Here is a 72,089-nt window from a genome sequence, read left to right on the forward strand (position 1 = left end):
TCGACCTTCAATCCCTTGGGATTTCACGTCTCAAAACAAAAAGATAGATAGGCAGAGTGCATAGATCAATCATAACCCAAAACAGCGCTAGCCAATCGATCCACACATGGCATGCAGATTCAAATCCAAAACTATTTCCAATATTCTATATTATAATATTTATTGGGTTGGTCATTTAAGAGAATGATGATTTCAGCAATCAGTCCAAGAAAAATATACAAATTAACAATGAAAGAAATAAAGGAAAACACAAAAGAAGTAGTATTATGTCCTATTATCATATATTTCATCTCTTTTATCTAATTATTATTTAATTAATCATTTTAATTTTTTTAAACTTCTTAAACAAAATATAAAAAATAATACAATCTTTTAAAATTTTTAAAAAAAATACCAAAAAATTATTTTCAATAAATTTTATAACTTTATAATATTTTTATTCAATATTTTCTCTCCTCTTACAAATTTAAAAAAACATTTTAATTCATTATTATTGTTTGATTAGTGAAGTGATATGGAATCACTTTAAACTAAGTCACTGCTATTTATTATTAATTATAAAATATTTATTATTTTTTATTATTATTCATTATTTCATTGCTATTATTTACTGATTATACGAAATCATCTCAACGTAACTATTAAAACCATCCACCGGTGTGGTGGATGGAATCTTCAAGATACTCTCTCCCTCTCTCTCTCTCTCAGCTTCCGTCTATCCGGTGTCTTTCTCGCTCCTTCACAAACAACTTTGAGTTGTGCCTTTCCAAAGATTCGCATCATTACGGATGCTTTTGATTATTAAATTTACATCAATTCATTTCAATTCATTATTATAATTTTTTTAAATTTTAATATAAAATATAATAAATAATTTAATTTTTTCAATTTTTAAAATAATAATAATATTAAAAAATAATATTCTAATAATATTTTATCATCACAACTCAACTCAACTTAATTTAATTCATTTCAACATTCACACATCCGTACTGTCTTTGATCAGAGTCATCTTACGGATTCCAAACTATTTTTTTTTTTTTTTGTCATTTTGAAAAGACCGAGGACGATAAAGTTGTCTGTCCAAAGTCCACAAAAATAATTAAAATATAGGAAGACAAAAAAGAGCGATGGAATATTTTAAAGCATACTTCATTTTAAGTATCTATGCTGTCTGACTCTCTCTCAACTTTTATAGAAAACAAGGACACAAGAATGAAAGTACGTGGGTTCTTCCCTCATAATTTGGCCCTTACTAGGGTTGTACGTCAAGTGTCCATGGCTATATTTTCTTAGTTTAAAATACAGACTCACCTTTGTGGGATGATAGTTCATTAAGGTGCCGTTTATAAAACACAAACCATCTGATCAGTTTGTTTGGTCCAGACAGTCACCCTTCTCTCTCATTGACCATCTCATGTTGCCCTAGCTAACTCCATTATCGTAGGTCTTAAATCGTTGGCCAAGTTCATTCTCAATCCCGCTTTTTCTCTTAAATTCTAGAATTGTTAAGAGAGAAGTGAGACATATTTTGAATAATTATGTATATTTCTTTTTGTATTCTGCTTTACAAAATATATAACTGCATAATGAAAAGAAGTATGGAAATTTACATATAAGGAAATGATGCTAGTGTAACATATGCCTAAAAAGTAAGAAATCCCTGATTTTATGCAATCCATAATTATGGGAAGAGATAATTCTGTCAATATTTTCCCTCAAGTTGGTGCATGGAGATCTGTAATACCCAACTTACTTGAGAAATGATGGAAAAGATCTTGGCCTAAAGCTTTGGTGAAGATATTTGCAATTTGCTCATGTGAAGAAGTATGAATTGCTTTGAGGAGAACAGAGCGAATTTTTTCGTGAATGATGTGGCAATTGATCTCAATGTGTTTAGTATGTTCATGGAACACTGGATTGTGCAGTATGTGAAGTGCAGATTGATTGTCATAGTAGATATGGAAAGGCTCGGGATGAGGGATGCCAAGATCAGTGAGAAGTTGCTTTAGCCAGGTGAGCTGACAGGTGGTGACAGTCATGGCGCAGTATCCATGTTCAGTGGAAGAACGAGCAACGACAGTTTTTTTTTTTTTTTTTGTACACCAGGAGATGGGACTGGTACTGGGCTGCATGAAGTAACCTGTGGTGGAACGACGGTCGGTGGGGCAGTTGGCCCAATCAGAATCAGTATAAGCTGTAACCTAGATGGTGCTGGAAGAGGAGAAAAAAATGTCTTGGCCGGGACTCCCTTTGATGTAACGGAGAACATGCGCAGCAGCAGTCATATGAGGAACACGAGGGGCATGCATAAATTGACTAAGAATGTTGACGACATAAACAATGTCAGGTCGAGTGATGGTCAAGTAAATGAGGCGACCAACTAGACGACGATAAATGCTAGGATCAGGAAGTAGAGATCCATCTTCATTGGAAAGCTTCAAATGTTGTTCCATCGAAAAAGAGGCAGTTCGAGCACCAAGTTGATCACTGTAAGAAAGTATATCAAGAGCATATTTTCGTTAATTCAGGAAAATACCTGTAGAAGAACGTGCAATTTCGAGGCCAAGAAAGAACTTTAGAGAGCTAAGATCCTCGGTTTGTTTTTAAGTGAGTGAAGCGAAGATTCTTGAAAAACTCAATTTGGGAAGAGCATTGCCAAAAACTAAGATGTTGTCAACATATACAAGAACAATAGTGATGCTTGTAAGATTGACAAGAGTGAATAAGGAGTGACAAACACGAGTCTTTCTAAGTCGTGGGAGGCTTGAATAAAGAGTGACAAACACTGTGCTTCTTGATGCAAACTATTGCTGCGGGAGGCTTGCTTGAGACCATATAGGGACTTTCTGAGTCGACAAACACGGGTCTTCCCCTAAGTGCAATAGCTGGGAGATGGGGTCAAGTAAACTTCTTCATCAAGATTGTCGTGCAAGAAGGCATTGTTGACTTCGCGCTGATGAATGATCTAATTTTTTGTAGCAGCAAGGCCCAATAAGCAGTGGACAGTGATCATTTTGGCTACTAGAGCAAAAGTCTCATGGTAGTCAAGACCTTCAACTTGAGTGTAACCCTTGGCAACCAGTTGAGCTTTGTACCTCTCAATGGATCCATTAGCTTGGAGTTTGGTTTTAAAAATCAATTTACAGCCATACCAAGTGGGAGATGTTCAAGAGTCTAAGTGGAGTTAGCTTCTAAAGCTTGGAACTCAACAGACATTGCCTCGCACCAATGAAATGTTTGAAAGTATCAGAATAGCATGAGGGTTCAATACAAGATGTGAGAGCATTTAAATAAGTAATATGTGAAGGAGAAAAGCGAGAATAGGAAAGAAAGCCAAATAAAAGATGAACAGTACCTAAAGCCATTGAGCAGGTGAAGACGACGTGGGCTCTGTATGAAAGGTGGGGCATATGTAGTCATCGAGATAGGTAGGCCATGTAGTGTGGCGGCAAAGACGAGAGATGGGTGGAGGTGAAGATGAGGAGGGTGGAGTTTGAGGAGGATTTAGAGGTGGTTGAGAAGTAGGTAAAATGAGTTCAGGGACGAGAATAGGAATTATTGGAGATGAAGAGGGAAATGAACGGGTGCTTGGAATATCTTGAAAAGGGAATTATTGTTCATGAAAAGTGACATCACGAAAATGAAAAATGGACTGTGTATCAAGAATGTAGAGTTTGTATGCTTTGTGGGTGCTAGAGTAGTCGAGAAAGACACATTTAGTAGCACAAAGAGAAAATTTATCATGATGAGCACAAAGAATTTGTACATAACAGAGGCACCCAAACACACAAAGATAATCGTAGTTGGGTATTTTGTTGAAGAGAACTTCAAAAGGTGATCTGTTTTGAAGAGTACAACTGGGAGTACAATTGATGAGGTATGCAGCAGTGAGAATACAATCACCCCAAAAAGGAAGAGGTAAGTGCGCTTGAAAATGTAGACTGCGAGCAACATTAAGAAGGTGTCAGTGTTTACACTCCGCAACGCTATTTTGTTCAGGAGTTTCAACACATATACGTTCGTGAATAATGTCGTGGTCAAGAAGATAAGTTTGAAATTGATGAGAGAGAAATTCTTGACCATTATCAGTTCTAATGATTTTAACATTGGTGTTAAATTGATTTTTGACAAGAGCAAAAAAAATGCGTTAAATGAGTGTAAACTTCAGATTTAAAATGCATTACATATATCCAAGTAGTGCGGGAAAAATCATCCACTATTATAAGAAAATAATGTATTCCAAATAAGGAGGAAGTATGATATCCACCTCAACTATCACAAAAAATTCGATTAAAGGCAAAAACACATTTATTAGCAAAATTTGGAAAGGGTAATCTTATGTGCTTAGAACGAGCACAAATATCACAATCAGAAAGAATATAAGGGGAATCGAAAACATTAGAAATAATAAAACTGGAGGGGTGACCTAGACGTTAATGCCATAGAGTCTTATTAGCAGTGGATGGAGCAGCAAAAACCATAGGGGGGTTAGGATGGTACACGTAAAGCCCATTGTATAGTTCACCCGCTCCAATCTTCTTCATCGATTGTGGGTCTTGAAATAAGCAATTATTAGAAGAGAAAGTAACAATGCAAGAATTGTGAAGGAAAATTTGGGAAACAGATAATAAATTAAAGGTTAAAAGAGGAACAAAATAGACTTGAGTTAGGGTTAGAAATGAAGATAAAACACAAGTGCCGAGACCCTCGGCACGAATGTCCTGACCCGTGAGAAGCTGAATGGAGTGGGGGTTTGCTAGAGGTTGGAGATCGGTGAAAGCATCCTTGTGATGGTAGATATGGAGGCTCGTGCCACTGTCTACCATGCAATGGAGGCGTCGATTGAAGGGAAAATCAAGTTGAGGGGAGAAGAGATTACCAATGAAGTTGACAGAAGGGGACTCAATCGGAGATGGAGAAGGCGTGAGCAAGCCAAGAAGCTTCTGGTAGAGCTTTGGTGACAAGCCAGGTACCAGACTTACCGCCAATGAAGCAACGACAGTCTGGTTGATGCTAGACAAGGGCTAACCAAGAATGGAGGGTTGGGTCTTAGGTCTCAGGTTGCGACAAGGGGGATATCCCACGAGGGTCCAACAGCGATTGCGGGTGTGTCCATCTTTGCCGCAAGCCGTGCACTTGAAGGGGGGTTTTGGGAGCCCACAAGATCAGAATGCCATGGCCATGGTTTTCGATGAAGATGGTCGAATACTGAGTAGCATTTGTTGCTCTTCTTGAAATAAAATAGAGAAGACTTTGCTTATGGGTGGGAGTAGATCCATGGCCAAGATTTGAGTGCAGATGGAGGCGAAGGAATCGTTGAGGCTGAGTAGGAATTGGAACACCTGTTCATCATCGGCTTGCTATTGTAAAGCTTTGAGGTCAGTGCTCTGTTGGAGATGACTGAGTTCATCCCAAATTTGTTTGATTTGGTTGTAGTAATCATGGACTAAATTTGTGATTTGGTGTAGGGAAGAAATAGTCTGTTTGAGTTGGTAAATTCTGGCATTATTGCCATGGCAAAACAGAGAGGATAGATCGACCCAAACATCATGTGGGTTGGTATGGTATTCAAGAGAATTGGCAAGAGAGGGGCTGATAGAATTAAGGATCCAGGTAAGAACCATATCCTTTGTTTGGTTCCATTGGGTGTATTCGGGTGTGTTAGGTTCAGGAAATTTGAGGGTACCATCAACAAAACTAAGTTTGCTTTTGGTATTGAGGGCTCCGGTCATGGCTTTTTGCCATGCTGGATAGTTGTCGCCGGTTAGAAGTCTATTGACTAGGGTTAAGCTTGGTGAATCTGAGGGATGAAGAAGATAAGGGGAAGAGGGGTTGGGTTGGATGATTCAGCCATGGCGTTGCAAGACCTTGTTCTAGCCTGATACCATGTTAAGAGATAAGGGAGATGTATTTTGAATAATTCTGTATATTTCTTTTTGTATTCTGCTTTACAAAATATATAAGTGTATAATGAAACTAAGTATGGAAATTTACATATAAGGAAAGGATGCTAGTGTAACAGATACCTAAAAATTAAGAAATCCTTGATTTTGTGCAATCTATAATTATGGGAAGAGATAATTATGTCAATAAGAATCAAAGAAATCAAAATTTGAATCTTGGTTGTTCAGATCTTCATAAGATCAACTATGGGAAACACCGAGAAGCTCTTGAATCAGATCATGGAACTTAAATTCGCTGCCAATTCTCTCCAACTCCAAGCCAGAAAATGCGAGGTGGAGAAATTCGAGAAGCTTAAAATAAAAAAGGCCATGGAGAAAGGCAACGTCGACAGCATTAGAATCTACGTTGAGAACACCATCCGAAAGCGCACCGAGAAGATGAACTATCTTCGCCTCGCCTCGTCTCAACGCCGTCGTTGCTCGCCTTGATACCCAGGCCAAGATGACCACCATTAACAAGTCTATGGAAAACATCGTCAAATCTCGAGTCTTCTCTTGCCACTAGAAATTACATGTAGAAGATGTTTGAGACTGATAGAAAATAAAATATAATATAAAAGTAGATGGAGCAGAGAGAAAGATCGAAAGAGACTTTGAGGGCTATATCTTTGCATTTTCAATTGTTGCTGAATACAATGTATACATTCATATTTATAGAAAAATTACATTGAGATAAGATAAGATAAACATTATGAAAATTAAATTAAGAAAATATCAAATTTAAGTGATTTGATAATTATAAAAATCAAATTGATTTGATATTATCTTGCAACAGAGACCATGGGATTCTCGAATTAAATAATTACAAAAAAATATAGTTTATAAGCTGATAAATATAATTGTCATGTATTATGTAATAATGTAGGGAATTTTGTAATCTATAATTGATAATTGCAATGGTGTATTTTATAATGGAAATTATATTTTTGGGAATTATTGAATAATATAACTTCAGGAAAAAGAAATTAGTTTTGTGATTTTAATATGTTTATGGGTGTTTATTTTAAAAATTGATATTGGTTAATGAAAAATATATTCATAACTAGTACTCAATCATTACAAACACTTTTCAATAATTGGTGGGATCCACCTCTTTATCAAATTCCTATAAAAAAGTTTAAAATCATTTCATCTCACTTCTACGACCAAATACACAGTTTTACAAATCAACTCATCTCATCTTAATTTAAAAATTTTATTACTATTCACATATTATCTCATCTTATCCAATTTGACTATTCAAATGAGACCTAAAAATTTCTTATGTTTTTAAAATGAAAGAGTTAATAAATGAAATAATCAAATCATTTCATATTTTGTACTAAATGAATATTATCAATTTTAAGTAAAATAGAGCCACTTCTGGCCACTTCTAGGAGTCTATAGAGATACTAATAATACATTATTAGTATAAATTTAGGAGTCTAGTTCTGGATCTAGAGAAGACCCATCATCGTCCAACCTTATTCTTATTGCCTCTAATGATTCTATGCTTGGTAATTTTATGGATTTTATAACTGCAATAGTAGTCCAATTACAAATTATTAATTTCCAATGAGACAAAGGATTCAGAAATTATCAACAGTGTTTAAACTACTATTTATCTAAAAAATTTTAACGGATCGGAATAGATAAATTTCAAGATAGTAATAATTTAAGAAAAAAACTACAATAGATAACAATGATCAAGGAAAAAGCCTTGGTGATTGCTTAACCCGAAAAAGCAATCACTTATATATATAAAAGTCTTCGTCGTGTGTAGCTATCAATAAAATAATAATAAAAAGAGTAATTCTCCTATGAATAATCACTTTTATCTATTTTACTGATATAATTTGTCAAAATAATTATTTTATATTAAAAAATAATATAGTTAATCACATTAGTAGAATACATAAAGAGTATACAAAAATAACTGCACATAGAGTTTTTGTTAAAAAACAAATCTGATGAAAATTGTAATGATATATGATTAACCCCATTAATTGAATATATATAAATATATATATATATATATATATATATTATATATATCAGGAATAATATGGATTTGCACATGAACTTCTAGGTTTTATCATTGAAATTGAGAGGCAGATAATATAAGATTAATATATAAAATTTTAAATATCTTTAAATATTTTGCGACGAAAAATACATTTTACAAAGTACATTATTTTCACATATTGATTAGGTCGTAATTGTAACGCCTCAATGGAAGACCCAAATCACATGATCTATACTAAAAAAGGACTAGTCAATGATGCAATTAGAATCCTATTGAAACCTTATAAAAAATAAGAACTTTTCATTCCCAAACAATGAGGGATCTCATACACCACCTACCATTATCCATATCATATAGGGTTTGTGATATATAGAATCTCACATTACTTGGGAAGGAAAAGTTCTTGCTCTTTATAAGGTTCCAATAAGACTCCAATTGTATCATTTACTAGTCTTTTACGAGTATAGGTCATGTAGTTTGAACCTTCCATTAGGGCGTTACAGTAATAATGATAAAAGTATTATGTATTGTATTATGTAGGTGAACCTGAAATTATTGGGCCCGTCTCTGCTTTGACAAGTGGTCATGATCAATTGAATTAATGTATGAATGAGGGGAAAACTTAGAACATGCTAACGAATCAGTCTAAAACCTGAACTTACAGTAGTATTTACAAAATAAAAAATTCTTTCATATTTTTTGAAAGAAAATGTCATATCAATCCTGTGAAAAAATTGACACAATTTGACACCATGAAAAACATGAACACTTTCTATATCTTTTCTTTTCTTTCTTCTTCTTTTTTTTTTTTTTTTTTTTTTTTTTTTTTATGTGTGTGGTGTGCAAAACGTTTGCAATATCTAAAGGGTGAGCAATGGCGTGTGAATTGATCCATGGATTGGAAACGTCTCTAAAATTTCTACAACCCCCACTTTCTATCACAACAACGATGTGTGCATTGTGCTTTCCACATTAGCATAGAAGAGGACACAATATTTAATTATATTGGTGGTTAATCTCATTTCCCATCTTAATAATTAAAGAAGATTTCTTTCAATTTCAAGTTCTTTTCACCAAGTGCCTTTTTCCAAAACTAGTGGAGACAAAAGTGATCTAGAACTTTATAGCAGCTTGTTGCGAGTAGTACTATTAATCTGGGTTGGAGTTTTTCAAGGCATATCCTGAACCCAGAAAACTATATTTAGATTCCGAATTCCAATCTGGATACCTGGATTTTTTTTTTCTTTGTGATCAGCATGCTTCAAACTTCACTTTGAACTTCAAAGTAAAACCCAACTAAAAGACAATTCATGAGACAAAAACTTGGCCAAGAAATCGGACAAGTGAGATCAGGGACAGGAACAAAATTGATCATACATTGTCTTTTGAATTTCCAATCCGTATGCTACAATCTCAACATGGAGTGTTCCTATCTATCTGCTCATGTGATGTATACAATGAGAGTTCTCTCACAAGACGCATTCCAAATTAGTGAAACTTATGTAGACATACATATCACTTTCCTAATTGATAGTTTGCCATGTATTTTCCGTTTTGTATTTACAAACTGTACACCACAATCCAGGTTAGTAAAAAAAACTTATGCTGATGATGAAGGAGATGCAAGCTTATAAAATAAAAAAAAATAAAAAAAAAAAACAGGTTCATCCCAGAATTCGGAATCTTGGTGGAGCGGAACCCGGATGAACAGTCCTAGTCACGTAATCCCCAAACCCAACACCCCGAAGTACAAAAGAAAGTCCAAGCTATATGTGCATCCACATGATCAAGCTTTGCAATTCATGTACTCTTCCCTAGCTAAAGCCAAGTTTTGATTCTCCTGCCAGATATTTAGCTACCGTATATATACCTAATTGGCATCATCCATGAAATCTAATCACAAGTTATTTTAGCATGAATTTAAAGATCCATGCACTAGCTAGTAATATGTGCAAAATATTTTCTTTTCCCCTTAGCAAATAGTAGTTGTGTGTGTGTATAAAATGTATCATATCAATATGTGCGACTAAAATAACAAAATTTTAGACCAAGGAAAACATCAGTCATGTATCTAATCTCCCACTTGCCATTAGAGGGAGGATGCTGGAATGGCAGCGCTGAAAAATATTTCGAAAGACAGGGTAACTGTGGGTAGTAGTACTGCTGCAGGTGCCTTACCGAGCCTTTGTTGTATGGATCATGCTAGCACGAGAAAACATGTCGAGTGTTGGGTTTTGCTCCTTTGTGTGAATCTCACATCGGTGAGAGAAAAATAAGGAGGAGGCCCCATGGCCTATAAAAATGAGGTTTAGCCTCTTAGTTAATTATACCAAGTCATAAGCTTAATTAGTAACTTGTGACTCTAAGAAAAGTCATTTATAGCCTTTTCTTGTAAAAAGGAAAGATGTGAGAGTTAAAATTTTACTAGTGGAGAAGCTTTGTGAGTGTCATTTGGGGTGAGGAGAAAAATTGTGTGATTGTAATAATTTTCACATAGTGTGTTTTCTTTTCTGGGTCTGGTGGTTTTTCTCATATTTTTAGGAGTTTCCACGTAAATTCTTGTGTTGTTATTATTGTTCTGTTTTTCTTTATATTTCACCAAAAAGTGGATCCTGGAGGTGATTTTGGGAGGTCCAAATTCCTAACAAGTGGTATCAGAGACACTAGGTTCTTTTTGGTGGGTGGAGCTTTGGTGTGGTAGTGTGGATATGTACAGTCTAAGGAAGTTCTGTCCAGGAGATTGGTATTTAAGTGGTTCAGTGTGACCCTCCAATCTTTCCTGAGAACCTTGAAGTTCTGTCTCGGAAAGAATAATTTTTCCTAGGAACTTACTTAGTGAGTACTATTCATTTCTACGGTAAAAATTCATCGAAGTAATGTCAGGAAGTAAGGCTTCAAATTCTATCAAATATTAGGTGAAGAAATTTGATGGGAGAATCAATTTTGGCTTGTGGCAAGTTCAAGTCAAGGATGTTTTTATTCAATCAGGATTACACAAGGAGTTGAAAGGCAGACCAACCCCTGAAATCAGCAATGATACTAGCGTGACTGATGAAACAAAGAGCAGATCTGTAATGAGCGATGAAGATTGGGAGGATCTCGATTTGAGAGCAGCAAGTGCGATACGTCTCTGCTTGGCCAAGAATGTTCTTGCAAATGTACATGGAATATCTACGACAAATGAACTCTGGGAAAAGCTCGAAGAGTTGTATCAGACAAATGGCGTCTCAAATCAGGTGTACCTGAAGGAACAGTTTCATACACTGGGATGAGTGAAGGTACGACTATTTCAGATTATTTAAATATTCTCAATGGCATTGTCTGTGAATTAGAATCTATTGGAGTTAAAATTGATGATGAGGATCAAGCCTTGAGGCTCATCTGGTCTCTTCCACCTTCCTATGAGCATATAAAGCCTATTTTGATACATGGGAAGGAGAAAATAATTTTTTCAGAGGTTACCAGTAAACTCTTTTCTGAAAAGAGAAGATTTGGTGGTGGAAGAAATGGTCCACCTGATAACTTTGCATTGGTAGCAACTAGTAATGGGAAGAAGAAGAACTCCATGAAGATGAAAGTAGTCTGCTGGGGGTGTGGACAATCTGGGCACGTAAAGAAAAATTGTCCAAGAGTAGGAGCAGGTTCAGCAAGTGGCTCCAAGTCAGTAAATAGAGATACTGGTAATGAAACTAACGTTGTGTCTTTCTCCATTGAAGACGATGTCTTTTAACAGGACATGTACATCCTCATGACATGCCGTTAATTCTCAAAGTTGCCATGATAGAGGATGTGTTAATGTTAGCTGGTCCACAAGTTTGTACACAGGCATTGGTTTGGCATTAATGCAGGGTGTATGGTGAAAATTTATGTCGATGGCTGATGAACTTCCAGGAAAGTCAAACGTAGAAGTTACACTATAATTTTTCAGCAAGGTTATTTTCGACATGGGCCGAAATTAAAATGCTTGGAATTGGTTTATTCTGAGTAGGTATACTTTTATGGTGGAGCATTATAGCGGAAGCTATGAAGATCTTCATTGCGGTGGAACGTGGCTGTGTGATCAGCCAAAGTCCCAAGGTGGAGATTGTTGGGTTTTGCTCCTTTGTGTGAATCCCACATCCGTGGGAGAAAAATAAGGAGAATGCCCCATGGCCTATAAAAAGGAGGTTTAGCCTCTTAGTTAATTACATCAAGTCATAAGCTTAATTAGTAACTTGTGACTCTAAGAAAAGTCCACTATTAGCCTTTTCTTGTAAAAATGAAAGAGGTGAGAGTTAAAGTTTTACTAGTGGGGAAGCTTTGTAGGTGTCATTTGGGGTAAGGAGAAAAATTGTGTGATTGTAATAATTTTTCACACAGTGTATTTTCTTTTCTAGGTCTGGTGGTTTTTCTCCTATTTTTGAGAGTTTTCACGTAAATTCTTGTGTTGTTATTATTTCTCTGTTTTTCTTTATATTTCACCAAAAAGTAGATCCTGTAGGTGAATTTGGGAGGTCCAAATTCCTATATTGTTGGGTTTTGCTCCTTTGTGTGAATCCCACATTGGTAGGAGAAAAATAAGGAGGAGGCCCCATGGCCTATAAAAAGGAGATTTAGTCTCTTAGTTAATTACACCAAGATATAAGCTTAATTAGTAACTTGTGACTCTAAGAAAACTCCTCTATTAGCCTTTTCTTGTAAAAAGGAAAGAGGTGAGAGTTAAATTTTTACTAGTAGAAAAGTTTTGTGAGTGTCATTTGGGGTGAGGAGAAAAATTGTGATTGTAATAATTTTTCACATAGTATATTTTCTTTTCTGGATCTGGTAGTTTTTCTCCTGTTTTTGAGAGTTTCCACGTAAATTCTTGTGTTATTATTATTTCTCTGTTTTTCTTCATATTTCACCAAAAAGTGGATCCTGAGGGTGAATTTGGGAGGTCCAAATTCCTAACACCGAGAAAGCTATTTGGTCTCTTTTTTCATGCATTTTTTTATACTCTTAAATATTTTTTAAAAAAATACAACACCATTAATAAATACTTACTTAATCATTAAGTAAAAAAAAAAATTGACCAAATCCATTCTCGGGATCCCAAGCATTTTCCTTATATTCTCTTGAACTGTTTCAACAAACTGTAGCTACAATGGGCCATGGCCCAAGATTGGGCAGACAAAACCTCAAATATTTGAGACTCTGTCTTGTTAATGGATCCAAATATTTGATGGTCCAACAGTACAAACCTTCAAAAGAAACTTATCAAACAGAAAGGCCAGAAATGTCTTGGTGTCCTAGACAGTTTCATAATCGATGCCCTTGTTAAAAGAGTTTGTAAGTTTGTACCCAACTTGGGCTTGTTTTTTTATCAGCAAAGAGACTTGGGCTTGGTTTCTGTAGCAAGTTGTAGCTTTGCTTCAAAGACTCTTTCATTTGAATATACGTACATGCATGTTTACTTTGTCGGAATTGTCTGATTGTAAGTTACCAATTTGCTTAAAACTATAGTGTTATATAGAAGAGACACACTCAAATCTTTGATGACATTCAACATCAAATATTGCATGTTCTAATACAATTCCTCCTTTATGATAATGTTCCCATGACCCAAATTCACGACCTCTGTTCCGATTCCCGATACCCAACAACATATAATCATGTAAGCATATGGATTTACCATGCCAGTATTGTGCCCATTTTCATTTATGAAGAATTTGGATCTTTGTAAGCTCTTATCCTGGTAGACAAGTAGCCACGATGCAATTCTGCACGTAGCCTTTCCTTAAATCCTAGAGCAATCCAAGTCTCTGAAAAAAACAAGAATAAGGTAGGGCTAGACCAATATCTATGCTTGCCAAAAGAGACCATGAGATTCGGCATGCCTTTACTTAAACTTGGACACACCCTAAATTACAGCAATATCATGATCTTCCTTCCTCCCCCACAAAAAGGGACATTTAAGGCTCAAGAATCATCTGCAGCATCTATATTAACTGCAACTCTTATCTTCCTACAAGATCCATGCACCCACACTGATCAGAAGATATCAGGTTGCAATTTTGTGGAGAGGCCAATCTACCCCACGTCTGGACCACAATATTTCCCCACAACCTTAATAAGTCACAATATCGTCCATATTTGAATTGAATGTTTGTCATCTGCATTTGATCTATGGAGGTTTCCTCCTAAAGCTAGTTATCATATGAATCTCAGAAAGGAAAAAAAAAAAACTGTTAGAATCAATGTTTGAGCACTAAAGAATTAGAATTATACATTGCATGAATCATGAACAAATAATACAAAGTAGTCGGTGTACTGGGCATTTTCCTTAGAGACATCCCTATAGTTTTAGGGCATATGAGTAAGAAAAAAGAGATAAAAACAATGATTGGACCACTTGTACGGCATTTCCCCAAAGGAAAAAAAAAAAAAAAACTGTTAGAATCAATGTTTGAGCACTAAAGAATTAGAATTATACATTGCATGAATCATGAACAAATAATACAAAGTAGTCGGTGTACTGGGCATTTTCCTTAGAGACATCCCTATAGTTTTAGGGCATATGAGTAAGAAAAGAGAGATAAAAACAATGATTGGACCACTTGTACGGCATTTCCCCACATGGTTTGGCTTATAATAGGGCTTGTTTTAACAGATAATTGTTCCCTCCATTGTCCATACATGAGGAGTTATGCAGATGAGGTTAGATGAGATGCTGGTCTTGTCTTTAGCTGCAAAGCTTTGTGTAGTAAGTTTGGCATAACCTGAGATGTTGACACCTAATATCAGGCAGAAGGAGCCCAGCCCATTGGATGTTATTTCTGTGGTGCATCTTTCATTACTCGTTCAGCAACAAAAACCTGCAAATACAATATCAATAAGAATAGATTATATATTGAAGGGGGTCCTTGACAATTACACCATTCACTAAGGGAATGTGCATCTGCAGAAAAATTGACCCATCCCTCTGTTGTGTTCCAGTCTGATCAGTATGATCTCCTCAGAGTGGCCCTACTCCATCAAACTTTGAGCCCATTATCTATTCTATTCTTTGAGGTACTAAAAACTTGAATCCAGATCTAAAGTGACATAAAGTAATCCCATAATATTTATAGATGTCAATGTAAACTAAGACAACAAATATCCAATAAATTCTTTAAGGTTAGGCCATGGTCTCTATACCTCTCTTTGACTTCAAACACTAAGCTTTGGACATAAACTTAAGATCTTGATTGGTTACATAGATGAGATAAGATGAAAGTTTTGAATAAAATAAATTAATTGAATTTTTTTATTGTATTTTGTAATTTGAAAGTCTAGAAAAACTGTAACCATGAGATGAGATAATTTGTGAAAACAAACAGGCCTAAACATATTGATCTAACTTGTGTATATACTCTAAAGCACTCAAAGCTAGTTCCCCCATCTACAAATTAGTCAGCTCTTTTGGTATAACAACATGGAAAAGTTGTTCGAGAGTCCCTGATTCCCAAGCTTCCTAGGGCTATTAATTTATGGAGAAAATATTGGCATCAGCCACTATTTGAGATCATCCAAAACACACCATAGTAAAATGCCAAAAACACTCTCACAACAAAACCCACTTCCCTCTCATTTCACACATTTCATTTTTGAAATTGCTCTCTCTCCTCCCTCGTCGCTCGTCCTCCCCCCACCCCCACTGCCCGAATTCGAAAAAGTACCGGGCGGGCTTTGAGAGAGAGCTGATGGATGAGAGGAGAAGAGCGGGAGAGAGGTGGAGGGTTTGGCTCGCTCGGAGAAGCTTGGGGAGGATTCACGGTGGTCAGGGAGGTACTCGATGGGGCTAGAACCGACGCACAGTGGCGATAAGGTCGTCGGTAGCCCCGAGCTCGTGTGAAACCCATCATTTATGGGTAGCTTGCGTGTGTGCGGCGGAGAGGGAAAGGGAGGCTCATAGTGGCTGGGTCTGCGAGAGGTGGTCGCCAGTGTGAGGTGGTGGAGGTGAGGTGGCTGCGTATGGCGGCACAAGGGGAGACAAATGGGTGAAACCCATTTCGGTTGGATTACTGCAGGGGAGAGAAAGGGTTGCGTGTGGGGGAGATTGGTGGCGGCTAGCTTGGTCGCTGGCGTGAGGGAGAGTCATCCGTGGCGGCGGTGTGGCTGGGCGGCACATTGAGGCGCCGAGTTGAGCTAAAGGAGAATCGAGTGGAGGCTTCCGTCAGGCTGAGAGAGCTAATGAGAGAGAGAAGGGTAGATGAATCTGAGAGATGTGTTTTGCATAAAAATAAATAAATAAATAAATAAAAAGTAAACACATCACGTGTGCTATGGATCAACCGTGAATAGTGGCTGGTCCGTAGCACTACTCTAATTTATGATCCAACCATGTCTTTTATCTTAGGGTTTAGTTAGGGTACTAGGCCGGTTTATTAATTAAATTAAGATAATAATTTTGCATGTAAGATTTGAATAATTAGGTGGATGGCTATTTTGAGTACGGGCACAATGATGGCAAATATCAAGTAATCTTCTAGAAAAATAAAGCAAGTTTGCCTTTCGAGTTTCTAATTAAAGACATTAATTAAACGATTATTGGCCATAGCCTCATAGAAAATTACGGCAAAACCACCAAAATTATCAGATCTAGCAACAATACAGTCTGGCAAAGAAACATTATTCTCATGTCTCATAAAAGAGTAAACTTTTTGTGTTATATATGTTGAAATAATGAAGGCTAAGAAGTAATTATGTTGAGTGTAAAGCCATCCGTACTCATTGTCAATATTCCATTCATGGTAATAGAACATCTGCATGCATTAGATGTACAAAAACTCCATAATTAGTAGAAGTTAGGGTTCTTTGGAGGAACAAGATTTTAATTTAGATAATTTCCAACTTAACCAAAACATATGAATAGTTAATTTCAAGATTTTGTTGTTGTGATTATAGTAGTTGTGATTATAAACCGATCGGTTTATCCAATCAAGGAAGCTTTTTTTTTCTTTTTTCTTTATATATATATATATATATATATATATTTGCGAGTCGGTGTAGAGGAATTTGATTTGAGCACTAGTAGTGGACTCAACAAAGTTATGTTTCGGCCAAAGTTTAACTAGATTACATAAAAACTTACTATAGTGGACTCAACAAAACTATTGTACTTTTAACTTTGATCATTTTTACTAGCCAAATTTGTTGAGTTTAAGTTGCTGGCCAAACATTATTTTGTCATAAAATTCCCTCTTTCGTGTGCTATTTGTTTCGCGCGCGCTCACAATTCCAAAAAATTCCTTTTAGTCCCAAAAGCATGAAGCACCCAAATCTCAAATTCAACCATAGAAGGCGGCTAGTCTCTATCAATCATCATTTCAATGACGTGTCATCATCTTGCTGGAGTGCTTCAAGTTCTAGTTTTGTAATATTATTATTAGTTGATGCCAATTTTTTCTTTTAAAATCTAATATCAACGTTAGAAAATTAATGTATATTTTTTTATTAACGAATAAATATTCAAATTACAATTAAAATTAAAATAAATAAAAAGTTACTAGCTAAATTTATAAAAGTGAATTCTCTAACTAAATTTTGGCCAAACTTTAATGAGTCCACTACTAGTGCTCCGTCCATACCATTGTTTTCTTCCACGCCAATCAAGTGGGGATAAATCAAGGTCATTTTTTTTTCAATTTAGAGTCTACAATGTTAATTTCACATTAGTTCATAATTAGGCTAATCTTTGTATTGTATTAGGCCTTGTTGGCTTGCTTCTATTACACCCCAGAAAAATTTAGACACCCACATTCATATGTCAGGTATGATGGGAATCAAACTTTTGTATTATTGTTTCTGCTATTATAAAGTACTATGATTGTTTAAAAAAAAGTACATCGCATTGTCTAATGTTTGAACTTTAATGCCCACTAAATCCAAAGACTAGGTTTTGAGGAGTTTTAAAGATGGTAGTAGTGCATGTCCCTAAAGAAGAGAAGATGTTCTCTGGAACCAACTACTCTCTCTCTCTCTCTCTCTCTCTCTCTCTCTCTCTAACACACACACAAACGCATACACTTGGATCCATAATCCTTATCTTATCATTTGTCCTTTTCTCTTTTTCTTTTATGGGTTGAAATACACTACATTCTACATTCCTAACTACTAAAGGCAGAGAACAAAGGAACATTAACAAAGACGTCTCAAACAAAAATCAAAAGATGTTTTCCTCCAGATTTCAACATTCCACACCTTTAACCTTTTCTTTCCTTTTTGTGGATTAGTGCTTTTGGTGGTGGATCTAATTGCCCCCAAATTCTCCTTTTAATCTTCTCTTACGGCTCCTTTATGGGATTAATGCGACTTATTCTTTGTACTTACCTTTTGGAGACTCTCTCTTAATCTCTGACCCCCCCCTTCCCTCCAAAAAAAAAAAAAAAAATTGCATTCTCAGTTTCATCTGATCTGTTAGATCTACCTTATAATAAAAGTAACTTTACAATCTAACAATAGGATCAAGCCACATCAGTTTGTGGAATTACTTTTGTGTAATCACTTTGTAGCTAGAGTATTTCTCTTAAAGTTTTGATATGCTATGTGACAACAAATTGAGAACTTTTCTCATTTTCTCCCACAAAATTCCATAAAAGATTGCCAATTTGCCCCTAAAATAGAGCAAAGGAATTAGCAAGGTTTCCAAGCAAACAAGCGGGGGATGTCTAATATCATAGCACGAAAGACATTGTGTTAATTAAGGCTTTAGTTTTCTCTTAGCAAGCTTATAGTGATTCATAAAATGCCTACAAAAGGGACAAAGCAAGCTTTTCTTGCCACGTACGGGAATTAGAGTGGAGTTGCATATTATGAATGAGTAATTACTTAATTGTCTTGGCATACACAAAATAATAGTCTCAGTCTATTTTAAGATATCATATCGTTAAAAAGTGCGACATCTAAGTGATTTTAATGATAAAAGACGTCTTGTGACAAAATGAGAGTGTCACTCAACTATACTGCAAGACTCTCCCCTTCACAAATGTTATGAAGTCATAGGGTCGTGAGTTTAATTTGTTAATCATACTGATAGTTAAAGATTTATTAATTATATATAGAGGAATGATATACATCAGCCACTGTTCACTTTTGCACCCACACCTACAGTTTTTTCTTTCATTGGGTGTGTGGATGTTTTTCATAGGGTGTGAACTGTGGAGTAGTGAATAATGGCTGATGAGAAAAATTTTTCATATATATATATATATTGCAAGGGAAATATTCTAGCCACAAATAGATTACACAAAAGAAATCTCACAAACTGATGTGGCTTGATGTGATTTGTCAGATTATAAAGTTATCTTTATTGTAAAGTAAATCTAACGAATCAGATGAAACCATGTCAGTTTATGAGATTGTTTTTGTGTAATTCCTTTATGGACGTAGCATTACTCATATTGCAATCCATTGACATGCCAAATACCAATTAAATCCATTCGAGCAAGAGCCTGTCATATACAATTCCGACTTTCACGGTAGATTGAATATGATATGCATAGGGTATACCCATTACCCCAACAACAAAGTGAGTTTATTAGAGAGAGCTTTGCGTAAGAGATCTAGAGATTTGTTTTATTTAGGGATGGAGAATATATAAAGCTCAGTCATGATTCCCTTTAGTTTTATAAAAGTGGTAGAAAGCACATGCAAACCAACCTTCTTCTTGTTGCGTGCCTTTTATGCATCATCAACAACTGTAAGAAAAAATCGACATGCCCAATTGTTTATTCATTTGCAAGTGGTCAGATTTTTATGCTCACCAACAAAAAAATTGTCAGGTTTTTATGACCCATATGATCTAATTAGTCAGTTCACGTGAAATATTCAAATCTGAACAATCTATATATTGATAATAATATTAGGCAAGTGGCCCACATGTTTGATAATTTGCCTGACTTTCACCATCAAATACTAATTCTCCCATCTTGTTTGGTTGAAGATCATCCTATTTATTTCAAGGTCAAAAATCGTGTCTATATCTTGAAATGCACCATGAATAATGTCCATCTCTGTTTAGCTCTTCTTGACTTTGCCCTACTGTGTGCAGTGTACCAAAATTTCCATCTGTTTGTAGTGTTATATTAGCATGGCGAATATTCAAACAATGCACTTTGAGAATGCCTAAAATATTCATTTTTGTGGTGTAGAAGATGGCCAAGGCCCAAGGGCATAAACATTTAAACAGTTCAGAGGTGAGAATTGAGTATTCTGGATTTGTCATACTTTCCTATTCTTCAAAACCTTTCTAGATGCTTGGGTAGACCTCTAATATTGTAAGCAGAGTGTCTTCCTTCTTCCTTTGCTTTTTTTATTGGTGGAGCTCTCATTTTGTGTTTGTAGAAGCAACAAAAACAGGAGCATATATGCGAGTGTGAAGAATATGTATAGAAAATGTAAATGGACGGTGGTACAGCTGGTTTAGGTTATTACTCCGCACCCAGAAATTAGGCCAAATTTCAGAACACAATAGTCATTCAAAATGCAGCTCTTGCAACGAGGTCAACCGAATTTAAGAGTTCCAAAAAATAAAGCCAAAAATACAAGTGACCGACAGCACATTCCTCCCCTTCACATGCAAAACAACGAAACCCTTTTGTTTTTCCCAATCTTTCCCCCTCTTTTCGGCTTTACCTGGTAAGGAGTTGGGGTTAATATATGGACTTCAGTTTCTTTATAATTCAGAGAGAGAGAGAGAGAGACCAATGTATAAACCTTTAGTACTTTCTGACAACATTAAATACCATAAAACTACTTCAATATCTCTTCAAAATTACCTTCTTTTTTACTCCAAGTCTAAGATCATCAATTATGATTCAGTAGAAATTTGTAGTCGTGAATACGAGAGAAACAGAGAATGTATTACTTCGAATAGAACTATTCATTACTATGTTCAGGTTCTTTTCTTTCCTCCGGATAAAATGCCAACAATCTCTGCTCCTAGACCTCCCAACCAATCCAATTCTCCAAGGGATTGTGCTCGGAGCCATATATGTACGACCCACCAATTGGATTTGGGTAGCAATGCAGAGATGGTTGGCAATTTAACTTGCACATAAAGAGAACATATATATATTATTAAACATACAGAACTATGTATATAGCCCAGCAGAAAAAAGAAAAGAAAAGAAGAAAAAGAAAAAGGTGGAATTTAGGTGACTAGCTAGCGTGGGATGCTGAAAATATCTGCACTTGACTTGTTCAGCGTCTGCAGAAGCTGGTCATGAGCTCTGCTCTTCTTGGACAGAGGCTGGGGCGAGGAAGAGACCAACGGCACTGCCAAGGCCCACGAATCGTTTGAGCTATCCGAGCTGAACGACACGTCATTCACGCCCTTTGGGCTGCATGGTATGGAGCAAAACTTGCGCTTGCTGGGAAGATTGCGGCCGCCGTGGCCTTCTGACGCCCATTCCGCGATGAGCTTGTAGCAATCGTCTACCCTGTCCTGCAATACATGAGGAACGTGATCGGACTTGCATATTCAATAATGGGAAAGATTAATTTTTGTTTTTGAGATCAAGATTTAAGGGAAATGATAGCTACCTTCTCGATTCCGAGAATACCCAATAGCTGGTTTTGGTGTTCGACAACAAGACAGGGTTCGAGAGTACTAACAACGTGCAGCATTGTAGCAGTAGCAACAACAGAAGGGAGATAAGACATGAACCTGTAATCTGCAATTGTGGATTCGAAGTATAAGCATTAGGCACATTAAAAAGTTGAAGAATTTAAGGTCTTCTAAGTATTTCCGAATATTAATGCACAACAATCTAAAGATCAATAAAGGTGAGTTATGGATGGCATACCTGCGAGGACACAGAGAAGTACACGCTCACACCTCCTTAGAAATTCCCAGCAGAGATAGTCCTTTGACCCGAGCCTCCTTGTGATGTAATCAAGAAACGAAAATGGAGTTACGGGATTCATCTTCCACTGAAGTGTTGAGAGCACCAGAATCTCCATTCTCTTGATGGCTTTGGCCTCAAATACGTACTTGCAACCCTCAACCTAAAGGAAAACAAAGACACCCATATAGATGAACGAATCTGGGAAAAGAAACCAGGAGCATTTCATAGATACCCAACAAGATTTACTCAGAATTACCTGAAGGTCTAGCAAAAGGGGCACTTGGGTCTCCTCAACCTTGGCCGCGAGAGAAAGACAGCCCACAGCAGCAAGTTGGGGCATCCATGGCTTCTCTCCGTGCAAGTGGAAGCTCAATAGGAACCTATCGAAGTAGTTGACAGCTAGAAAAGCAGTGAGAGCAGAGAAGGAGTAATGGGCATTGACCTTCATCATCCACTCCACAGCCTCCCGACGAGCCTCTGCTAGACATGAATCAGTCTTGAAGTTCTCGTAGAGTTCATTTTGCTGTTCTCTCGAGAATAGAGAGTTAAGCTCACCGTCATCCCAAAATAGATCCTGTTCTAGAAAGACTGAAAAATGGCTCGGTTCATTACTATTGCCGTAAGAGTTGTCTTCCACTTCATCTTCTTCATGGAAATAGTCCTCTCCGAGTTCCTCCTCCCAATGCTCTTCGGAGCAGTAAAGAACGTCCGGCAGGTTTTGTTGCTGATGTTGCTGTGCAATGGATTCTTGATGATGATGATGATGCTGAGCCATCTTCTTCCGAGAAGAAGAGGTTTGGGTCTGAGTTCATTATAGGTAAGCAGAGAAAATGAAGAAGATACAGAAGCCTAGAGACCCATACAGATTCATAGCTCTCTCTGTGAAAGAGCAGAGGTAGAGAGGGGTCGACTAACCAGTACATAAAAAGGATGTAATTTTATTTGTGGTTTCCACTCTGTTTTTCCTTTTCTTTTATTTTTATTGGGAATGTCTCGCTCATAGTATTATCACCAGACCATAATCATGGGCCAAGCCACTGAACACATGACACCTGTACCCTGTACCTCAAGGTCCCACCTAGTTAGTGGGCCTGACTAGATGAATTATCGCAACTACTTTCAATTAGCAATGATATATACTAGATCTATGTATAAATGTGGCGCATCCCATCTATATATATATACATATATAGATAAATATAAATGAATGATATATACAGTTATAGAGTATGTAAGTATTGTATAATCATTTTTAAAAAGAGTAAAATTTTATTATTAAAAAATTAATATTTTTTATATAGATCTTATATTTATTTTTTTTTTAAATAATTATACGATACTTATATATTTATGACTATAACTATTATTTTTTTAAAAAAAATAACCATACCCTAAAAGAAAATAAAAAATTCATATATATTTTTATAAGATTTACGTTTTTATAAAAGATTTGTATAAAGGTTGTGTATTTAGAATTTGCATAAAAGCTTAAATAAAGATAAAAACTTAGCTAGATGTTAGCCGCCAGGGGTTGTAATCTATTACACCGTTCGTGAAGTCGCCGCAAAATAAGCAGATTTTGATTTGATATAAATGATTGACTCAATAATATACGATTAAAAATATGTAAATGTTTAGTCTTATTTTGCGTATAACACACAAAAAAATTTATTTTTAAATTTTATAAATTTTTAGTCTTATATGTCGTTTTTTTATATTGAAAATATGTAATATTAATATTAATATTTAACTACGTTATATCTCAAATTATTAAACCTTTTTTGTTAATATATAATTTTATTTATGCAAATATTATTTTTCTTATATATTATTGGTTTGTATTTTGATAATAAAATATTATATAATGAATTCAATTGTAATTGTGAATTATTTATATAGTTATCATTATATTATATATCAAATTATATTAATTTAGTTAAAAATAAATATACAGGTTAAACTAGTTGAAATGGGTTAAATGAATTGTGTCCGGATTAACTCAATAAAAATTAATTACTAAACAAGTTAAGTGAATTATGTCATGTTATCCGTTAATTAAAAGGGTCGTGTTTTAGTTAATTCATATACTATAAACATATCCGCAAACACCAATTGCCACATATACGAATGTTTAGATCTTTTCCGCATGGGCACGAGTGTCGAGTGAGTCACATGCATAAGATAGTTCATCTGCATTTCATTGAGTTTTTGTGGTTTTGCTTTTGTTTCTTTGATTTTTTTTTTTTTTTTTTTTTTTAATTTTGACATTTATGGTTGCAACAGGGATGGGGAAAGGTGAATTGGGAAACAGAGGGCCCAACATAACTTCTGGTGCAGGTGCTAGACAGAAAGCATAGAAATTTATCTTTTCCAAACCTTCATATGAGATAAAAGTCTAAGCACAGGTGAGCTGTCACTTGATTCCGGGAAAATTTCCTGCTCCACATGGTTAGTCTTTTAAACAAAATGCATGGTTAGTTAAAATTTAGCTAAACATCTAACCATTATGTTAGTGTAAAATTCTTATAAGTTATGACAAAACTTAGTCTAATTGAGCTGTAATTTGTTGAGTTGAGTGTAGGTTATAGTTGAGATAAAAAGTGCAAAGATTATAGATTCGCAAGACTTGATGAAATTAATTTAATTGGAGTAAATCAGTCATAATTTTTTATTCCCATGTTAGATTTAGGTGATAATGGTGTCGTTGGAAAGCTAACTCAATTATATACAAATTTATGTTTTTAAGAATCTTCAAACTTCAACATTTGCGAGGTCAAAACTTGGACAAAGTGTTGACTCTACAGTTGCTCAAGGGAAATTTTTGATAGCCTACTCAAATCCTAAGTATATATAGAACAATATGCACAACTTCTAGGTTGTAAAGAAATGTCAAAGTTGCTATATTCATTACATTCTTGAGAGAAAACCTTAAGGAGATTCATTGCACATTAAATAGACCTCCATCAAATTGTACTCATGTTTGAATATTGTTAAGTCCATTGGTGTGAACGTGTTCGTTGGCCAAAATTTTGGAGCTACCTGGGTGCAAGGATCAAGTTTGTGCACGTGGTGAAATTATGGAAAGGCTAGTGGTCCTAAGCTACCAGGGCGTAGAGATTGAGTAGAATACTCATTGTATTGCAAGCCATGTTTAGTTATTTCAAGAGTCTTGTAAGTGTTTCTAAATTAATTATCACGAACTCAATTTCTATAATACACCTGAAAGGTTTTAGATTTTGAAACGTTCTTCAAGTGAGTTTCTACTTTGTTATCAAAATTGATGTATTGATTATTTCTTATTAACAGATTCATTGTTTGGTTAATTGTTAATTTAAATAGTCCATAAGATTTGGAAAGCACCTAGTCACCTAGGTGTATTTGGGATTTGAAAACATTGGGGCAAAGTGCTCATACTTCAAGCGAGCAGCGAGCATTATGGGAGTTAAAGTGCTTGAAACCTCGATGAGCAATGGATAAATGGAAAGTGCTCATACCTGAGGCGAGCACCACAGGTGTTAAAGTGCTTGACACCCCAGCGAGCAACGGGGAAATAGAAAGTGCTCGTACCTAAGCGAGCACCGTGGGAGACAAAGTGGCACCAGGGAAAGCAGATTGCTTGTACCCTAGGCGAACACCTTAGGAGTAACGTGAAAAGGAGAAGTGCTCATACCCCAAGCAAGTAGCACAGGAACGAAGTGCTCGGAACCTCAGTGAGTGCTCATGGCCCCAAGAGAGCATGACCGGAGAGGGGGGGGGGGGGGCAAAGTGCTCGAGATCTCAGCAAGTATTATAGGTCGATACGGATGCACGGTGGAGTCATGTTCCCTCCCTAGGTCGATTGGACCCACACCAACACCTTGGTCCTTCCTTAGGTCAATTGGGACTAACGATGCTATGGTCCATCGATGGGTCCCACCCAATTTTGTAATCTATCCATTGGTCGATTTGGACACACAACGACGTCGTGATCCATCTTTGGGTAGATGTGGACCCTTGGTGGTGCCATGGATCTATGCATGGGTCAATATCGACACACAATGCTGCCAATGTCGTGGGTCTCACACTGTCGAATACTCCCTCCCCACGTGTATATAGGAAAAATGCAAAATTCAATGCACAATCCACTCTTTTATCATAAGTATAGAAAATCATTTGTGAAAGATTCATATGTAAACCAATTAATTCTCTCTCTCTCTCTCTCTCTCTCTCTCTCTCTCTTGCCTCGAGAAGTTCTAGCCAAACTCTCATTATTCTCCTTTTACTTTACCTCTCTACCTTATACAAGTCTCGAAAAAAGCCAACAACATCTAGTGAGCAATATCAACCTCTAAAGCAATGATAATGACAACGATGATGAGTGTGCATGTGACTGCTTTTGGACGACCTCATCACAACTAACTCCCTCTTCTCCATTGGTTTCTTCATGGAGCTTTCCTTCACCAATATTGGCTTGCATAGTTTCAAGAACAAAACAGTCTATGAAGACGGCATCAACATTGCCAAAAAGATTAGAAGTAGGAGAGAATATCTCCCTTCACCTTAGATGGAGGAGCACAAGCTAAAAGCTTCTCTTGGGAAAAGGGAGAAGTTTAGAACTTAGAAGTAAGAGAAAAGCCATTGAGAATAGGCAATGCATGAAATCTTCACTTCCACCAAGTTGGCATGTTTGGATCACACGTTTGCAAGTTAGATTACACGGATTAGACCTACTATTCACCGATATACGGGTAGGTAGCTAACCTCCCTATTCCCCACTCTCGCAACCATGGCGCCTCGTCTAGACCCACCTAGCTATGGATCAGGCAGTTGGATCCAATATTCATGTAAGCCCCAAACATTTTGAGTCGGTTATAGGAAGAATTTTGTTATGCATGGAGAAATAGAAGGAGTATCTATTATACATATTTGAAAGACGAAAAGGATTTTCAAATGTTGGCTAGAGTCGTTGGAGATGGTGACTGGGAAGGAGACGAGCAGAGAAAGCCAATGAAGGGTGATTGTTTCCTTTTAGGGGTAGGTGTTGTTGTGTAGTTAATTTGTGAGGGTGGGGGTCTGAGTTGATGGAGAAGAAATGATCAAAATATCAGAGGGGATTTGTTTAGGTTGGAGTTAAACAATGTAGTTGTTAGATTTTCTTTTTGTATAAATGTGTGTATAACGGGAGTGTGCGATACTCACCTATACCTCACTCATCCACTTAAACAAATTTATAACCTATTTGCTAGTCTTGTAGTAATAAGCGAATTCCTACTGACTACCACACGAGCCAATCGCCACCCACCTTTAGCAAGGATAGATAGAAAGGTGGAGCATGACATAAGTATTTTGTTGATAGGGTGCATGTGGACTATATTTTATGTGATATATTAGATCTACTTTACAATGAAAATAAACTCTTTTGTGAGTTTGCTATTGTGAAACCTGACGTACCATATCAAACCACGTCAGTTTCTAAATTTATTTTTGTAAAATTTGTTTGTGGTTAAAATATTTTTCTTAGAGAAAGCTAGATGTAGCTTCATTTTACTATATATAAACAAGATTAAAATCTTTGAATCAAATGTACAAATGAGATAAAAAGAGGTTATTAATCTAGTGGAAAGGAAAAAGGGAGGAGCGCTCCTTTTTCAACCCATGCATTCACCAAATTTAATGAGGGTTATGCAGTCGAAAGTATGGCTACTACCTACACCCCCTAGACCAGAGATAACTTTGCCCCACCCTGCCCCATGCTCTCGCATGTACGGGAGGAAGTTTGGGCCTTGGCCCACCTCCATGAGCAGGGCCTCCTATCCAGATGTCGAGAGGCAGATTGGCTTCCACATCCGTCTGCATATCCCCAACAACCACAAGTAATCCACAATAACAATCACAATCAATCCACACACACACACACACATATATATATATAGGCTGGAGATGACGACGGGAAGAAGTTTAAACAACAAGGAGAGAGAGAGAGAGAGAGAGAGAGAGAGAGAGAGAGAGAGAGAGAGAGAGAGAGAGACGATGAGGGAGAGGGCATAGGATTTTAAAACCAACCCTATAATAAAACGTCAAAAAACTTGTTATATATATATATATGTATGTATGTATAAGTTGGGCCGGCTGGACGGGGTAAACGATGGGTTGGCTTGGGCCCAACCCACGTCCGTCCCATCCCGTCCCTTAAGGCCCAACTACATGCAGGCATGCGCCGCATGCCCCCTAGTCTAAAGAAAGAAATTAGAAAATAGTTGTGCCCCAAAACTCAAATGAAGAAAACCTGTAGTTTTATAGAAATGTAAACTTCCAATGATGAAAGATACGATGGTCTTGAGATTTATATAAAGTTTCTTAGTCTTATTAATAATTAAAAATATTTGAAAGTTAAAAACATAACTGTTATAAGCCAAAATCTTTACCATTCACCACACTGTTTATGTATAAGGCGACCGAGCCAGCTAGATTGTGCATTGTATCATATCTGTATGTTTCAATTTCATAGATTCTATGAAGGTGCAGTCGCTTTGAAAAAAAATAGGGTCTATTATTAAAAAATTAATTTCTTTTTATGTGGATCTCTTATTTATTCACTTTTTTCAAAGCGACTGTATGGCGCTTGCATACTCACGACTGTAAGTATCATTTCTCTTTTATGAAAGAGATGTTCAAGGTGGCGACCATTCTCCTTCGCAACGAATGAGATTCATTACAAGAAAAATAGACTTTTATAATTAATTTATTGTAATTAAAAGACTATTCACAACTAATTTTAATTGTAAATAATCATTTTACTAGAATTAACTAGTCGCAAATAAACAGTTTTCTTGTAGTAATTCTTTGATATAATAATTTGACTTTCTTTTTATAAAAGATGACAGTCTAATTTTATTAAAACTTACTAACGATGAAGTGACACGTGTCAAATTTGCATAAGTATTAGAAATATCATTCATATAGTTTGGTTTGGTTTCACGAAATTTTGAAACATAAACAATTCAGTCTTTTCAATTTTTAAAATAAAAATTATATTCTAACACTCTTTTAACTTATAATTTTTTTATTCAATCTTTTTTTCTCATTTTTTAAAACTCTCTAAAAGTCTTAACTTAAATTATTTTATTATTATTCACAAATTTCTCATCACATCATTTCATTTAAATAATAAAACGAGGCCTAATTTGATCATTATACAAATTATAAAACTAGAAATAATATTTACAGCGAAATGTATATGAGTCACGCTTTTTTTAAAAAAATAAATAAATAAGAGATTTATATAAATAAATAAATTTTTTAATAATAAATTTCACTTCTTATTTTAAAGTACGCTACAGTTGTACGTACCAAATTTCAGCCTCTATAGAGTTACAGCCCTTCGAACTCTAGAAAGAACGTCTACCTAGAGTTATAGTACTGTTTACAAGGAAAATCTCAAGTTTCAGCCGAGAAATAATGAGATACATATATTACATAATAATGAGGTTATTTTTATAAAATTATGTTATTTTTATAAAATAAAATTATATATAATATTTAAATATTATATGTAAATTATTTTTCAAGAAATAAAAGCAGGTAAGTAGGTGAAGTCATCATCAGATCAAACGTCGCATAGTAGACGTTCTTTCTCGTGGACTGCTAGCTACTGCTCTCTCAATTCTCCATTAACACGCGTGGAAGACACTCCATGCATGCAGGGCGCGCAGTAACGCACAAAACAGCATTTTCACCGGGAGCCCAAGCAAAAGATTTTTTAACTTTAATCACTTTTTCTTTATTTATTTTTAATTATTTACTCTTCTTTTTGCTTTTTCGGTGCAACAATTTATCTTCTTTTCAAAAATCGTAGAAGTCTTTTCTTTTCTTTTTCCCAGTAGAAGTAGAAATTAGTGAAGTTGGTGTTTTTCGAACAAAGTCCAAGAAGATATCTCTGCATGATAATGGCGGAGTATATTCTTTTAACTTTCGGTTCATTGCTATATATATTGTAGACAGGCTAAAACAAAAACAAAAAACAACTATAATATACCATAAGCAAGCAAATTGGGAAGCTCGGCTAGACAACTGAATCCCTCTTTTGTACGAAAAGAGACCTCTCTGAGTCTCTGCACTCACCATTAATGCTATTACAGTAGTGTAAATTGCAGAAGAAAATCAGAGAAAGAGATAGAGAGAGAGAGAGAGAGAGAATAATGTCTTGAAGTTTTTAAATTTCTTTCCTTTGCGCCATGCAAGAAAGAAAATAAAGAGATGTAAAGCTGTATCGATCATGCAATGTAAAATGCTGTACTGTACGTATGTATAGTCTTTAGGCTACCAGCAGAGACGCGTGTTGTAGGGATTCTGCTCTGATACGTTGCTTTCTCTTTCTTTTTCTTTTATTTTTCTCTTTTCTTCGTGATCATCTTTATAGGGCTCAATCTCCAAGAAGAATGAGACTACTGAGAGGACACAAAAGGGTTAGTGCAAGCAGGTGAGACAGCATCAATAAAGATGGTGAATGAGAGAAAGACATGGGTCGTAGCTGAAAGTGGTGGTGGTTGTGGTGCCTGGTGGTCGTGACTTCCAACTCAGCCCCCCTTAGCTTGCACGACACCAAGTACATCAGACCTCTGAAACTCAAACCCAAAAACCCAGACGTTTTTTTTTCTTTTCATTTTACATAGTTCATCTTCAATAATTCTTTCTCCCTAGCTAGTTCCCAAACCAAGAACAGCTGTTTCATCATTCTGGTCAAATTCAGATAAAGTCCCCCACTCTCCCAAAAGTGGATTATTTTCTTGCATTTCAATTCAATCACACCAATCAGAAAGCAAAAAACAAATAAAAAATAAAAAGAACCCTTTATTGGGAGTCATCAACCCTAAATATGGACCCTACAATGCAGTGATGGGACCTAAAAAGGGATCACAGCCCTTCAAATGTGTAGAGGATCTTTGATCATCTTTTTTGATGCTACAGAGGTTATTCCAGCCATGTGCAGTAAGACTCATTATGAAATTGTGGGGCTAATGGAGTGAAGGACCCACATGGATCTTCTTCCAGTTGGGTGGAGGACCTCTCACTCTCAGTCATGGCTCCCTCACCTACAAACAGTCTTAGCTTAATGATCATGTTTATCCCGTAATTATAGCACAAACTTAACAGAGAGAAGAATTTTTCATTATTGATTTTGTAACTACTTGTGAGGGTATGAACATGATGATGACGAGAGTGGAGTTGACTTTGAGGCTTCAACTGCAGCATTTTTCCTCATTCAACTTTTTTAAGGATAACATTGATATTTCTTTTTATTGAACTGATGCTTGATTGGACTGGTAATGATACACAAAATTTTTTTATAATTTTTTCAAATAAAAATATTTATGTAAAATGATATCATTTTTATAAATTATTTTAAAAAAAAATTTCATAATTTTATAAATATTTATAAAAATAATTGTATATTTATCATTTTTCATATTATATTGCTTAATTAGCTATTTGACCTTGCTCATTTACTTCAAATGCACTAGGATTGTTTTTAATACATCCACAACATATAAACCCATACAGCATGCATTGTGGGGGCAGGTATTGATATATATGTTCATTTGCCTTGTAACTTGGTAACTCTTCACATAGAATTTTGTATGTATCTCAAGAACTATGGAATCCAATCCCTGCTTTGGTGCTTGCATTTTAGTCAGGTAAAGATACTCTCCTTCCCTAATCAACCAAGAGTACATCTTTGAAAACAACAAAGCTAAGGGGGAATCAGGTGAAGACACTTGGACACAAACAAAATCTTGTGCATATTATTAAGGTAAAAGACACTTGGACACAAACAAAAACCCTTGGCATTTTAGCAAGGTAAAGACACTCGAACACAAACAAAAACCCTCTCCCAATAGAGACTCTAGCCCTAGGTCAATGAAATCACCAGAATGAAGGATCATTACCAAGAAGAAACTCTCGAAAAGATTACAATTTTTATGTGTTCGAATATCAATGCCAAAGAAGTGTTTAGAATTTGGTAATAATCTAACAGTTGACTGATCAATAGAATAGCTCTAAGAAGCTTAAGAGGCATGCCCTTTTGCAAATGGATATAGGAATAATTTATCAAGAAAAATTCTTCTAATCAGTCACTATTCACCACCCCCTACTCTATGAAAAAGTTATAGATGTGGGGTGTAAGAATGAATAGTAGCTATGATAGGCCTTGGCATTGAGAGAAAGGCCTCAAGCCAAATCCCAAGTATCTGGGAAACAAGTGGACGTAGGAGACGTGAAAGACGTTGCATGCACGTATGAGGAAGACGTTGCATGCGAGCAGCAGGGAATGAGGCAACGTAGACGCATGCAAGGTAGACAGCGGACGGGACCATTAAGCGAAGTGAAGAACAACGCAGCGTGGTTTGGGTCGTGGCTGAACATGCAGACGCAAATGGGTCTTCAGGAGTTATGCATTTTACGTCATTTTCTTTCCGTTAGTTTTATTCTGATTTTATGTATTTGCATGCTCTGTTTTATGGATGTTTCAGTTCAGATGATTAGGCAGCACGTTTTCCTTTTATTTCGGTTTGCAGTGTAAGTGGTTCTGCTATTTAAGCAGCCACGACTTATTAATAAAAATTATGCAAGTTTATTCAAATCTGTGGTACATTCTCACCCGAAGAGAAAACAAATTATCTTAACAATTTTACTCTCTAAGTTTGGGACCTATCATTGGCCTCAGAGCCAGGTTATTTATGGGAACCAATAAAGAGCGTATTGAGCAATTGGAGGCTGGGCTTGGTGGAGTGCAGGATGGGTTACACAGGATGAAGCTCGGCATGGCCGATAGGCTTCGTCATGTGGAAGAAACTCTTAACCGCCTCTCCAATGTCTTGCTTGCAAACCAAGAGAACCCCAACCACGGCAACCCTTACCGAGAAGGCAACGATGGGGGACGGCTGGTTGTATCTTCCAAAACAGCAAAACTTGAATTTCCTCGATTCTCAGGAGATGATCCGACAGAATGGTTCAATCGTGTGAACCAATTTTTTGAGTTCCAGAATACTCCCGAAGCCTAGAAGGTTTCCTTGGCCTCCTACCACTTGGAAGGAGAGGCCAACCAATGGTGGCAGTGGATCCGCAGGACAGCCTGAGAAGAAGGACATGTTCTCTCGTGGGCAAATTTTGAAGACGAACTCTGGGCTCGCTTTGGGCCTTCGGAGTGCGAAGATTTTGATGAAGCTCTTTCAAGAATCATGCAAACAGGCTCTCTACGTGATTACCAGCGAGAATTTGAACGCTTGGGCAATCGGGTTCGAGGATGGACTCAAAAGGCTCTGGTCGGGATATTCATGGGCGGCTTGAAGGCTGAAATTGCCGATGGGATCCGAATGTTTAAACCGCAATCTCTCAAGGATGCCATTAACTTGGCACGGATGAAAGACGATCAACTCACACGGCAGCGAGAGTTATTACAACCAGCCCCACCTGCACAAGCGCCTCTAGCTCTTCCACCACTAGCTCGTGTAGCTCCCGCAGCACCTGCTGTTCCAATCAAGTGCTTAACATGGGAGGAAATGCAAAGGAGGAGAGCATAAGGCCTTTGTTTCCATTGCAATGATCGTTTTACAACCGGGCATAGATGCCAAAGACCCCAATTGTTACTCTTGGAGGGACATGCGGGTAACGTGGTATGTGAAGACATTATTGATCAGCAGACGTTGGAGGAAGACCAAGGCGGAGGATGCCGAGAAGAAGCAGTCGTTGTTGGACCAGTTTCCTTCTGTGGACCTTGAGGACAAGAGTCCACTTGATGGGAGGGGTATTGATAGGCCTTGGCGTTCAGAGAAAGGCCTCAAGCCAAATCCCAAGTATCTGGGAAACGAGTGGACGTAAGAGACGTGAAGGACGTTGCATGCACGTATGAGGAAGACGTTGCATGCGAGCAGCAGGGAATAAGGCAACGTAGACGCATGCAACGTAGACAATGGATGGGACCATTAAGCGAAGTGAAGAACAACGCAATGTGGTTTGGGTCGTGGCTGAATGTGTAGACGCGAATGAGTCTTCAGGAGTTACGCATTTTACGTCATTTTCTTTCCATTAGTTTTATTCTGTTTTTATGTATTTGCATGCTCTGTTTTATAGATGTTGCAGTTCAGATGATTAGGCAGCACGTTTTCCCTTTATTTCGGTTTGCAGTGTAAGTGGTTCTGCTATTTAAGCAGCCACGACTTATTAATGAAAATTATGTAAGTTTATTCAAATCTATGGTACATTCTCACCCGAAGAGAAAACAAATTATCTTAACAATTTTACTCTCTAAGTTTGAGACCTATCAGGCTAATGCATAACATTCCTCAATTTATCCAAAGATCATTGATAGCTGCTATTTGATCTACAAAGTAACATACCATCTGAATTGACAGCTTTCTCGGATAGAAATTTGACCTCCCCAAAACTCAAAAACATAGCCTTAGCTACTTGTGGAAGGTCTGTTCTGTTCCAACAGGCATGCATTGACCAATTGAAACCAACATACTAAAAAGAAACGTGTTTTTTTTTTTTTTTTTTTGTTCAAAAACTAACCACATTTGTGTGGACATTTCATTGTCGACGAATGATACTTTCCCACCGTTTTGACTTATCAAAGCCTAGAAATCCATACTCGACAGTAGTGCAACCAGCTGCCCTTGACTCTCTTGAATCACATTAGTTCACCCTCAACTACTCTTCAGAATTTCTGATTGTCTGGGACCACGCTATAGCTCTACCATTTTAACTAAATCAGAAAGCTAAGCTTTGTAAAAAAGGAAATCATGAATTTGTATTACTTTTGAGGTTTTAAATTTTCAACCCAGTAGCATTTGTCACAATTAGATGTAGGACATACAAGAGGACAAAGATCACATGAGCACGGGGATATGGGGCATGCCAAGACCCTGCTGGGTTAGGAGATCCTAAAGATAGATCATATGCTATGAATATAGATCCCTTAAAATTCCTACCCGAACTCTAGGACCTAGAGTTATTACTAGGTTGGATCGGATGTCAACCCGTGGAGGCACCATTTGTGACTATTGGACAGATTTTTCCCTTTGTTTTCTTCTTTTTTCATAACACCCATTGATTCTAGGACGAGTTAAAAGCCTGCGAGCGGATGATGAAGCCCATCTTAGGAAATTGAGCATTTACAGTCTTACCTGATTTGCTATGAACTTTTGATGGGCTCTCCCATCCTTGTTTTTTATAGTAATAATGCATCATTAAAAGGTATGGATCCAAGTACGCAAGAAGTATATGGTAAAACACACCTATCTAGAATGAGAAAAAGATACAAGGATCCGATCCTTGTAAACTGCACAATAGCTTATGTATGGTTCCCACGTGGGAAAGAGAGCCAAAAGTAACAAAACAGGTTTAAGGTCTTATCGAAGAGAAACAAAATTTCAAACATGCTTTATGGACATATTTGGTACTGATTAGTTGAGTAATTTCTCTATCACCGCAACTGCTTAACAAGACAGGTCCTGGGACACTTGAAAAAAGCTTATTCCTACCAACAAGCAAAGTTCAAAGCCAAATAGAGATGTAAGTCAACAATCAGTTCGCTTCAATCATTTTCTGTCTTGCATATAAAAGAAACTTTTAAGTCCCAGTCAAGGATTATCTACTATGTTGACAATTTGTAGATCTAAGCTACAAATACACACATTTATATTGGTCATTGAAAGCAAAGTGCAAGTTCTCTGCCAGCACCCCACCCCACCCCACCCCACCAAGGAAAGAAAAAAAAAATCCAAGTAAACATATCATGACCATCTCTAGTGATCCCAGAAACCGTCAGTCCCAGGACTAGCACACATTAACCACTACCACGTTTAAAATGTTCACGAATGAACCTTTCTGCATGGGATGGGTACTTATCTCGAATGTATGCTTGAATACACTTTAGATAGGAGAAGTCTATCCATCCGCCATCAGTTCTTAGGACAAAGAGGCATCTTGAGCTTTTAAATGTGGGATGCCGATCAACCTTAAGAACAGAAGTTAATTAACAGGTTAGAAAGTTCGTACTGATGAATAACACAAGCTACTTTAGACGTATTTATATGAAGGTCAACTTGGGAAAGGAGAGAAACAGGATCAGTTCATGTATTAATGTACATACAAGTCCGCAGCTAATTCTCTCCGCATCAAATTCAATGGAACAACTGTTTGTATGGAGACCAAAAAAAGGATAGACCATTCCACTAGACAGAGGTAATAGATTGAAAAAAGTTGTTACCAGTTAAAGGTAATATACACCAATCTACACGACAACTATGTGTTGACCAAACATCCATCAGTTCCCCGAAGCAAATTGTGCATAAGAAAATAAAACCATCAAGAGACAATTAGACAGAAGTATCCATCAATTACTTTCTCCGCTATCAATTTCCAATGAAAGAGAAATAAAGAATAACAGATTATTTTTGCAAAGACTCAAAAGTAAAGTGAACCCCTAGAGTCAAGGATGAAGACCCAAACTGAGGTAGACCACAGAGCCTACCTGTTCCTCAATTAATTATATGGACTTGGGAATATCATACAGTTAATTCAAGTTCTACCACCATTTTCACTTTCCTAATGTGTTTGATAAGGCTACATATACAAGTGGTTTCCATAACAAAATCTGCCTGGTAGAATTTTGAGATGCTGAATGTAAAAATTACCAAGACGGGAACTGCAATGTAGATTGCTTGAAATAGCATTAGAAAAATTATGATTCATCATTTAAACAAACCAGAAAAGAACCCTCAAAATTGTTTGAAATCATGTTCATGACAAGACTGCTTTGGCAACCATTGACAGATGAGATATCAAAGAGGTGCAACAGAGTGCAAGCACAAGCACCTAATGCATGGCTTCCAGCCTCCAAGCACTTTTGCTTTTACTTATTCATGCATATGCAGCAGGACGACAAGGCACTAATCTGATTGAAGTTGTAACTATGCGAGAAGAAAAGTTCTACTTATCATCCCCTACACCACATATTAACATGTGATTTTTCATTTTTGCCATTCTATTTAGAGTAATGCTACTTATCATCCCCACACCACACACCAACATGTGATAAGTAGAATTTTTCTTCTATTTAAACACACATATTAATGTGTAAATATGTGTTTAAATAGAAGGGCAAAAATGACAAATCACATAGTAGTATAGGGATGATAAGTAGCATTTATCATGAGAGAATTACACCAAACAGTTGCTTAATTTTTTTCTTTTCTGAAAAGTAGATGTTTCAAAAATATTATGCATCCGTTTTCAAGGAACATCACTTCTACCTCAAGCCTTGATGGATCACCATACAACTCAAGAGGCAAGAGACAGATGATCTACTCAGAAAACAAGAGAAAAGTTTTATTCAAAAAGTCCATTATGATTTCTTGGTGTGGAATAGCGGGAAAAGGGCCAATATTTACATAAAGATCCAATTATTCGTATGAATGATTGTACCTGACAAATCAGTCCTGCTTTAAAATTCATTTTCTCAAGAAGTTCAAAACTTTTGTGCTTCCCAAAATTTTGGCTGAATTATATTAAAAGCCTGTCATTTCCACTTCCTCCTTTTTTTCTTTTCTTTCTTTTTCCATTTTCTTTTTAAAGTAAACGCAACAAAATAACGCTGAGAAGAAATATATGCATGGAACTCCCAATACCAATGCATTTTGGGGAGGATTTTCTTTCTTTTTTGAATCAGTTTGATGAATCTCATGTTGCGGTTATTTATTTATTTATTTATGTTATGAGTTATGAACAAAGTTAATAAAATAACAAGTATGACCCATATAATGGAAAAGCTTGTCCTTATTAAATGTTAACGCTACCAATAGATGACAAACAACAACCAAATGCTTACAACAGTCACCCAATCATAACACCATTATGTCCCTCCCTGGCAATGAAAGAGAGGGTTGGGTTAAGCCATCAGGTGGACAGCACATTTATGGTTTAGATTTTCATTTTTTTCATTGCAAAAAGTGGATAGTTTTGATTTTGTAGTATACAGATCGATGGCATAATTTATTGCTTTTACTAATACTAGAGAACAGAAATAAATGTTGTTTTTCACCAAGTTTTTAGTACATCGTCCTGATACCTTACTTCAAGGCATTTGGTCTAGTGATATGATTCTCGCTTAGGGTGCAAGAGGTGCCGAGTTCAATTCTCGGAATGCCCCTCTCCTTTATTAAAATATATTTTACTTATAAAAAAAAATAATTCAATCACCTGTCTTGCCTTCCTCAGGCTATGGTTATCCAACAATGCTTGAGGGAGCTACGACTCTTTAAAAAGCCTGCCTCATGAACAAGTTGGTAACCATTCAACAACCTAAGCTTAGGTGGATATATTTAAAAATTCTGTGACATTATGCAAATTAAAGCTTACCATAATAGAGTCAAGTCCACTACCAATTTTATCTTCGGAATGTGGATGATAAGCAAGAAGCTTATCTACCACAATTTTCTTATCTTCGGCTGTTAGACGTTCCCCATCTATATACCTAGCAACAGCAAGGCAGTCATAGGGTCAGAGCAAATTTCATACACAGACCACAGACTAAGCATTGAAATTCACAATATGGCTTTTACAGCAGATACGAAAATTTGCATGAGGCAAGGATAATAGAGAGGACAACAACATATCTAATGTTGCACTATGGCATGGTCAGCATTTCTTAGGTTCTGCATTATCAGTTTTCATGGCTTGATAGTTGCAACCTTATATGCATTTTGAATTACTATTAACAAAATTTAGACACAAAGGTAAGACTTAAACTGAAAATTTTTTGTTCCTATCCACAGTCTTGAAAATGGAAAGAAGAAAAGAAAAGCTTGTCAATCAAAGTTAAGATGGTTTTTTTTTGGTAAGTTAAGATGGTTTTTTTTTTTGGCAAGTTAAGAAGGTTAATCATGGATTCTTATTGGTTAGGAGGATGTAGCCTTAAAGCAAAACTACCTTAGGGCCAAGGTGGAACTAACATCATGTACCCAGAATGAAGGTTTTGAAGACAAATTGCAAGGTGGTGTTGCACTACACCATGTCAAAAACTCCACCACTGTGTGCAAAAGTTATTGAAAATCTCAATTTTGTACTTCTGAAGATGGGAGAACCAGGATTTTAATACCGGGAGGCAAAACTGTTTAAAATACAAATGGACCTTAGAAAGGTAAAATGAAGAGATCGTTTACATTATGGATTCTGCCCAAATGAATTGGACACAAGGTGTGAACCAGTTGTGTCAATAGACTCCGCGCTTGTTCTGGCTTAGTTGCAGGGACACATAACTTAAGATGGCCATGCTCTTGCAGTTAGATAGTTGAAAGTATGGGTTGGATCTCAAAATCATTACGCATTAATGATAGTATATCGTACCTGAATCAGTACCTTACTTAGCAGTATTCAAGTTCATATTTTTGCAACTTTAGCTGTAGCTTAGATGAGCATAACATCCCAACCTCTGCTGAAGGGGGACTCTGTAGTTCTGCCCCTCCACATTAGCTTTTAGTTACTTGCCACTAATTCTGGGACTCTATGATTCAACTCAATTTCAAAACTTTTTTTCTATAAGTAATCGAAGGTTTTATTAAAAAAAAAAACAGAGAGTAAAATACATAGCCTAAGGTACACTAGAAGTATACAAAAAGAACAACTCATTTAAAAATAGGAAAACAGACAAGAGATCATGGAAACTCAGTCTATTAAAATACATAAAAGCTGTCCAAAGGAACAAAATTTTGATAAAGAATTTTGAACTCCCCCCTCATCCGCTTGTGATCCTCAAAATTTCTATCATTTATTTCCCTCCAAATACACCACAATGGACAAATATAGACCATCTTCCAAACTGCAATTTGTGAACTGCTATATAATCCCCTAGAATTGGCAAAAATGTCTACTTTCTTGTAGGCATAATCGAAGCCAACACAACTCAAATAGAAAGGTAATTTCACGAGGTACTAGCATCTTACAATGGAGTAAAGGTTGATTTACAAATTATCCACTTTTTTGTGCACATATAGCACCAAATGTCACAATAATATGATATTTCCTTCAGTTTTCCATGATAAGGATCTTCTGTAACAAGCCTGTCCAAGCTAAAAAACAAAAGAAGCTACTCTCAGAGGCAACTTGTTTGTCAAATATACCTCCAAGGGAAGGGGTTACTATCTTGAGGCATAAGACCTTATAGACATATTGGACAATGAACTTCCCTTTCTTGTTATAGGCATAAAGAATTTATTTGGATCTCCAAGACAAAATCTAGGAGAGTAAAAGAGATTGAGAAACTATATCAAGCCGCTTTGGAAAAAAGTGACTTTCCCTTGAGGTAGCCACTTGAGAACTCAAATAAATCTGCCACTAAAGCCTACTACGCATGCACAATGCTATAAGTTTCTGGGTAAACTTCGTTGAAGGCCCTACACCTCGAGTCTAATATGACCAGAAAACACTCCCTCATCCTCTCTTGATATCTTTCCATAACCTTAACTCTTGCAGCCCATGTAGCTCATTAGAATACAGTCCACCCCAAGCACAATCAAATTTAAAACCCACCACAGCTTTCCACAAGGTTTTCCTCTTCTGTTGGTAACACCAAAGCCATTTCCCCAGATGGGCACCACTGCACCATTAAACAAAAACAAATTTCAAACTCTAAAACCACTCATTAAAAATTGGAGAGCACACGTTGGCCTTATTTACTTGGTAAAATTTGAACTCTTCATCTAGCTCACTCCATAAAAAGTCCTGTTGTAGCTTCTCTATTAGATTGGCCACACTAATGGGAAAAAAAATACAAAGAAAGAAATAACAGGCAAATTATTTAAGTTACTCCAAAGTGATCTTAGCACCTTTGGAAAAATAGATCCTCTTCCAACCAACCAATTGGCGCTCAATCATCTCAATTCTACTATACATTTGCCCTTGACGAAGGTGCCTAAAGGGAGGCCGATGGCCAAGAGATTTCATAAGCAAGGAAGAAACCTTGCACCCCTTTTATTTTCTCCCCAAAATTGCATTTCCAATAAAATAATAATAAGAAACTCCCAATTAACATGATATAGGCGTTCTCAATTTTAAAGAAACTCCCAATTAAATTTCCAGCCTCACCTAAGCTTAGGCTACTATCTGGGAGGCAGAAATCAAGAGCCCTATGGTTAAAAGAGGGAGATAGGCGTACAAAGTTAATATAATATATGGATAAATTGAGCAAATTTGATAAGACACAGCTCCCAAATACCATTAAAAAATAAATCCTGCAAACTATTTAAAAGATCAAAAAGTCTACTTGCACTCGGCGTGGGAAAACCCCGCGTACCCATCCCTCCACGTGGACAAATTGAAACGGCGCGTTTTGTGTTTAACCCAAACTACAGGTTCGTCTTCTTCGTCTACCCACAAACAGAGCATGAAGGGCTGGGCCTTCTTCTCATCTTCTTCGTCTACCAACGAAGACGAACACAGGTTAGGTTCTTCTCATCTTCTTCTTCTCATGCCGTAAAGAGCAGTACGCGGTCGCATGCCCAAAAGAGCAGATTTGGTGATTTTGCGTCTTCTTATTTGGGTGATTTTGTTGTGTTATTTCTCAGCTTTTTTTTTTTTTTTTTGAATGTGTAAGTCTGAATATATGAATTTTTTTCTTCTTTTCAGTTTTTTCTAAACGAGTATCCACTGGGCATAAGTTTGCAACTCGATTGGGCAATGTGTTCAACATTGGCATGGGGACAAAGCCATTGGTAGTTGAATTGAAAACCAGACAGTACGAAAAGCAAAGAATAATCAAACAAGAACAGGAAAAAAAAAAAAAAAAAAAAACGAGTGAAGAAGAAGAAGAAGAATTTGACCTGCATGATTTGGGGCTTTCGTCACCTGGATTGAATCTTCTGCATAGACAGATTCCCAGAAAAAATCACTCCTAAACAGCTACCCAAACAGTATTGTAAAGATCAAAGAACAAGTTAGCCACTCCTAAAACAACTACCCAAAAAATCATTTTCAAAACAACAATTTTTTTCTGGATGGGTTTGATGTGCTTCTCAGGCTGATTTTGGCGTTGGCTCTGGGATGGGTTTGATTTTCTGAAATCGTTGTTTTTTTTTTTTTAATAATAATATTGGCTGTCAGCTGATTCTGCAAAAGGTACCCAACGCTGGGTACCTGTAGCAGAGTTGTTAAAAGATAAGATTGAAGTCTTCTTCTTCTTCTTCTTCTTCTTCTTCTTCTTCTTCTTCTTCTTCTCTCTCTCTCTCTCTCTCTCTCTCTCTAAGTAAAATAAATTTTATTAGAACAAGTGAATAGGCATACACAAGTACGCAAGAAGAACACAAAAGAGAACACCTAGTAGGCTAGTTACAAGTTAGGAGCTAGAAATGGATGAGAGAAAATCATGAAAGCTAATCCCATTGAAAACAGTAGCACAAGCCCATAGGAATAAAGTATGGAAAAAGAAATGTCTAAGATCCAAAGAGCGTTCGTGGCCTTCAAAACTCTAGCCATTCTTCTCTTGCAAGAGGTCTCAAATCTCAATCAACTATAACTTAGAAGTTCAAGTACTTTTCAAAGTTGAACTCCAAGATTATATCATATCCGTATTATCAATAGTTTATAGTGTAAATGCCTATGTTAATTAGAAATTCAAATTAAAACCATCATGATCTGAACTATTACAAGTTGGGAGCTAGAAATGGATGAGAGAAAATCATGAAAGCTAATCCCATTGAAAGCTATAGCACAAGCCCATAGGAATAAAGTAGGGAAAAATTAACATCTAAGATCCAAAGAGCATTCCTGGCCTTCAAAACTCTGCCATTCTTCTCTTGTAAGAGGTCTCAAATCTCAATCAACTATAACTTAGAAGTTCAAGTACTTTTTAAAGTTAAACTCAAAGATATTCCTATGTTAATTAGAAATTCAAATTAAAACTATCATGATCAGAACTAGAGTTTCAAGCCAATATATGGGATCTTAATCTGGGCTCTTAGATGGTTACAACTTGAGTTATTGCATGGGGTTCAGAATGTATAAGGTTCACTTTTGATAGTAAGAGCCAAACTTTTTCCGATTTCAGAACATGTATGACAGTTCATTTAATGTATTTGCATGCCTTACTAACTTTTACTGATATTTTTCTTTTGAAACAATGCATTCTTCTGTAAAAATGTATACAGTGGTATGCTACTGTAAAGCAACTTGAAATTTTTATTTTGATAAGTAAAAATATTATATATATATATATATATATATCAGTAAGAGTAACCGAGTACATTGGACGTATACAAGAAAACACATAATCCATACTAGAGAGCTCCTAATGACCCCAAGCCCGAATACAATGGAATACACCAAGCCCGAATTGGAATAGAACACACCTCCCCAACCCCAGCCCCTTGTTTCCCGTAAGACTAATACTCCCCCTAAACTCCCTCTACGAGGACATCTTCATAATGTCCTCCCTTTAGTCTTCCCTTGACTTGAGCTACCTCCCTTAGCATCATAGTTGATTGCCCAAGAAAGACGCTTTTAACTTCCTACATTTCTTAAAACTTGATTTGGTTTTAAGCGAGTAGTCCACCTCAATTGCAGTGAGTAGTGCTTTGAATTGGTCTTCACATCCTCCATATGAAAGCCTCACAATATGTTGAATCTCGTTAATCTTATGCAAAACTCAATCCGATGGTGAACCCGCTATATTGTTTATCGGAGGAAGAGAAATCAGGGGAACAACATTATCCCCAGACACAGTTCCCAACTACACTTCCAACCCTAGACATTCCTCCTCACAAAGCACCAACGACAAACCCATAATTTCCTCCCCGCCATGTCCTGCATTCAAATCTCAAACCTCCTCAACAGCTATATTGTTGTTGTCACCATTAAGGGTTCCTTCCCCTTCGGCATAGGTGTCGTTGTTCCATCAACGATGACATTGCTTGTAGGTGCTCCACCCCCCCAATGTTCCTTTATGTGCCACTTTGTCAGACCTTACTGCTCCCTCAAGAGGCATAGAACAAGTAGGGGAAGCACTACCTTCTATTACCCCATTTTCATCTTCTGAAAGAGGCTCATCTACTTCTTCCAAATTACTCAAAACACTGGAAGGACCCCCATCTACAATTGAAAGTGAACCCTGAAAAAATGTACCAACCCCATTTGCAACTGGTGACTGAGGGCAATCTGCCAATGTCCTGAGTGATATCGGTGTGAACAATGATGCCGATGTCCAAGGACCCTATTTGTGACACGTCGAGATGCCATGTGCTGGCGCACTTGAGACCTTCAAACTCGTGGGATCTACCCCTCCCCCCCCCCTCCCCGGGTGCGTCCATTTTCGATCCACCACCCAAACCCATGACCAGGTCCAACCCCTTATCCACTTTAATCATAAGATCTCTCAGATACTCCATAACTCCAGTCAATTGAGCTCTGACAGCCCACAAGACCCCCTCCACTTCTCCCACCCTCAAACACCTGACAAAGGCAACCATTCCACCCTGCAACACATGGTGCTTTACCTTCCACTTCTCCCAATGTCACCTGACAGCCTTTGTCTCCTACAAGTGCCTTACCCTTTCCTTCCGCCGCGGAGCTATTCTCTTCAGGACTACCCTCCGGTGACCTCAACACCAAGGCGTATGAGGCACCTTTGACCAAGGGAGGCCTTCCCACTATTTTTCCATCAACAAACTCCCCTCTGTTTGCTTGCTTCAAAACAGCGGCTTTGGACCCAGTGACGCTTCGAATGGAATGCAAAAAACCTTTCCATCCAATGCCATTTGCATCTTCCAGGATCACCAACAAACCTTTCCTCATTCCATTCCAAAAATCTAAGAGTTGCAGAAAATTGCCTCTTGCATTAATATGATGTTGAATGATGAGAACTTCATTACCCATCCTTAGCTCCCTGAAGAATCCCTCATGACAGATGAGTTCTAAACAATCATCTATCCCCTTAGATACCCATGAAGCTGTCGTCCCACATAGACAGATGAACTTCGCCATCCTTTTACTCCATTCTGAGATGCGAGAACTATGAGTGACGTCTCAGGAGGATACTTATTGCTCAAAGATCACTTTTTTTAAGTAAAGATACCAAATTTTATTATAGAACGGTGGCGGCACAACCCAAATACATTGAGAGTATAAGAAGGATAACACCTATTAAGGAAATGAACGAGAATGAATATTCAAAAGATCTACAAAAGAAGGAAAGGGAGTGTTGTTGTGGGCGGTTGTCCAATCATACAGAAATTTGAGCATAGAGGGTTTTAACTCCAACAAAGTTGCGAGCATTACATTTATATTGCTAACAACTACTCCACATTAAGGAGAGAGAGGAGCCATCCTCCGTACCTCTATACTAAAGCTACTTGCCGGCTTACCAGACAACAATAACTCCACCACTCGTTGTGGCATCACTCATTTAGCTAGCATATTGTGATAATTTTTGTCATAATTTTTGGTACCAATCAGGATTAGTCTGGACATTGTTCTGGACACCCGATGCCAATCAAAAAAAAAAAATTGGTACCAATCACGTTCATTACACAAGATGCTTGGAGATTACAAACCATCTCATCTATAAGTTGTTCAATTTTTTATGTTTTTATAATACACTGAACCCAGGAACCAATTGATAAGAAATTTGGCGTGATTTGTAAACGTGGAGAGTGATCTAACAATAGGATGAACAAAATATTGATCTAATGCAAAGGGGATGTAATTTAAAAAAAAAAATTAGGCCCAGTGTGGCTTGGCCTCATGCGTATTTTTGTACATGCATGCGTGCTTGTGTGAAGACCATCACAACAGTCCCTCCAATATCGAACTTACTGAGAAGTTACAAACTCATACCTCACAACCCAGCAACCAACTGCCAAAACATGGGAGGGAAAAAGAAGAGAAAATCATTGTCGAAGCTTAATCCACAGAGCCTATACAAGTGATTGACAAGATTACAGCAATTTTAAAATGTAACAGCTATATCCCAAAATTAATAATTAAATGATAGATAGATAGATAGATAGATAGATAGATACAGGACTAGAGCTGAACATAACGATTGTCCTTGTCAGTCGTGATTGCTGCATGATGATTAATACCAAGTTGGCCAAACACTCTCTCCCACTACCAAGGTAAGTACAAGTCTAGGTGCTACCACTGGCCAAATACAAGGAGCGCTGGTCCTACAAAGTTCAAATGAGGGATGGAAAAGAAAATAGAAGCATAACTTAATGCTTCGTTTACTTGCCGCAAAGCAGGGATATCACAGAAAGGAAAAACAAAACGAAAAAAAACTGTATTTCCTATCATTTAACTCAAAGCTAAGCAATTAAATTGAAGTCAGGTATATCCTGTGGCAATAACATTATTCACTTGGACCCTTGGTAGTTACGTTTGGATGGTAAGAGTATCTCAAATTATTTGAATTTATCTGTGAATAATAGTGAGTTAAGATATTTGAGTGGGTTTTGTGAGTCTCATTGAGATGTATTTGGATGTATAAAGTAGGTTAAATACGTTTAACATTTATCTCATCAATTATTGATTTGTTGTTTTTGTGATAGAATAATTATTTTATTTATATGTTTTACAAATAAAAGTCTCTCCAATTAATGCTGAGCTAAGGTTATTTCAGTTGTAATAAATTGTGCGGGTTTAGATGGAGAGTATCTCATGTGATTGAGATAGTCTTTCTGTCTTCCGTACAAACGCAACCTTACTTTCGTCTCTTTTCCTACATTTTCTCCGCAACCAAACGCAATAACAGAAAAGATTACAGTACCAAGTTTTGGGGCGTATTTGCGGGCAAGCAGAGAGAGAGAGAGAGAGAGAGAGAGAAAGACCTGCCGGAGTGGAGAATATCTTTGGCGAGAGAAGTAATGGGCTCGATGTCTCTGAGGATCTCGACTTTCCACTTGCGGTAGTCGGTGTCCTCGCACCGAGCGTTCTTGGGAAGGTCCGCGGCGCTCCAATCTCCGGTGGCGTTGTCCGTAGGAGATAAATTCTCGTGGGACCCAGTCGGTGCGGCAGCGGTGCACCAGAGTCGGCGAGGAGTCGCGAATAAACTACCGGATATCCGGTGCTGGTCCTGGTGCTGGTGGTGGAGTCGGAGGCGGAGGTATGGAATGCTCCTTAGAAGCAGAGGAGCTGCCATAGAATGCTGGCGATAGCAATGTGCGTGTTGCTTGTTGGCAAGCTGGAAGGGAACAGAGGTTTCCACTCGATTTTTCAAAAGCTTCCGAAATGAGCTTTTGATAATTTGATATATCTGCTTACTTTACTGTTTTACTTATATTTTTATTTACGAAATTCATTTTATAATATTTTTTTAAAATTTAAAATTTTAAAATAAATTTAAAGATTTTACACATAAAATTTTTATAATTTTTTTAAATACATTTAACATTTTTCTTACAAAATTAATCCAAAGATTAAACAATTTCCAACAATTAACGACACATCATCCGTTAGACACAATAGACCACGTGATAATAAGTACACATGTCAGTTAATAAAAAGTAAAAATATGATAATTCTTTCTTAAAGTAAATAGATTGGGAGGTTAATGTGTTATGTCATGTTATAATTTTTTTTTTTATAAAACAGATTTAATATATTATATTAATTTATATTAATTTATAAATTTAATTTTTAAAACTTTTTTATGATTATAACACTTTTTTAAAAATATAATTTACAAATAATTTTGGATTACATATTATCCGTACTATCAACATGCATGAATTTATTTATTTAAGAAATTAAGAATTTTGAATGTTGAATATTGTTAAACAAAAGAGTTTCGCTACAGCTACCGAAAAGGGTTTCGAATTTGGGTCCTGAATAGTGTATTTTTTTTCTTTTTTTCATGTATTTTTTTTAATCATCATAAATATTTTAAAAAAAATAAAAAATTCACAACATCATTAAAAATATTTTCTTAATCATTAAGTAAAATAAAAAATGTCATTCGGGACACAAATTTGGGTTCCGAATTCGGGACCTAAAGCATTTCTCTAAACAAAATCATAGTAAATTGTATTTGCTATGTCAGCAGTGTGAATAGTATCTTCGCTAAATCGATCTGCAAATAGAAGGAAAAAAAATTGACACAAGATTTATTTAAAAAATCATAATAAGAAATTGAAGCAGGAGAGATATGATATGTACCCTTGTTACCTTATGGCTTACTGTTACGTTAAAAGTAGAGTTGTGCAAAAATCGATGGGACCAATCGTCATCAATCGGAACCGGTCATTGGAGTTCAAAATCAACTAAAACCGATAGAGAACTAATCAGTCAACGGTAGAAAATATTAGAAATCTATTGAGGCAAACAAATACTCTACACACAAAAGACAAATACTCTACACATAAAAGGCCGTTAGGTGACAGCGCTACAAGGAAGGAAGGCTCGGCAACATCATGCAGCACCTCACCTGCAGGAATATTTTGGTTATAACAGAATGATGATGTGGCTGTCTATTATTGGTTCATTGTTGTATCATTTCTTTCTCTCTCTTAAATCACAAGTGTATAAATATACACTATTGTAAAGCATTGAGTGTGTGGAAATAGAAACAAAGCACCTTTTCAGAATCTCTCGTCTTTTAGCCTTTTTATCAAATATCTGTGATGCAACCTTTAGAAGTAATTTTCTAAAGGCTTTCACATGGTATCAAAGAGCCTCCAGGACCAACATCCCTTCATCTACAAATGGTCAATTCAGAGAAAACATAGAAATCTTCTTCCCAGCAAACCCACTCATAATCGGTTCTTATTCTCAGTTTGTCACTATCAAACTTACTTTAGAGAACTATCTCCTATGGAAGGCACAGATTGTGCCATTCCTTAAAGGTCATCAGCTATTCGACTATGTGGACAGCACTATCCCCATGCCGTCTCCCGTGGTTGCAGGTGTTGTAAATCCTAAGTATACGAAGTGGTCGTTACAAGATCAACTTATCGTATCACATATCAATGCCTTCTTGTCTGATTCGGTATTAGCTCAAGTACTCACTTGCACAACCTCCTCTACCATTTGGAATACTTTGGAAACTCTCTTTGTTGCCCAATCTTCAGCACACATTATGCAAACCAAACTTCAACTAGCCACTCTTAAGAAAGGCTCGGCAACCATCGCGGAATATTTTAACAAAGTCACTACTCTGGCTGCCACTCTATCCGGTCTGGGTTCGGACTATGAGTCTCTCGTTACTTCCCTAAGCACTCGACCTAACCCTCTGACCACCTCTCAAATTTTAGCTACCTCCTGAACCACGAGTCCCGCATTTCGCATCAGACCAACTCCCTTCTCTCACCCACTTCGCTAGCTGCCAACAATACAACCATCCCAAGTAATCTTCAACCAACTTCCCCTTATAACCGTGGTTGAGGTCAATATTTACGTGGTCGTTGTGGTCGTGGTCATCCCAAGGGTGGCAACTCTTCTTTTCCTCGACCACCCAACTCTTGCCCTCTATGCCAAGTATGCAATAAACCTGGTTACTCAGCCTTGACCTGTTACTACCGATTTGATCAATCCTAACAAACTCCACCACCTTTCTTCTTTTCGGCTCACCTTACCTCTATGAACCCTGTACCTTCCTCCAGAGATTGGTTCCCTAATACGGCAGCAATGAAGCACTTTACATTTGATTTCTCTAATCTTTATTTGGATGTTGCAGGTTATCAGGGTCCTGACCAGGTCAGCGTTGGCGATGGTTCCTCCCTCCCCATTCATCATACTGGTTCTACCCATCTCTACTCTCCTTCTCAAAATTTTTTTCTGAACCCAAGCAGTGCTCCTCCAGGGTCACATTGAAGATGGCCTTTATACTCTTCCACCTGATGTCACGGCTCATCCTCTATCCAACTCCACCTCTTCTCAACTCTGCCTTACTGAAATAACTACACCAGCTATTTGGCACACTTGCCTTGGTCACCCGTCATCCCGCACTACCTCACTGACTATCAATCGTTTTTAGCTCCCTGTCAAATCATCAACAACTGTGCCTACTCCTTGTTTCGCCTGTCTTCAAGCTAAGGCTCACACACTTCCACATCACATCTCCATGTCTCGGTCTACTTCACCATTTTCTCTTTTGTTCTTGGATGTGTGGGGATCGGCGCCTGTGCCCTCTTCAACTGGTTGTAGATTTTATCTTAGTATTATCAATGATTTCTCGAAATATCTTTGGTGTTTTCCATTACAATCTAAGTCTAATGTGTCCCCTATACTTATTGCATTTCTTCAATATGTTTCCAATTACGTTTCCTCCAAAATCCGTGAGATACAAACAGATGGAGGTGGAGAATTTCAACCACTGAAAAAATTATTTCAAACTTATGGTATAATTCACAGAGTGCCCTACCCATATTCCCACGTTCATAATGGCATCATCGAAAGGCATCACCACCACATTGTTAAGACCGGGCTCTCATTGCTAGCCCACGCATCCGTCCTACAAAAATTTTAGGCTGAGTCATCTCTCACTGCAGTCTATTTAATCAATAGACTTCCTACGCCTATACTCAAAAATAAATCTCCATTTCAAGTTCTTTTAAAAAATTACCTGATTATAATTTTTTAAAAACATTTGGATGTCTTTGTTGGCCCAGTCTTCAACCCTTTAATTAGCACAAAATGGATCTACGATCCAAACATTGCGTGTTTATGGGTTATAGTCTCGACCATAAGGGCTATCTATGTCTTCATGTGCCAATGGGCTGGGTCTATAATATGGCTTATCCGTAACAAATTCTACCATGGATTAGATCCTCCTACTATAGTTGATTGTGTCACTCAAGTTAAACGCACCTATAATAAAGACAAGGAGACAAGGAGATATTTGTAGGTCTGAAGTATGCAGACCTTGCGTATTTTCTTTGAAAAAAAAAGCCAAATCTGGAGTTTACATGAAAATTTTATTTTTTTAATAATAATATTCACTTTTCTCTAAATAAAATATGTAAAAATTGCAAAAATTGTACATAACGTTACCCAATTAACTTTGATGCGGCTGTTCGAAGCAACATTTTTATGACATTAGATTTACCCTAACTCTGAAGGCCAACCCCTCTCTGCATGGACGATGCGGACAAAGTACAACATAGACGAATTCCCCATTGGTTAAGAAAAGCATGCCTGCCAGCGATGAGAGAGGCCCAAGCCCAAATCTTTCTCAACAAAATCTTCTAGGGAGACTCTTTGGATGTTATCACAGCAATAAACTATAATTATTTGACGATTGACTGGAGATTCAGGTAGCATTTGATTATATAAATAAGATGAGAATAGAAAAAAATTAAATAAAATATTATTAAAATATAATATTTTAATATAATTTTTATTCTTAAATTTAAAAAAATTAAATTGTTATTTATAGGGGTGGCACCCCCTTCCAGGGACATGAAACGGGGGTGGGACATAGGGTTTTCTCCTGGGGCACCCGCCCCGTGGTGTAGGGGCGAGGTACCCCATCCGGGCCATGGCCCAAAAGCCCAAAATTTCAATTTTTTTGTATTGCTATTGTATTGGTATCGTTTGGATTCGAAGATGAGCTGAGATGAGTTGAGATGGATTGTAAATAGTAGTGAGATGAGTTGTGAATAGTAGTGAAATTTGTGAGTTAAAGTTGATGAATAGTAATAAATAGTAGTGAGATGACTTGAGATGACTTGAAATGACTTCCGAATACAAACCACCTAGTGAAATGAGGAAGTTTATTTGACAAGTGATGAGCTAAGAAAGTGGCAACATTTGAGAACAAGATGTAATTTAGGCCAAAACAAATTAGGAGTAGGTATACTGAACTAGATACATAGGCATCATTCTTCTTTGTTTGCCTTGAATTAAGTTTGTCTTCTTTTATTTATATTTTTGTTTTCTGTTACTTTTAACAAATTTATATTTATATTTTTGTTTAATAATGATCTAAGATAAAATAGACTTTCCCCGTATTGCATATCAATAAACAATAATGATTTTGCTATATTATAAAATGACTCACGTTCTGCTTTATCTTTTGAGTTCTTCAGACATATTTTCTCTGTTAACTTGGTTTCTCATACAGTTGCAGGAACATATATTCACAGGGTCTAACAAGTTGATCAAATCAATTCAAGTCTTCTTAAATGTATTTAATGAACTACGTTTATGTCACGTGGTAATGGTTGGTAAATTTAATATCTTCCTCTCATACACATCTATCCATATTATATTATGCCTTAGTTTTTGTATTTAATTTTACTTTATTAAATTTTCTTTAATTTGTCATAAATATATGGAGGGGAGATGTGTTAGGGACTAAATTGACTGAGTACAGTCCTTTGAAAGGTTATCACTAATAATAAGAGAAGAGATAAAGTCAAGAGATAAGACAAAGAAGAGATCAGACAAGGAAGTTGGCTCAAATTCCTAAAAGAAAAATACTTTACAAGATAAGTTGGATTCTATCACTCTAAGGAAGAGAACAAATCTCTATAAAAGAAAGAGATTTCTATAGATGAAGGAGAGACTCTCCACAGGCTGGGGGATGACTTCTCTACGCCTAAACTAAATTCCTACATTGTATTAAGCGATATGTGAGGTCATAAAAGATTGTTAAATCACCAATCATAGTGAATTTTACCTTTCAAACAATCCGTAGACGTAAACTTTTATGTCGAACTACATGAATCTCTGTATCTCTTTTTATTTACTTATTTATTATTTATTTTATAGATAAAAGTGAAGAGCACCGTATCAAAATCCTAACTATCATTGTAGATCGGGAATAATTCTTTCCCCGTTCCAACATGTTTTTAGGAATTAATAAGATGTTTAGTTGTTGGAGATTTTTCTGGGGGTAGGGGGTAAGTATTGATTCATGAATAGCCCTTATTCTCTTCATCTGCTTAAAAAGTCGACAAAAATGTCAATTTTTTTGCTTGCCAGCTTGGGCCGCTTCGGAAGCATTCCCATTTCTCGTATTCACCCACCCCTGTCCTGAACCCCATGAACTAATTCTCTCTTTTACACCAAAAAAAAAAAAAAAAAAACGAATGGGATTTGTACTTATTTATTATTGATTATGAAAAATTTTATTTATCTCTCCTATATCAATAGGTGATTTATTATTTTTATTATTTTATTTAAATACACACGTAGAAATGATAAATAGCATTTTTTATTGATTAAACATTCATTTGAAGATACTACAGATAAAAAGGATCCCTTGCGCCTAATAAGGATAAGGCGGTTTTGTATACTTCGAGTATTTTAATATATTTATAAATAATAGTAAAATTGTTTGAGTTAAAATATTTTATTAAATTTTAAAAAATGAAAGATAAAAAGTTAAATAAAAATATTATAAAGTTAAAAACTTGTTTGAATAATTTTTTTAAAAAAATTGAAAAAATAGTATTATGTTTTGTGTTTTGTTTGAGAGTTTTGAAAAGTTATAATAATTACGTAACAATTAGAGGAAAACGTTAGAATATTTGAAATTGAAAAGTATTTTATGTTTAAAGCCCTTTCAGATTCAGAGATAGTTTCATCTCATCTCATTTCATCATTATAATTTTTCTAAATTTTCACACAAAATATAATAAACAATTTAACTTTTTCAAATTCTAAAACAATAATAATATTAAAAATTAATATTCTAACAATATTTTATTCAACTCATATAAAATCATCTCATCTCATCTTACTATCTAAACGAACCCATATTTGAGAATAAAATATCTATAATATTTGAAAATATCTAAAAATACTTCCAAATAAGTTGCATTACAGTGTTCACATGGTAAGCATACATAAAGACAAGGAAAAAAAGCCCCACAAAAGCCATTGAAGTTTCTCCTTTTCTTGTGCCTAACGTTTCTCTTCGATTTCATATATTTTGGGATCCATCTTCAGTACTTTCTGGTCAACATGATTTAATAAGAGAAATGAGAACAGAACCGAGTTACTCGTAAAAAAACAAACAAAATAGAACATAATGGAATCAATAATCATTGGAACTTTATAAATAGGATCGATTAATCTCTATGAAGTGCCCTTCAAGACAATCTAAAGTTGGATGAAGATGAGAGAGAAAAAGGGGAAACTTAAGGCTCCATTTGGATCTTGAGATGATTTCAAATGATTTGAGTTAATACGTGAATGATAGTATTTTGTGAATTTCATTGAGATATATTTAAATATAAATAGGTTAAGATATGTATTTGAATGTATAAAATGAGTTGAGATAATTTTAAATAAATAGTAAATTTCATTAATAATTAGTTTAACAGCGATTGAGATGATTTATCTTTCAAATACAGCCAAGTCGTGGTGGGTAATATGATGAAGATGAAATCTCAATTGCCAATGATTTTATGGTCAGTGACTGATTAGGATCTTGTCTATTTTTTCAAATAAAACGGAGCAGTGGAGCATATCCTATTTATATCAATCATTCAACCTTTTATTAGTTGAAAAAAAAAAGTAATATTACATATAGTCATAGAGTACGCAAGTACCGTATAGTCATTTTGAAAAATAATAGATCGACTATTAAAAAATTAATTTCTTTTTATATAAATTTTATATTTATCCACTATGAATATGACGCTTGCGTATTCATAACTACAACTTCACGAGTAATGATGCACAATCCTTTTTATGCATAAATTAAGGTGAACTCACATTCTTGCCTGAATTTAAAGACGTCAAGATCCCGACATATTTTTTCAATAGGATATCTCGCCTCAAGGACTCTTTAGCTACATGCGACTCCATTGGCTTCTCTCCGAACATGTTTTACATCCAATATCTACACTAGTTTAGTTCTTTGCCATTTAAATCCTTGGGTGCTATCATCGTTGCAACTTCCAAGTTTGTTTTTATCACAGTTGCAAGAAGTGGCTATTCTAGGCACATTTCAACAATCCTTTTTTCACGATGACGCTACCACGGCACGAACTCATGTCCTTTTGTTCTTATATCACTTTTCATGTTAAGAAATTCTTTTTACTATGGGGTCGTAACTCATCTTATCATTATAATTTTTTTAAATTTATACGTAAAATATAATAAATAATTTAATTCTTTTAAATTTTTAAATAATAATAATATTAAAAAATTATATTCTAATAATATTTTATTCAATTTTTAACTTTTATTTAAAATTATCTCATATCGTCTCACTATCCAAATAACTTCTAAAACAATTATATTTTGATATTTTGAATTAAAATAATGGTTAAATATTAAAATAATATCCGTAGTTAGACTTTTAGATCTATCAACTGTTAAAAGTGAACTAGGTTCGGTTTGAATTTAAGAATCACTCTATCTCATCTCATTTCATCATTATATTTTTTCTAAATTCTTATACAAAATATAATAAATAATTCAATTTTTTTAAATATCAAAACAATAATCTTATTAAAAAATAATATTTTATTCAATTTTTAACTTTAGATATATCTAAAGAATCTAATCTCATATTATCTCAACTCTGCCTTCAAGTTTGAAGCAAATTTATCTGATATATGCTGAAAAACAAGACAAAACAAGACATCGCCATCTTCGCAATATATCCTAACCGAAGTTTTGTAGAAGAGATGATAAGACAAGGCAGCCGTATACGCTAATAAAGAGAGAACAATTACAACAAGCAAATGAAAGACAATATAGTCATATTGGATTGAGATTACATGTGAATAGTAATAAAATAATTTATAAATAATAATAAAATAATTTAAATTAAGATATTTTATAAGATTTTACAAAATGAACAAGAAAAAATTAAATAAAAATATTATAAAGTTAAATTATTGTTATAATATTATTTTTCTAATATTATTTTTGTATTGAAATTTGAAAAATTGAATTGGTTTTTATGTTTAGTTTGGAAGTTTGAGAAAGTACTAATAATTAGATAATGATTAGATAAAAAAATTAAAAATTAAAAAGTATCTGTAATATTTAGATATTGAGATGAGATAAAATGAGAAAATCTTACTATTCAAACGGAGACTTAGCTTTACAACTCGTAATTAGTAAATCTTCTATCTTCTTCAGTCTTTTATTTTATTTTGTAACAGGGAGAAAAAGAGACAAAAGCTTATAATATATAAAAATCTTTTTATTAGAGTAACATTATATACGGATTTAGTTTGTGCAGGTATTGTATAGATCCTTTAAAAAAAATAAGAACAATCATATAAAATAGAAAATAGATAGTATGAGATAGTGAGATTTTCAGTTCAAATTTAAAGAGCAAATAATAATAATAATAATAATAATAAAAGATAATTGTGGAAGGAGATGCTTTGACAATTGTTGATGCAAACAATAGTACTGAAGGAGGGTCCTTTCCTAATGGGTAAGGTGGAGTCCTTTCCTCTTGAAGGGTAAGACAGTGGAGTAGGGTTTGGGCTGATAACAATCTTGTTCTTTAGTTTTTAGACTAGTAAACATGGCAAAAGAATTGACGAGCTTGTGGGTAAATTTTAACCTAATAGAGACCAAGAGAGATGATGTAACTTCTACTAAAAAAGAGACTAAATGTGCAGACATGAAAGCACACAAATGTCTTGTTATTCATCTTAACGGAAAAAAACCCAACAAAATAAGCTTTCAAAGCAACTATGACTAAGATTTGGAATCTTGAAGGTAGTATAATTTTTCATGAGGTGAGACATCATAGATATCTAGTGGAATTTCAGAAATATGTGGATATAGAATGTGTATTAAAGAGTAGACCTTGGCCTTTTGATAAGCATTTAATCTGTATACAACCATTCGAAAGTAGCAACCCTCCCAATGAAGTTCCTTTTACACATGAACCATCTTGGATTAATTATATGGACTACCTCTTGCAGCTATGACAACAGAAGGGGGAAAGAATTGGCTCATCCATAGGAGCAGTTATAGCTGTGGATGTGGATGAGGAAGGGGTAGGGAAAAATACCTTCGAATCACAGTGACCATGGACATAACTCAACCTCTTCCAAGAGGATAATTGATTTGAGTTGATGGTAAACAAAGCTGGATTAATTTCAAATATGAGAGGCTTCATTTATTATGCTTTCAGTGTGGAGTAATTTAGCATGTTCATAAGGGTTGTTTAGTGGAAAAAAATAGATTGATAAACAAGGGTACTGTTACATCTCAATATGACCAGTGGTTGAGAGCTACTGCTTTTAATTTAACGGGAACTGGTGATAAAAGAAAAGGGGAAAAAGGAAACAGAACAACAAATGATCAACAAGGCTATGTAGAGGGACAAAGTAGCAGGACTCCTATGTCTAAACAGATGACTCATATACACATTGAGGAAGTTCCTCTTGAATTCACTCCTAAGCAACAACTAGAGAGCCTGTCCCAAGTCACTGAACCAACAAACAAGGGGAAACACATCATGCAGATGGAGTTGCTAGATCAATAAGATCTTGATGATATACAGAGGTAACTCTCTCAAGAGGAAGGTTATCAAGAGGCAACCCTTACTACAAGTAATGAGAACATAATCATTAATAACTTTGTGGAAAATGTGGTCATACCATCTAAGCCATTGGGATGAAAAAGAAGAGCTAGAGCAATTAAACTGTCAAGAGTTCAGGAGATAGATTGTGGAGAAACCAACGAAACTGTCTTTAGTACAAGAAAGAGAGATTATAACATAGAGGCAAATGGAGATTAGCAAAGAATTTCAAAAAAAGCTAAAGAAGGGCTCAATTCTGCAAAGAGCATAAATCAGGACAATGAGGTGGGGTTGTGTGCAATGAAATGCATGTCATGGAACTGTCGAGGGCTTGGGAACCTTCGAACAGTTTCTAAGCTTCATTTTATGGTCAAGCAAAAGTGCCCACAAATCCTCTTTCTCATTGAAACTAAAAGCACAAGGGAGAGGATTGAGAATATTAGGAATAAGTTAGGACATAATAGAAGTTTTGTTGTAAATAGTAGAGGAACCAGAGGGGGTTGGCAATGATGTGGAAGTCTAATTTTGACATTTGAGGTGGAAACTTACACATGCTCCCATATTTATGTCAAAGTTTTAGATCCTCAGTGGGGGAATGCTTGGATACTTATAGGGTTTTATGGGGATCCAATTACTGCAAAGAGAGAAGGGAGTTGGCAATTTTTGAGGATGCTAGAACCCAAGGATAATGGACCATGGCTATGCATGGGGGACTTCAATGAACTTCTCTATCAACATGAAAAGTATGGAGGAACACTAAGACTTTTATCTCAAATGGAAGCCTTTAGACAAGCTATGCAAGACATTGACTTAAATGACCTGGGCTTTATTGACACTAAATATATGTGGTCAAACAATAGAGAAGGACCTGACTTTATAAAAGAAATGCTAGACGAGGTTTTGGCAAACATGCACTACATAAGGATGTTCCAAGCAATTTCAGTCTCAACTTTAGCAACATGTTCTTCTGATCACAGTTACTTGTTAATACAGCTGAATACTCAAGCATTACCTGTTAAAAGAAGACAGAATGTTTAGATATGAGGTTAGTTCTGGGCTTGACAACTCATGAAAGGATCAGATTAAAGAGACATGGAAAGAAAATGATACAACTGACATATCCATGACTACACTAACCCACAAACTCAACAGGTGCAAAGAATGTTTAATATACTGGAACATAAATCAAGAGAGAAACAAAAATCAAGACATTGAAAACCTTACGAGCCACATTAAACAAATGAAAGAGGTGAATATAGGTGGTGCTCAGGAAGAAATAAAACAGTTCCAACAACAAGTTAATCTTAGATTGGAGCAAGAGGAAGTCAAATGGAAACAAAGATCAAAACAAAAATGGCTCATAGAAGGAGACATGAGCATAAGATATTTCCACAGTTGTGCTACTAGAAGGAGGAAAAATAATGCTATAAACAAGATCATGAGGTAGGCTTAACACATACTTCTTTAGAAGGCATCAGTAAGGCCTTTTAGGATCTTTTCTCTCTTCTATACACTACTTCTTAGCCCTCGGGTCAACAACAATGCTTGTCATCCACTTTACACATAATTTCAGATGAGATGAATCTCAACTTAATTAAAGACTTTGAGCTGACAGAAGTTCATGAAGCATTACAACACATGAATCCCATGAGTTCACAAGGACCAAATGGTTTCTCAATTGGTTTTTATCAACATAATTGTGATTCATCAAGAAATGATCTTTGTGAAACTATCACACTGGCATTAAACACTAACAGGTGGGACAAAGTCATTAATGAGACTTTTATAGTCTTAATTCCAAAAACAAAAGATCCTAAAAATGTTACACAATTTTGACCCATCAACTTGTGTAATATTTTATACAAAGTCATGGCAAAATTGTTAGCTAACATATTGAAGAAGATACTGCCTCACATCATATCTCCAACACAAATTGGTTTTGTTCAAGGGAGGCTTATAGCAGACAATTTCATAATAGCTTTTGAAGCCCTGCACACTATGCAAAGTGAAATGAAAGGAAATAAGGGTTATATGGCCCTTAAGATGGATATGAGCAAGACCTATGATAGGCTAGAGTGGAGTTTTATCGAAAGGGTGATGAAGAAAATGGGTTTTCACAGAAGATGGATGGACCTTATTATGAAATGTGTAACCTCAGTTTCATATTCAATTCTAACCAATGGAATACCATAGCCAAACATCACTCCAACTCGAGGCATTAGACAGGGTGACCCTTTTGTCACCATACTTATTCATTCTATCCTCAGAAGCACTAAATCAGATGCTTGACAAAACAACAAGTGAAAGTCAAATTATAGGTCTTCCATTAGCAAGGGATCAGCTTTACTTAAATTATCTATTTTTTTGCAGATGATAGTCTGATCTTTTGCAAAGCCTCATCATTGGAATGGAGCAGGCTGTTTCACCTTTTAAGCCTCTATGAATCAGCTTCTGGTCAGAGATTGAATAAGAAAAAGTCATCCCTATTTTTCAGCAAGAACACTCAAAGCTCAACTAAGGACATCATCACTTGTGTAGCAGGGGTCAAGATTACAAATTCATGTGAGAAATATCTTGGTCTTCCTAATCTAATAGGTAAATCAAGGAACTAAGGTTCTGAAGAAATCTTAGACAAAGTCAGAGCTAAAATTGCTATCTTAGGCAGGAATAGAAGTTTTGATTAAATCAGTGCTTCAAGCCATACCAACTTATGTAACGGGAGTTTTTAAATTTCCTAAAGGTTTGTTGCAACAACTTAACAGACTATTGGTAGGTTACTGGTGGGGTCAAACCAATCAAGAGAGAAAGATAAGTTGGTTAAGTTGGTCTTAAATGGGAAAGTCAAAAAATATATGGGGATTAGGATTTCATGACTGAAAACTTTAACCTTGCTTTGCTTGCAAAACAAGGTTGGAGGATTCTCAAATATCATAATTCCCTAACTTCTAAGGTTTTGCAAACAAAATACTTTCCTAGCTCAAATTTTTTGAAGGCAAAACTGGGCATTGCTCCTTCATATGAATGAAGGAGCATCCTATCTGCTAGAGACTTATTGCAACAAGGTCTAATTTAGAGAATTGGTAATGGTAGCTCAGTTAGAATCTGGTCCAATCTTTGGCTTCCTCAACCTAATTTGTTTAAGCCTCAAAGTGATATAAATCAGTTGGGAATAGATGCAAAAATGGAAACACTAATACAAGATGATATTAGAGAGTGGAATGTCCCTCTAATCAAAGCTGTCTTTAATAATCAAAAAGATGATCTAATTACCTAGATTCCTATCAGTCATTGCAGACAATAAGACCAATTAATGTGGAGAGGCACTGCACATGGTGATTTTACAGTGAGGAGTGCATATTATCTCTAGGGGAGCTGCAAGCTAGGATGCAAGCTGAAATCTCATGTAAAATATTTCTAAGTGATGACTGGTCTAAACTATGGAAGCTACTTATTCCACTAGCTTCGAAAAACTTTTTGTGAAGAGCCTGCATGAATATCTTGCAACTAGAGTTAATTTGTGTGAAAAGAAAATTTTGGAAGACTCAACATGTCCAATGTGTCTTCAACAACCAGAGACAGTAGAACATATTTTGTAGAACTGTATATTAGCTTTTGATGTATGGAGTGCCTCATCCAGGAAGATTCAGAAGAGTCAAATAGCACAAGCAACTTCATGTAGATCATGCAGGATAAGCTTGACAAGGAAGAAATGGTGGAATTTTCATTAACTCTTTGGAACTTATGGTGGAGAAGGAATGAACTGGTTTTTAGGAACATTTTCATTGAACCAAAGCAAGTGATACACATAGTGAATCAAATGAGGACTGAATTAGCTACTGCAAATTTTAGAGATCACAACTATAGCTCATCAGCTAATACTAGCAGAATAATATGTGAATGTCCTCCACAAGGTTTTTGTAAAATAAATTGGGATGTTATAGTTGACTCAAAGTCGTGTAAAATAGGTATAGGAGCTGCTATTAGAGATGAGCAAGGGAATTTTTTTGGCTACAATGAGCAAGCAGCTGACTTCCATCCCAGACCGTCTAATAGCAGAAGCAATGGCTGCTCTTAAACCAGTCATTTTTGGAATTGAACTGGGTATGACAAATGTTGTAATGGAAGGAGATACTCAGCTAGTAGTTTAGGCAATACAAAAGAAGCATCAACATAACAACTACTTTAGAATGCTTATTACAAACATTAAAGTCTTAATCAATAGGTTCAATTCATGTTACTTTAAACATATAAATAAAGAAGGTAACTTAGTTGCACATATGTTGGGAAAAAATACACTAGGAGTGACTGAGAGTGTAATCAATTGGAGGAGACTCCAATATGTAATCAGCTTGTCTTTTACTACAGTTTATCAATGGATGAGTTAATTTAAAAAAAATAAAAGAGCAAATAAAAAAAATTATAAACAGTAAAAGAATAGTAAATGAAAAGTAAAGATCACAGATCATTTTACTTTTTACTATTTATCTAACATTGAAGATCACACATCTCTTTCATCCACATAGCACGTTCAGGCCATCCGAACAACTGCCGACTGTCGGATCGAAAATCTGATGTAATCACGTTGAAAATATCAAATTATCCAAATTTAGAAAGTATTTAATAATTTTTGCTTTTATATTCGCTTCCGATTCAAAAAGAGAATTCTACTTTTTATCTTTTCTTTTCATTTTACTTATCCACGGGGTCTCAACATAAGCCGAATGAAATATGATTTGGAATCCGTTTCAGGACGCTTTGGAGTTTGGAACGAAGGATCCGAGAGTGGATGCAAGCTAGCAAGCTTCACTACGGCGATGTCTAGGATAACAACGGCTGAGGCCGCATAGCTCCCAACCCTCTCTCTTTCTCTTCTCCTACCAGCCCTGGATGGGCCAGTCAACCTCGACGGCTGCAATTTTGGGCCGCCGCGAAATCAATCAGAGCGACACTTCCTCTAAGACAAAATCAATGTCCCTGATCTATCCGATGCACGTTGAAGATACCGGAGGATACGAGGGGATGATCGATGGAGGAGGCCCTGACTACATCTCCACACTGCCAGACGAGTGCCTGGCTTGCATTTTCCATTCGCTCGGCTCCGGCGACCGCAAGCGCTGCTCTCTCGTCTGTCGCGGCTGGCTCCGGATCGAGGGACAGAGCCGTCATCGTCTCTCCCTCAACGCCCACTCAGATCTCCTCCCTATCATCTCGTCTCTTTTCTCTCGATTTGATGCTGTCACGAAACTTGCCTTGAAATGCGATCGTAGATCTGTTAGCATCGGTGACGAGGGACTCGTTCTTATATCGCTCAAATGCCGCAATCTCACGCGCCTCAAGCTTCGTGCTTGCCGCGATTTGACCGATGCCGGCATGGAGCGGTTCGCCAAGAACTGCAAGGGTTTGAAGAAGCTATCCTGTGGATCTTGTACATTCGGAGCGAAGGGAATGAAGGCGGTGCTCGATAATTGCTCGGCTCTTGAGGAATTATCGGTAAAGCGCCTCCGTAGCATCACCGATGGAGCTGCGGCTGAGCCGATTGGACCCGGCGTAGCCGCTTTATCTCTCAAAACGATCTGCCTCAAGGAGCTATACAACGGACACTGTTTCGGTCCAGTTATTATCGGCGCGAAGAATTTAAGAGCCTTGAAGCTGATCAAGTGCTCCGGCGATTGGGATAAACTTCTCCAAGTTATAACGGATCGTGTCACTAGCTTAGTTGAAATCCATCTCGAACGGCTACAGGTTAGCGATAACGGCCTCGTGGCGATCTCAAGTTGTTTGGATCTGGAAATTCTACACCTTGTTAAGACGCCAGAGTGCACGAACGTGGGGCTCGTATTGCTTGCAGATCGTTGTAGGCTCTTGCGGAAGCTTCACATTGACGGATGGAAGGCGAACAGGATAGGCGACGAGGGATTAATTGCCGTCGCGAAAGGTTGTTCTAATCTTCAGGAATTGGTTCTTATCGGTGTGAATCCTACAAAACTGAGTTTGGAATCTTTAGCATCGAATTGCAAGAATCTAGAGCGCTTAGCTTTATGCGGAAGCGATTCAGTTGGTGACGCGGAGATTTCTTGCATTGGCGCGAAATGCGTGGCATTGAAGAAGCTTTGTATAAAAAGTTGCCTGGTTTCGGATCAAGGTTTGGAAGCCCTTGCGGGCGGTTGCCCCAATTTGGTTAAAGTGAAGCTTAAGAAGTGTAGAGGAGTAACGCCTGAGGGCGCTGAATGGTTGAGGACGGCTAGGGAATCACTTGCGGTGAACTTAGATACTGGCGAGCCTGAACATCAGGATGCCAGTGCGAGTGACGGTGGAGCTCAGGAAAACGTTGTTGAATTTCCTCCTCCCATTCAGGTGCCTAGCCAATTGGCGGCGGCAGCAGCAGCGGCGGCTAATATTGTATCGGGCAGTACTGGTCGATCGAGTTCATGGAAATCGAAGTTACGGGTGGCTAGCATTTTGAGAAGGTGGTCAAGTGGTAACAGCAGTGTCCGGGGTAGTTAGACAAGAAACCTGCGCAAAAGTTCCAACTCAAATAGCATCCTTGCTGTTGCTCCGTTTACATTGTTTTGTGTTGTATTATACGATTCTGTCTTTTTTCTTTTCGTATTTAATTTAACGTTGTGTGCTGTTCATTGCCTTTAGAATTGAATCTTTGCTGTTGCAAGTGGTAATCTCAGTGTCTCACACTTTTATCATTTCTGTTACTTTGGTAAACGCCCTTTCTTATTGAATGAGTGAGACACCTTCACTTCTTGTGTCTTTAAGTACTATTTTTTATAATTAATGTCTTTGAATACATGTAAGATTTGTTCCTCCTATTTGACTAGTACCCATTATTGCTCATAAAACAAAAATGTTTGACTAGTACTTGGTAATCACAAACATAATGCATTTTTTTAATTATGACTAGGAACCTTGGAGACCATGCAAACGCATTATTTCTTTTACCCTGTGAGATTCCGGACCTGTATAATGCGCTCATATAACATTAATCAAGTAAATTATCTGCATTTCACCGATGGGACATGGCCCCTAGATATTGTTTACTCCCAAGGGTTCGAACAACACAATGCATGATTCTCTAAAGCTTTTTCTATTTGCTAGTTCTCATGATTTATTTGATGGGAACATAGGCATTAGATATGTAAACTGTTAAGTACTTAAGTTGGTTTCTGGAGAATTTCATCAGTGACCTTAGGCTGAGATGGAAATTGTGTTGTGTCTTGGAAGGTTGCGAGGTTTTGATTTCTTATTTTGGTTTTTAAAAAAAAAAAAGTATTCACAGGGAGATGAACAAATAGCAACCGTTTCCTTCATTTAAGTGCATATCTATAGATATTGCATATTAGATTCCTTTTGTAAATGTATTGTCTTCCCTCCAGCTAGTGCATTCCACTTTTTGAATAGTGTTATATTGTCCGTCTGCTACCCTTGGAGGCTGAGGGGTCTTGTGCTGGTCCAATAAGTTTACATGCCATTCAAATCTGTAGTTATTTACAGAATTGCTGTTCTGAATTTGATGTTATGTACGTTCGTGAGATTAGTCGTGGTTTCTGGTTTTGTGCTTTAAAATTTTCTGTTTTCATTGGTGAGAAACAGAGTTCTTGTTTTGAATGGGATAATTTTAATGATTTCCTTTCAGCCTTTCCTAGTTCCTAGTCCCTAGCTTGTATTTAGGTGTTTCTGCTTGTATACTTCCTATGTACTTGGGCTATGCTATTTACTTGCATTAATAAAATCTCTTATTACTTATAAAATAAAAATGGTGAGAAACAGCAATGTTTAGGTGCTGCCATGTAGCCAGTGCAGTGGATATAGTTGGATGAGTTTACAAACTTCTGTAGAGTGACTTGGGTACTGGTATCTGCAAAATATTGATTTACCCAAACTCCTTTATATTTGAGCTTATTTGTTTTCTAGTTGCAACATTTTTTCAAACAGTGGGGCTTGATCCTTCTCACGAACAGGTTTGGTGTGAAGCATGAAGTCATGATATCTCTTCCATATCATGCAACAGAATCACGATTGTGCTGACATTAGTATGAGAATAGACAGATAGCCTGCATACTTTTTATTTGTCACGGTGTTTCTATTGGGCCAACAAGTATCTATGAAGTTATATTGCATTGGCATAAGAAGTTTGCTGAGGAGCAGCTTGAAGCTTGTCTCTGTTAGTCTTTGGAGAAGAATGTGTTCCAATCATAAGGGATGCTGTGGCATCACTTCTGGTGTCAACTTCTTGATGGGCTACATTGTCAATCGAGGGCGCATTTGACGGGAGATCCGCAGTTTATAAATGACAGGATTCATTGGTCTGCTCTTTTTTTTGTCAGTAAATACGGAGATTCGTTGGTCTGCTCTTGGTGCTTATTTCAGCGAAAATTAAAATATAGAGGTATATAAACTTTGTCTGTGTGTATATTAATGGTCTTTATGTACCCAACATGTCATTGCCAGTAGGTTATCGTTCTTCTAATGTGTTTTGGAAACTTAAACTGATTCAATTTGGGTTTTGTCTTTGGTCCTGCTGGTTTTTTCCCGTGCAGAATAATACATGGGAATATGACAATGTATCAAAGATAAATAAAAATTTTGATCCATGGTCTCAAGTTTGCAAAGCAGACATATTTTGAGATCATTCCGTTTTAGATGTCTAGCATTTTTTAATGTTTGCATGTACGTAACTTGTTACTTGCATAGATATTTAATTACAGCAGTGATACTAATGCTGATACTACTGATGTCTTTAGGGAATTCATTGGTTACAGCAGTGATGCTAATGCTGATACTGACGATGTCTTTAGGGAATACAAATTCGGCTAAGGTTATATTTCTTACGCCAGGGAGAGGCCTTAATTTTGCTTTTGGTAACATGTTATTATATGATCTGATCTTTATATGTGTGTGAGTGGAAGTACTTTTGGCAACCATCATTAAGTAGAACTTTTCTTTTGATAAGCAAAAATGTAAAATACTTCTACCGCCTAAATTTTTATTAGGAGGTAAATTTTTATTTGCCCAAGACATAACTGTTGGCTTGATACTCAGGTTTGAGATTGTCTTATTTGTAGAATATTTCTCTACAGATTTAGTTGAATGCATATTAACTAGATTACTGCTGCATCTACAAAGGAATCACACAAAAACAATCTCACAAGTTGACGTGATTTCATCTAATCTTCTAGATCTGCTTTACAATAAAAGTAACTTTACAATCTGATGAACCACATTAAGTCATGTTAGTTTGTGGGGATTACTTTTGTGTAATCCCTTTGTAGCTAGAGTATTTCCGTATTAACTATATTAATGTGGTAAGATCTACATTTTCATGTACAATAATATTTTGTCCAAGTTTAGAATTTCCTCAAAAATTTGGTTATGGGCATTTCTTTCGTTTTTTAGTGTAAAATATAGAACTAAAAGGGATTTTGCATGGTTTTTCACCAGTGCCTGGGAAATGTAATTTTCTGAACATAGACATTTCAATGCATCTTTCTTTTTCATATGCACCAAACGCAACCCTTCAAGCATGCCATGATTTGATCTGTCTATACGTGATGGTGGGTGAAGTTATATGCACTCAAAAGTTTTTTGACAAGTACAAGTTGATTGATATACACTTGAGAGAATGTACATCCTGGTAGATGCTGTCTACCAGCTTTGAACAAAAATGTCATTTTTTTTTTTAATCTTAAGTTTCCTTATGATAATCTATGATCAAAGATCTAAAGCAAGGATATTAGAAACCATCAAAGAATGCGATAAACCCACAGCAGCCTCATCTCTCATAAAGGATATGCAGGTATATATTATCACAGTGAGCTTTTTTATTCTTTCCCAAAATATTTTTCATATTGTAGCATGTAAATATGTCCAACATCGACCTAATTATGCTTGAAGGCTATGAGCAAGAGTAGATCTCGGGAGTTTAATATGTTTTTTTGCTCTGAATCTCTATGTATCCACCATACAATTGACTGCATGGCCAACGGATATAATCCCCCCACCTTTACACTGAAATGTTGATGTTTTCTACATGCACGATTAACTTGTTTTGACGAGAAAATGCAGACATCTATATTCATCTATGTTGTAATGATTTGGTTCCGTGATATGTTTGCAAGGTAGCCCAAGTGGTAAAAGGGTGAACTTGTGTGCATGTGCCCAATGTCACAGGCTCGATTCCTCCTGAGATCAAATTGCAATTTAAGTGGGTGGTCATGGCGGTGAGTTGCTGTGCTAGTCTCACCGGAGATTTAGATTCCATAAGTGAGTCCTAAGGGTTCTGCGGTGGAGCTACAGCTAAAGCGTTGGCAGGTCTTGTCAAGCTAAAAGCTCACTGGTTTTCTTAAACAGCTGGATATTAAAGAGGTTGCTGAATGACTTGGAAATGTTCAGATACTTGAATGAGATTATGAAAATAGAAATACCATTCACCAATGTTGTAATCAAAATGAGATGGATGGTGTTTAGGTAATGACACAGAGTTGAGTTTCCATAGAAACCGCTTAACTTGAACTTGGTAATGACAGAATAGATGGAGAAACCTTCCACCAAAGAAGCACGGCTTTGGCATAATACTCGGCAAAAGTAATGTGTATCAATTCTACGTCTTCCAAGAGTTCATAACTTTTTTATTTTGAAGCATGGCCTTAGGGACACGGCGTATTGATGGGCACTTTTCTTGTCGAATTAATCTGCGTGACAAATAAATTATAAAAGTTGATCTAAGGCCTTGTTTGGATATAGAGATGGTTTATCTTATTATTATAATTTTTTTTAAATTTTTATATAAAATATAATAAATAATTCAAGTTTTTCAAATCTCAAAATAGTAATAATATTAAAAAATTCTATTTTAATAATATTTTATTCAACTCATTTAAACTATTCTATCTCATCTCACTATCCAAATCAAAGTTGCTCTCTTTGTGCGTCTTGGTAATTCTTTAAAGAGAATTGTTAAATTTCACAAACAGAAGTGGTTAGATAATAAAATTATTTTTATTGTAAAATAGATTTAATATATCATATCAAATTATGTCAGTTTATGAATTTATTTTTATAAGATTTCTTTATAGTTGCATGCTTCTCTTCTTACAATATTAATTCATTAAAGCATTGGCATTGAATTAGCCAAATGCCTTTTTATCTTTAAATTTAGCAAATATCATCCATATTTGCTCCACATTGAATTAGCTAAATTGTTTTCATCCAAACTATAAGCTACAGTAAATCTATTCTTCTTTTCAAATATGAAAAGAATTATAGCAAGTCTAAAAGTATTTTTTGAGATTATTATATTATAGATATGAGATTTTTATTCATATGAGATTTTATCATCTATATACATATGAGATTATTATATTATAGATTGTTAGATTGTGAAAATGAAAATGAATATGATTGTTGGAGGTTATTGAAGATTATAAAAATAAAATATAAATTAATTAAAAATATATAAATAAGAAAAAATAATAATATTTTATTATTATAGAGAGTGTGATGACTAATCCAATATAAACTTCAAGTTTTGAACGATTAGCTAAAAGTGAAAAAGTTACATATTAGTCAAAATTTGAAGAATAGAATGGCCAATCCAATGCTAATGCTCTTAGTATTTGTAAGAATTAATACAAATATTATTTTTGAATTTATCATTTCAACCATTGATACAATATATTTTAAATAATGTTTTATATCAAGTAATTAAATAATAAAAATAGAAAGGCAAATGGCTAAATTTCTCCTAAATAAACTTGGAAAAAGGAAAATTCATAAAAACCAAAAAAAAAAAAAGGGGGATGGAAATTGGAGTTGTACGACGCGCAGTGTGGTGTATTTTCACTACTATTTCCCTCGACGACTTTTCCCTTTTTAGAGTCCCTCACAGTATTTGGATCGGATCACAGACGGAGAGAGAGAGAGAGAGACTGGATGGAATTTATAGGGATTGATTTCGGCTGTGCCGTGGGATCTCTCCGCCATGGTAAAATCCCTGACAAAGACTGCTTGCTGCCTCTCATTTCCAAGCTCCTCGGCTATTGCATAGTCGCCGCTTCCACCACCGTCAAACTCCCCCAGGCACACTTTCCTTCTTTGTTTTGTTTTGTTTTTATTCTTTTCAATCATAATCATGGCTGCTGGTTGACATTACGTTCCGCAGAGTTAAGATGTGTTAAAATAGGGTTTCACTTCAACTTTGGCTCCCTAGCTGCCTGTCTTATGTTTCTAAATTAGAACGACGCTTTAGGAAAAGATTGGCTATTCGTGGGTTGGTTTTATGATTTTTAGCCTCGAAATAAACTATTGGGAATCCTTTCTTCAATGCTTTACAGACGCAGAAATTATGGGTTTCCTCTTCCTTTCTTGGCATTCGAACGAAGGCTAATATTTATTTAAAGGATATAATCTCTTTCAAAAGCTATTGGTTATAATCATGAACTGAGTTATGGAATAAGAATCCGTGGAGTTTGAAAAGAATGTGGCGAACTATGTTGTTTTTCTATGAATTTTATGATCCCCTAACATGCATTTGTTAATTAATTTTAATGAGCCTGGTTCTGGCACCCTGGGCACTTAATTCAATCTCTCATGCAGTGCATATATTAAAGCAGTAGTAAGTGCTTTTGCTTTGAAACTGCAGATACTAAAAATTTTGAAAAACAGTAGTGTCAGAGGCCTTAGTGTTGTCGCCTTTGAGCTTGAAGTAGTCGGCTACACTATTGCTCTGGCATATTGTCTCCACAAAGGGCTTCCCTTCTCAGCTTTTGGGGAGTTGGCATTTCTTTTGATCCAAGGTATGTAGGTGTGCAAAATAAAATACAAAGCCATTCTTGTGTGTGTAATGAACCGTAGATTTTCTGTACTCATATCGCTCCTAATCCCTAAATTTGTAGAATTGTTAGTTAAAAGATGAGCGGCTTTTGTAATGTATATATGCATATATGTACCTTGAATTATAGAATCTATATTTTGGACTCAGAGAACACTTGGCATAAATGCGAGGAACCTTAAACGTTTTCACTTATTACAGCAATGTTTTTTCCTTGATTGATACCAAATAATATTATCTTTTTTGTTTCTTGAGTATCTTGTGGTTCAATGTTATATGTTGCTGTTTGTGGTGAATGCACTAGAAATTGGACCGGAATCATTAGAGTCGATTATAGTTAAGATTAATTTATGAGGTTAATCTGCCTGTACTACAATCAGGCAAGAGCCCAAATTTTGACACAAAAAGCATCTGTTGAATCCTGATTATTATCTGTTGGTTGGCTCTATTGGACCCCTGGATTAGGTATTGCCTCTTGGATCAGATAACTTTGCAATATGAAAGATCTAACATACTTCCTCTTGTGCTTATCTGTTGCAGCTTTAATTTTAGTTGCCATAATCTACTATTATTCACAACCGGTGGGCACTATAACATGGATCAGGGCATTGCTGTATCCTCTTTTCTTGACATAGAGTTTTTGGATTTTTCTCGAGTATGCATCATGTGAGATAAAAAAAAAAATATGTTCAACCTCTTCCTTAATATGATGGTTTTTCAGATATTGTGCAGTAGCACCAACTATTCTAGCTGGTCAAATTAATCCGGTTCTCTTTGAAGCCCTATATGTCAGTACATTCTTTTATTTCTGGTTTTCAGATATTGGAGTTTGTCAAAGTTTTCTTTTTTCCCTTTCATTTGTGGTCATTGTCTTTATAGGGGTACTGATTTTCAAGTACATGCATTTCAAATGTCAGGCTTGTTTAGACTTTTTTCCTTTTTCTTGAATTTTGAAGGCTCTGTACATATGGAGTTTGCCTAATGTGGAAATGATCTATTACAGGCATCTCAGCATGCAATTTTTCTCTTCGCCAGGATCCCACAAATATGGAAGAACTTTTCTGTGAGTTAAATAATTAATTCCTTGTTATGCTGCTCAATTGTTTGTTCATAACAGTTCTGCTGTTATATAATTTTTTTCATCTCTTCTCTTTCATATTGCAAGAATTCTACAAATTCCCTTTCTAAATACTTGTATGAAAATACTGGCCCACTCTGTTGCTGGCCCCGATAGTCCATAACTTCTTGAAGTTAATAAATATACCAATATGAATTGTGTGTATTGTGATTTTCTTACTTATCAAAATGAAAAAAAATAAAAATTAAATTGGGCATTAGTCTCTCTCTGCAACCAGAAGTTGCATATATGCTAATGTCCTGTTTCCTTGTGATAATAGAGCAGATGCCATCCTAAGAGGCAGTTGTATATATACTTTATTGTGGGTGATAGTGGGTAAGAAGATTTAAAACATGCTTCTTTGATTGTTGGTAAGAAGATTTCAGGATGATTCGATCACTTTCCAAAAGAGGCAATACCGAGTTTTGAGTTGATTATGTTTTCTAATATATTCTTACATTCTTTTGACAATCTTTTGCATATGGATTTTCTATTACTTTGAGTATTCACACATATTTGTAGCCTCTTATTTTTGTTTTGGTGAACAACCATTCCCTGAGCAGAACAAAAGCACAGGGGAGCTCAGCTTCATAACATGTTTGATGAATTCTGCAGGTTCCATGGGTAAGTTCATATTTTAGTGGAGCTGTTAGTGTTTGATACACACTCCCACACATACCCACACACATTCAACGAGTCACTGAACTTAATTCTTTGTTTTGTAGTGAGAGTTTTTACGAGCATCCAGGAAAAAGCACCAAGAAGTGGTATCCTTGTTTCATATTCTTAATGACTCCTTTCTCTCCCACAATAGGTATTTGTGTTCCTTTCTGAGTTGCT

General features: G+C 36.2%; 5 protein-coding genes across 6 annotated transcripts in view; 2 read left to right on the forward strand and 3 right to left on the reverse strand.

The window, feature by feature from the left end:
* Positions 1-20,813: 20,813 nt before the first annotated feature.
* LOC121243582 (cyclin-D3-2-like) lies at positions 20,814-22,757 on the reverse strand. 2 transcript variants are annotated; one of them, XM_041141712.1, is made up of 5 exons: positions 22,374-22,757; positions 22,075-22,295; positions 21,777-21,978; positions 21,514-21,644; positions 20,814-21,415 (listed from the first exon to the last, which is right to left on the reverse strand). In XM_041141712.1, the coding sequence occupies exons 1-5, from the start codon at positions 22,591-22,593 to the stop codon at positions 21,134-21,136; spliced, it is 1,056 nt and encodes a 351-aa protein (XP_040997646.1). In that variant the 5' UTR covers positions 22,594-22,757; the 3' UTR covers positions 20,814-21,133. The 2 variants fall into 2 exon arrangements, with proteins under 2 accessions (XP_040997646.1, XP_040997645.1); XM_041141711.1 differs by having other exon boundaries at positions 22,075-22,756.
* A 12,635-nt stretch (positions 22,758-35,392) lies between these two features.
* LOC121243240 (protein DCL homolog, chloroplastic-like) lies at positions 35,393-47,087 on the reverse strand. Its single transcript, XM_041141336.1, has 3 exons — positions 46,676-47,087; positions 38,220-38,334; positions 35,393-35,817 (listed from the first exon to the last, which is right to left on the reverse strand). Exons 1-3 carry the CDS (start codon positions 46,984-46,986, stop codon positions 35,647-35,649), a joined length of 597 nt encoding a protein of 198 aa, XP_040997270.1. The 5' UTR covers positions 46,987-47,087; the 3' UTR covers positions 35,393-35,646.
* LOC121243239 lies at positions 43,804-44,739 on the reverse strand. Its single transcript, XM_041141335.1, has 2 exons — positions 44,352-44,739; positions 43,804-44,281 (listed from the first exon to the last, which is right to left on the reverse strand). Exons 1-2 carry the CDS (start codon positions 44,721-44,723, stop codon positions 43,913-43,915), a joined length of 741 nt encoding a protein of 246 aa, XP_040997269.1. The 5' UTR covers positions 44,724-44,739; the 3' UTR covers positions 43,804-43,912.
* A 14,874-nt stretch (positions 47,088-61,961) lies between the features above and the next one.
* LOC121243474 (F-box protein At1g47056-like) lies at positions 61,962-64,556 on the forward strand. The gene has a single exon (XM_041141587.1). The coding sequence runs from the start codon at positions 62,182-62,184 to the stop codon at positions 63,796-63,798; it is 1,617 nt and encodes a 538-aa protein (XP_040997521.1). The 5' UTR covers positions 61,962-62,181; the 3' UTR covers positions 63,799-64,556.
* A 4,535-nt stretch (positions 64,557-69,091) lies between these two features.
* The window catches only part of LOC121243476 (mannose-P-dolichol utilization defect 1 protein homolog 2-like), a 4,361-nt gene continuing 1,363 nt past the window's right edge, over positions 69,092-72,089 (forward strand). Inside the window, exons 1-7 of the mRNA XM_041141588.1 lie at positions 69,092-69,381; positions 69,944-70,097; positions 70,673-70,745; positions 70,854-70,920; positions 71,136-71,195; positions 71,813-71,873; positions 71,975-72,016. Of these exons, the coding sequence (XP_040997522.1) occupies positions 69,235-69,381; positions 69,944-70,097; positions 70,673-70,745; positions 70,854-70,920; positions 71,136-71,195; positions 71,813-71,873; positions 71,975-72,016 (604 nt within the window). The 5' untranslated portion in view covers positions 69,092-69,234. The remainder of the gene's footprint in view (positions 69,382-69,943; positions 70,098-70,672; positions 70,746-70,853; positions 70,921-71,135; positions 71,196-71,812; positions 71,874-71,974; positions 72,017-72,089) is intronic.

This window comes from Juglans microcarpa x Juglans regia, chromosome 8D (assembly GCF_004785595.1).
Source record: "Juglans microcarpa x Juglans regia isolate MS1-56 chromosome 8D, Jm3101_v1.0, whole genome shotgun sequence".
NCBI lineage: Eukaryota > Viridiplantae > Streptophyta > Magnoliopsida > Fagales > Juglandaceae > Juglans > Juglans microcarpa x Juglans regia.

What these genes read in the sequence shown, in the direction of transcription:
- LOC121243582 (XM_041141711.1), bottom strand. Translation starts at nt 22,593, where the DNA reads ATGGCTCAGCATCATCATCATCATCAAGAATCCATTGCACAGCAACAT. An exon ending in ACTTCTCTGTGTCCTCGCAG is followed by an intron (nt 21,645 to 21,776) that starts GTATGCCATCCA and finishes CCACAATTGCAG; the next exon opens with ATTACAGGTTCATGTCTTAT. An exon ending in GTATTCTCGGAATCGAGAAG is followed by an intron (nt 21,416 to 21,513) that starts GTAGCTATCATT and finishes CATGTATTGCAG; the next exon opens with GACAGGGTAGACGATTGCTA.
- LOC121243239 (XM_041141335.1), bottom strand. Translation starts at nt 44,723, where the DNA reads ATGGGTAATGAAGTTCTCATCATTCAACATCATATTAATGCAAGAGGC. An exon ending in GTCAGGTGACATTGGGAGAA is followed by an intron (nt 44,282 to 44,351) that starts GTGGAAGGTAAA and finishes AGGGTGGGAGAA; the next exon opens with GTGGAGGGGGTCTTGTGGGC.
- LOC121243240 (XM_041141336.1), bottom strand. Translation starts at nt 46,986, where the DNA reads ATGGCAGCTCCTCTGCTTCTAAGGAGCATTCCATACCTCCGCCTCCGA. An exon ending in GATATTCTCCACTCCGGCAG is followed by an intron (nt 38,335 to 46,675) that starts GTCTTTCTCTCT and finishes TGCTGTTGCTAG; the next exon opens with GTATATAGATGGGGAACGTC. An exon ending in GTGGACTTGACTCTATTATG is followed by an intron (nt 35,818 to 38,219) that starts GTAAGCTTTAAT and finishes TCTGTTCTTAAG; the next exon opens with GTTGATCGGCATCCCACATT.
- LOC121243474 (XM_041141587.1), top strand. Translation starts at nt 62,182, where the DNA reads ATGGGCCAGTCAACCTCGACGGCTGCAATTTTGGGCCGCCGCGAAATC.